Raw genomic sequence first — 72,089 nt, 5'->3', positions numbered from 1 at the left:
TGACCAGAAATATTTAAGACCTATCGAATCTGAATTTAAGACATTTTAATACCTTTTAAGGCCTTTTCTTAGGAAAACTTTATTTAAGACATTTTAAGACTGTTTAAGGACCCGCGGCCACCCTGCATATGGATGTATATTTTGAGGTAATCACTCCTCATAGTCACACAGCCTGTTTTATTGAGTTAGGTGCTATAAATACTATTAAAGTGTGAGATTTTAACCTGCGTTAGCGTGCAGATCTGACAATCCATTCACACGACCGGAGGTGCACATTTTCTTAAGGATAAGTCCCTCTACTGATCTTAAAAAATATATATATATAAAAACAGAGACGAGTTAAAGTTATTTTCAGTTGAGATCAACAAATGTTGTGAATAGAGATAAACATCTACTGAACCCGGAACATCCCTTTGATTATGATTAACAATTAACTTGAACTACTTATTTATCTGAAGCAATGTAAATCATATACAAAAGACAGTAAATCAGGACACTATAAAAGGAACATGAGAGGCTGTGAGGATGACAGAGCAAGAGCTGGAAACAAACATCAGTGAAGAATGAAGGGTTTAGTATGTTTACTGCTGCTGTTGGAAACCTTTGTGTGTGTCGTACAGCATCAGGTAGATGGAGGACTCAATGAGAATGAGATCAGTCAACAGCTCAGATCTGAGGACGGAAGACAGAATCCACCTCAAACAGACACTTTGAGAGATGAAGCTTCAACTGACAGCCAACAAAACTGCCATCTGTTCTTCACTGACATCCATGCAGCGCTGAGAGAAGTCGCCAATTGGTTAATAACCTGTTGCAAAATAATATTGACAGTCAACAGGCACTTTTTTGTAAAATCTGTAGATTAACACTTGAATTGTACCTTATAGTCTATAGGCAGTCAGTTGAACGTATGTTACTTGTCTGTTGAAACAGTGTTGTTGAATGTCAACTGATGCACTGTTGACAAGCTACTGAATGGCTACTAATAACTAGTAAAGTCTCAACGAACGGACTATCAAAATAAAGTGTTACCTATAACAACTGAATTATGTGCATTTTATATGTACTTTAGTTCATCAGTGCTTTTAAGCCATCAGTAATAAAAGAATAATATTTTCATGCACAGTAAATAATATTTACATAAATAATAAATAGTTATAATTTATTTTATTTTACTATTTTTATTTTACTAATCCCATTCTTCATGTTGTTAGCCATTGTTGGAAATAACTTATTTTAAACAGAGAATGCATAAGTACAGTTAGTGCGTTTGAAAAAAACATATGTACCATAGACATTTAAAGATGACATGGAAAAAGTAACTACTAAACAATTTATGGGAACTAAAATTGTAGGCAAACTATTATTATTTATAATTATTTATTTCACTTTACTCATTTAAATAACAGGGGACGCATAACGTGTGTAAAGTGTCAAAACAGAACTAAGTTTCTGTGAATCCCAGTGTTTAGCGTACATATTTAAATATCGATAAATATTCCTAAACACTAGTGTTATTTATGGTATATGAAACGAAATATGTATTTAAAATAGCCGTTAGCAGGATTACATGCGATGATTATTAAGGGTATTTGAAGAGGGCAGTGTAATATGATTGGCAGAGTGAACCGGGACCTCATCTTCCTTAATGAAGACTGACAGGCTGTGGATCCAATGAAAATCTGAAACTCAAAGACACACAAACACATACACAACAAAAGACTACCCACACACAACACGCATAATAAGTACAGCGTACATAACAGTGACCGCGTGCAGCGGGTTCAACAAAAGATTAAACAGTACACAGATCAGAAACGTGGAGCTAAACCACCAGCCTTCAAGTGTGGAGATCGTGTACATGTAAGAAGACCAATGCATGTACCAAAGGCTGGGAGGAAATTCACTGTTCCATTGTCAGTGGATAAGAAACTGGGACCGAGCACTTACTTATAATAAGGGAAAACTAGTGTTATAGTAGGGAAGTAATTGGTAGCTCTATTAGTTAAATCTGTTGACTTTAGCTATCTTTGTTGCATTATGCCAATGGTGACAGTTCAAAAATGGGAAAAAGCACTTTTTGTGTTTTTTTTTCCCCAAAAAGTTTGCATGCCTGTAACTCATATTAATGATATCTTAATATCCTTCTAGATTCTGTTTCTTAACTAACTTTTCTTTTGGTTTCTTAATTTTTAAGGCCCAACATGGTTAATTTTCAGAGATTTAGGGATGTTAATGCTGCTCTATGAGTAAATTGCTACACGTTTTCAATGGTCACACATTTCCTGAAGAACAAATAATGTTAAAAGTATCTCTTTTTTTTCCAACACAATTGAACTTTTATGAGTGCCATAATTAGTATTTTACCAAAGTTTATGTGCCTGTAACTCTAAAAGTATTAAAGATTGTCACTTCTTATTTTGGTTTTGTTTCATGTCTTAAGCCCTGTCCCAAATGGCACACTCCTGACTTGTGGACTTCCTCAGAGTCCACACTTTGGTGACGTCATGTAGTGCAGACCTATAGGGCCCTTGGCGCGAGTCCACGAGGGCGCATTGAGAGGTATTTTTGGGACAGACTTGATCGTCAAGCCGGAAATAACGGTCTGGTTGTTGTTGGACAGGAGAAATCACATTTTTGCGCTCCGTCGTCTTATCTCCATGTCCACTACACAGCCTAATATTACAGTTCTATATTTTGATATTGCGCATATCACCTGGGCATTAGACAATAGATACATCAATGTATCATTTAAATGATGTATACAGTTGTACATAATAATACATACAGTTGAACTAAGATTACAATTTTAACACAATGAAAATGTGCATGAGTTTTAGATGAATTTACAGGTTTCAATATTCATACTATGTTTACATATGCCTCAGTAAAGCCCTGACATTTGGTTTTATTTATTTAATTAATCATAATGTGATCGTATTGTTCAACGCACTATTATTATGTTTGAGACATCAACCACTGGTCGATGACCATAATGTTTGTATAAACTGTCAACAATTATCCGTAAGCAAAATCTCCTCCCATTCGTTGTCTGATTGGCCTTTCGCAAGGATTCCTGGGTAGTTAAAGTGTGTGGAGCCTGCATCTATGCGGGCTTCGTGGAAGATACCCTAGCAACTGCCTAGCAACCACCCAGAACACCTTAGCAACTGCCTAGCAACACCATAGCAACCACCCAGAACACCCTAGCAACACCTGGCAACAGCATCTTGCTAAAAACATGCTAGCAAACATGCTAATCATGCTAGCATCATGCTAGCAACATGCTAATCAAGCTAGCATCATGCTAATCAAGCTAGCATCATGCTAATCAAGCTAGCATCATGCTAGCAACATGCTAATCATGCTAGCATTATGCTACCAACATGCTAATAAAGCTAGCATCATGCTAGCAACATGCTAATAAAGCTAGCAACATGCTAATCAAGCTTCAAGGGTAAAAAAGGGGCGCTGCTGAGCACACTTCAGAGCGTTAAAATGCTGAATAGGACGGCCTACGCACTCGTAGACTCGGCGAGCACGCGCAATTTAAGTCCACGAGACCGAAAGTCCACATGAAGTGCGCCATTTGGGACAGGGCCTTAATTTGCAGTCTGTCACAGTCATGTTTCCTGTCATGTCATGTCAGGGCCGTGCACAGACATTTTAAGGGGCAGTGGCCCATACCAAAAAAGGGGCATTATTTAGTTTTTTTGGGGGGGTTAGCACACTACAAAGTGTGCCAACAACATAAAATTTAGTTATTTGTATTAGATCTGATCGAGAGTACAATAATTTGATTAGACAAGCAGCTAATTATAGAACGTGGATATGTTGTACACAGGGCTGGACTGGGGCAAAAAAAAAAAAAAAAAAAAATCGGCCCTGGCATTTTGGCCCAGACTGGCCCACTATATGATCATAAACAGCACCCATCTTTGCACGCCCTTAAATATATGCATTCCAACTCCTATTCCTTAAAACCACTAATCCCATGTAATGAGTGAGTATATGAACGAGTGAGAGTTAACAGATGAAATAGTAAAAATTTGACATTTATTAATACAGTGATGAATCCTAAAACAAGCTGTAAGCTGCACTGGCATAGCAATACCAGTGTTTCTCACAGGATTTTTGGTAAAACTGTGGTGGGTGGACCTCGTTCCTTCTAGGGGGGTTTGGGGGCATGCCCCCCATGTAAGACAATTTTGTGCATTTTAATGTTAAATTCATCAATCTGGTGCACTTTGAGAGTTCAAAATGAAAAGCTCCAACCCATATTCAGTGTGCAAATTAAACAAAGAAAAATTCAAACCTCTTTTAGTTACAGTGTCTATTTACATTACACTACTACATAATAATAGTTATAATATTAATCAAATGACAGTAATAGCCATATTTTGTAAAACAATAAAGGAAACTTTCATAATTAGTTTTGTACCAATTTCTATACTTGAAAAGAGATAAGCACATGCTCTTTTATTTTGACGGAAACTGCATCAAGCTTTTATTTTGGCGAAAAACATGGTTTACATTAAATTTCTAGTGAATTGCGGTAATCGTCAAATATGCAGATGTGGAAATGATCTGTAACTGGGTTATGGGTTCCTACACTCATGACATAGCCGAAGTGTTTTGAAAGTAGTTCTGCTTACCGCAGGCTCTACACTTTCTCACTCTACTGATCCTCCTCACTATCATCATCATCACAGGAGCTGATGAAGGGCAGAAAACATACACTACCATTCAAAAGTTTGGGGTCAGAAAGATTTTTAATGTTTTTAAAAGAAAGATCTTCTGCTCACCAAGGCTGCATTTATTTGATTAAAAATGCAAACAAAAACAGTAATATTGTGAAATATTATTCCAATTTAAAACAGCTGTTTTCTATTTGAATATACAGTAATGCTGTTCTTCTGAACTTTCTATTCATCAAATAATTTTGAAAAAAAAATTGTACACAACTGTTGTGTAACGAAACGAAATGTCAACATTAATAATAATGAATGTTTCTTGAGCATCAAATAATCATATTAGAATGATTTCTGAAGGATCATGTGACACTGAAGACTGGAGTAATGATGCTGAACATTCAGCTTGTATCACAGGAATAAATTACAATTTAAAATTAAAATAGAAAACAGTCATTTTAAATTGTCATAATATTCCACAATATTACTGTTTGTTTTTTATCAAATAATTCAGCCTTGGTGAGCAGAAGATAGGCTACTTCTTTTAAAAACATTAAAAAATCTTACTGACCCCAAACTTTTGAACGGTAGTGTATATTTTGACACATTTTACAGTATCTGCTTCAAGGGCCTGTTTTTATTTTTTCAAGCTGTTTTTCTGCACATTCCTTGTGTTTCCATCTCGCTGACTATTTTGACAGATACACACTGACACTGCTGCACGCTCGCTCACTCATTTAAAGTTGTGATTGGGCCAGCCCAGTGTCATTCAAGAAAAGAACCAATGGGCCGATGATCTACGTGTTTCATGGACTGGTCTGTCACAAAAAAAAAAAAAAAACCTAACGCTGACTTTTTCTGACCGATGCATTAGCCTACACCGGCACAAACCCAGCACCGCCAATTAAGCAAAACAAAACAAAACGAATGGGCCGCCGATGTACAAAATTTTATGGGCCGTTAAAAAGAAAAAGAAAAAATAATAGGCCTAATAATAAAACTAATGTATGAGTATGAGATGTATTGGCCCAAAAAGCACGTCGGCCCACCGGGAAAGTGCGCGGTATGCCCGATGGCCAGTCCAGCCCTGCTTGATAAATCAAAGAAAGAGCCAGAAGACCAAGAGCAAAACATTACCAACATAAATACAACAAAAAAAAATTACTAATTTCGCAGATTCAACCACTGTCTTGCATAGCCTACCTGTTAATGCGACAGCTTTCGTGAACTGTGAGTGATGCTGTGGAGCGAGCGGGAAAACCTGGAGTGGATTAGCGGAATCAGCGGAATGCTTTGAGCGGAGCGGTGGGGGTGGGGAAGAGGGGCACCTCAGTCGATGAGGGCAGAGGGGCAGTGGCTCTAGCCACCGGGCCACCCCCCTGTGCACGGCCCTGTGTCATGTGATTCCCTGGCCCTCATGTGATCCTGCCATGTGCTCCCCTTGTCAGGTTTCCTTTGTTCTCATTGGTTATTTGGGATCATTCTTTTCCTTTTTGTTTTTCCCTTACTTTGATTAGGTAAAATTGCTTCTGTCGATTCTTCCTTGCAGGCTCGTTTGGGGTTTTCGTGGATCACTTGAAAATAGCGCTTTATTTTCTCGTCAGCTAGCAGCTGTGTAGAAATTATGGGCACGTTACTTAGGAATTGTGGAATTTGTTGGACAAAATGACTCAATGTAGCCGGGACACGAGTTTTAATCACACAGTAGACTACAACTAGGTAGATTGCATGTTTTCTTACGTGGCTGAATGTTGGACTCATGAACAATAATCACCTTGTTTGCATACACTCAAACTGATTTGCCGAAATCAAAATGAGGACAGTGCAAGAAGGGATTTGCCGTTAGCGGCATTAAACTGGTGGCTACGAGATAAGGATGTTGTTCCCACACTATGACATTCCCACGACTTACTATGTCATGGCCACGTCAAAACTAACTGAACATGTCAATTCCTTAGTCACCATACACTTTTAATTTAAGATAAATGCAGACATGGTGAATAGGTAAAAGTATACAATATTGTTTTACAAAAAAAAAAAATTCCAGTCCTCAATTCTTCTTTTGCCCTTTGCTCAGTTGTTTTTAGGTTAGTCTTCTGAGATAAGGCAAATTCTTGTTGATACTGTTTCCCAGAATGAGGGTAAAGCTGGTCATTGAACCAGGAAATCAAGCCTGACACTTCACTATACAATACGTTCCCTTTTATAAGATAATACATTTAAAAAGATCAATGTTCCAGTTTACAATAAGATCCATCAATACTCTTAATTCAAAAGGATCTTTTACTATTAAATAATATTAGTAAATAGCCTGCAAATATTATTAACTCATTAAGTCATTTTTAAAATAGGTCATACTTTTGGATAAGATTCACAAATCCATACATTTATCCATCCATTCTCCATACCGTCCCCTGTAGGATCACTGGAGGGCTGAAGGCAGAGGACACCCTATGTTTCAGTAAAGTTCACAAAAACTCAATGCTTTATCATGGTTATGTATCATTAAAAAGTGCAAACAAGCATTTGCATATAAATGAAAACTGTTTATTTTGTATTCACTGTTTCCAGCTGACCTCATCTCAAGCGGACAACAATGTCCAGATAGATAAGTGCCATGTGTATCCTGTGTTTTTGTGTCCAAACTTATTTTGAGATATATATATATATATATATCTATCTCACATTTTACTCAAGTTACAAGTTACTCCCCTGTTCATTCTGGGGCCTTAGCCCTTCCTGGTTATTGTTTCTTTTAGCTACTGTAACTTTGTCAAATAAAGGCTAGATTCTTTCCCACTGAATCTAAGTACAGAAGCTTCATATGTCTGAAAAGCTATTTGTTGACAGCTAGGACAATTATGCTACATTTCTATGTTTAAAAATATATTATTTTCTAAAGTTTGTTCCAACTTAGTTCTAATTTAATCCCCCAGTGTCACATCCGCCAGCTGGAGTGCCTATAGTCTCATTAGCCAGACCTTCAGACTGACAGAAGGTCTGGACCCTATCGCAGCTTATAAGCGCCCATTGTCACGGTTATAAACACCACAGCTTTCGTTTTCAAAAGGGGGTTTGGCGTCCGGCATTTGTTTTCCAGGCGGTCCATTAAAGAACATGACACACACATCTCCCGGACATCCTTCAGAATTCAACCAACCAGACGACAGTTGAGTGTGCCATATGCATCAGATGTTCAGCCCAGCATTTGCCCTTTTGCTGCAGATAAAGAGCCGTGATGGCAAAGAGCACCTGATATTTCTCATTCATCTTTAATATTAGGCATTTTATTGACTGATTCCATTTATATTTCGAGGCTTGTTTGCACTTTTTAATGTTACATAACAGTAACATTAAAACATCCAATGGAAACACGCCAATTTTGCAAAAACTCACATGTATCGCAAAAAGGTTTTGTGCTTGCATTTTTTTCAGACAATTCGAAAATGGAATCAAATATTTAGCAAAACTGCAATGGAAACTGTTTTTGGGCATTTACAGGTCACCTGACATAGATGGCGCGGTGTGTTTGGACATAAGATCAGGCATCTGCTCAATTCTGTAATGAAAACGTGTGTAGGCCTGTGGTGAATGTTTAAAATGCCCTACAATCTTCCTCGCAATAGCCAGTGTTTCTGTGATGCTGCGCTAAAAAAGCAGACCCTCATATACAACGAGCTGAAGAATGTTCGCCATGAAGCCCATGTTCATTACCACCATACTATCCATTGCTTTTTCATATTTCTTGCATTGTCTCGCAAAACATCATGGGGGTTTGTCTATTTCCCAAGAGTTCAGCATCTCCTCGATAGTCTGTTTTATATGCTCTGCTGTATGAGACCCATGAAACTGATGACAATGTAATATCACACACTTTAAATAAAGGTGAAAGGTGACAAACAAACTAAATATATTCTGTTTACTTTATTCTTACAGATTATACTGTATTAAGCAATTAGTTGTGCAAAACAAGCTAACCAGTTTTATTAATGATTAGACAACTGTCTTAATTAACATAAGGTCAGAAAGTCATGAAATAGTATCTATTCTTGAATAGTAATTCTTTACACATTTGTGACTTAAAAAATCTGTAATTATTATCTGATCAAGTAATTTTTCATTTGATGTCATGTTCTCTTTTTAATGAAAGACATTAGAGATAATGGACAGGAAATCACCGGGAAAACCCTCGTGTCCCATTTCAACTGTCGACTGTTTTAATATTCATATTTATTTAAAATCACTGTATTGTGGAGGAATTTCTGCTGGAGGATGATGCATGGCAGGGTTGCTGACCACAGATATCTGCAAGAAATATAATATATATAATCAGCTACCTTGCTTACATATTACTTATTGATATTATTAAACAATTAATGCACCCATTACTTGGCGCTTTACACACTTCCAGTTCACATATAGTGACACTAAGTTCAAATAATACATTTGTTTTGTGGAACTGTTTTTTTTTTTTTTTGTATGGTTTTACGCAAAGTCTAATTAAACTGGGGTTACAAGCTTCTCTTACCTCTGAGTTGTTAAGATCATGGAAGTGATTGTGCCCAAAACAACAGGGATGTTGAGTTAAAACTTGTGGAACAAACGGCACCTTTGGAAAAATACACATGTAGACTTCTGTCAGGACCACTACCGTCAAATATGATTGACAATTTGCATACAGTTTGGATTGGCGGTATGGTTCCGTTCTGGGCGAGAACTCCCTGCGCATCCATGCAGCCTAGCATGGATAAGAGCAGCAATAACCCCCCTTGGGGTAAACAGAACAGAACCAACATGAAAATTTGCAAATATATTTAATTCAAGACTTTAAAAGTACAACATTCGATAATTGTTCTGATTCAAGGGGAATCAGAATGTCAAATCCTGACTGGGCGAGAGGAGGAGCTGGGGATGGAGGAGGGTAATTCGCTCCTGAGAACGCGATAGCTGCTGATAATAATGAAGGAGCTTATATATGTATACGGTGATAGGCGTCGTATTCCTATAGGTAGATGTGGATCAGCTGATGCGAGCTTGACTAACGTGACCTGCCAGAACTAACGCTACGCTTGAGTTTTATGTCTTCTTACTGTGAAATGCCACAAATGCAATGACAGACAGTTTCAGTATTACAGGTTTATAGACATAAATAAACTTCAAATGGAGTAGAAAAAAGCAAAAGACCGAAATCCTTTTAAATGTCCTGGTGTGGAACCTTACGCTTTCATTTGGATATCTTAAAATAATTTTGAAAAACTGAAAAGCTATTGATATTCTCATGGTAATGTTGCTGTTAAACTTGGAGTTTTGCTATTAGTAGAGACGTTGCTGCTGAACACTGTTGAGAGACACACACACACACTCAGGTAATTCATACTCGCTTAATCTCGGCATATCCATGGTTCAAAACTCCATTACTAGCTCTAAAATCATGTTTTGGAAAAAGGGATGTGTAAGAAAGCAGTTCTACAAGAAATGTTTTTAAGTAGGGAAAAATTGACTCCATTGAATTAGTAGTTGCATGTTTCGGAGTGAAAAGCTGTACTGTTATCATGTACATGTGCCGCTTATAATACAACAGTTTTAGAGCGGCTTCTCACAAACTACATCTCTGCAAGTGCTGCGAGTTTAACATTTGGTAATGCAATGCGTGCTAAGTTCACTTTATATTTACATAAAACATTTTTGTGGACAGAAGTTTAAAGCTCGAGAATTTTACATGGTAAAAGCTTAAAGCTACCATATGTAAATTAACCGCTAGGGGTCGCTAAACCTCTTACAATAACAATGGCGTATATTGATGACGCATTTGCTTTAAGTGGAATTATGGATCTTGTCGTCAAGCTGAAGGATCTAATAATGTTTATGGATGAGTGAATACATATAACATATATAACACTGGCCTAGTGGTTTTGGGATATTTTACTGCAAAAATCTTACATAGTTCACTTTTAAGGGTTTAAACATTCATAAGTGAATAATTTAAGAAATAACTATTTGTGTTGTAAGTTGTAGTACTTGTTGGTTCTTGTAAAGCGTGAACCCAAGTGTAAGCACCCAGTAAGAAACAATTTCCATGCCATATCTGAAGGGGTTTAGCTGACAAAAACGTTTGTCAAAGACTTGACACATCATCACTCACCTGTGGAGAACAGCAGCAGGCGACTTTACAGGCAAATGCTGACAGAGAGATGGAGATGATAAACTGAAGGAAGGCGAATATCAATGATACACCACTGATTCCCCAGAAGAGAGTCTGAGAGAGAATTCAACATTAGCACAAATTATAATGACAAAATAATTGATGATTAGCACTCACATCAGTACACAGGCTGTTCAGAAGTTCAGAATCTATCATCCTTGAGGTTCATATAGTAATACAACATATTCATAGGTCAAACTGGACTGAGTTTAAAATGAATGTATAATGCCTTCTTGCATTGTAAATGATCAGTAATAGCAAGAGATCTATAAACTACTTCTGAAATGTTGGAAAAAAGAAGTGACAGATGAAAGCAGATTAAGGCTTGACTTTTGACAAGTGTACTGAGCACACAGTGATCTTACTGTAATTACTTAATAAATGTGAATATAAAAGTTGGTAACATACCTTATACTTGACCTCCATATAATAACAATCATAATTATTGCAGTAATCGTACATCAATGGCCCTATAGTCAAATCCATTGAAATTATGATAAAGGAAATGCCTGCAGTTATAGCACTGAAAACGTTCATTCCCAGTGAACCTTTCACCTGTAGGTAGGAAAAAAAAAAAACATAAAATGGATTAATAAATTAGCAAGAACTTTAGTTTGTTAACATAGATGGAAATGTTTATGGAGTGTGATAAAAATACAATACTTATTTAAATAAATAAAATATACCCCCAAGCATCAATGATCAGAGTCCAAGCTCCAATGGCTCATGTGGATGATTAAGGGATATGAATGAAAGGTATCTAATAACTACATTATTAAAAATACTGTAGTTTTTACAGCAAACAGTATATAGTAAAGTATCATCCGAGCAGACATTTAATGGCGACTCAGCGCTTTGTTTCTCGTGTTTTGGGGCTAAATTCTATCACTTTGTCTGAGAACTGATCTTTCAAGATGCCATCAGTTTGATGATGTTACCGGAAGTCCAGAAGTATTTATCTTAAGGCCATTTTTATTTGTATTATATATTGTATAATATGTGTGGCCTTCTAACCTTTTTAAACAGTGCATTTGTGTGAACTTTTGGGCTTAAACTGTAATGTCAATACAATAATAAATACAATATCAGCTTAAAAGGTTATAAATGTATTTTTATGCACAAAATTTGTTACACATACTAGTTTTCACTTTATGTACATCAATATGTCAATTTTCATAAAGGTAGGCCATTCAGATTTTGCGTTATTAGGCGCTGAAATTTAATTGGCTACTAGCAGACATGTTTTTTTTTTTTTTTTTATGTAGCGGAGTCATATTGTTATGACATCCACCAAAGAAGATTCAAATTAATTTTCAACTTTACCGATCCTTCAGTTACAGTGATAAGAAATTTAAGTTGTTGCTCAAATGTCGTGTAGTTTATATCTATTCAATTTTCGGTGTTGCGTTCAGGAGATAAATATCAATTTCTGAAAAATTTATTAATTATTTAATACAATGTATTGTATTAATTGCCAGCAACCTCCCAACCTCCCTCCCAAGATTGGACCAACAGCCTTATATTGGCATCCTTCTGTCGCAAGCAACAATGCAGGAGACAATAGGATACAGAAATATAGTGGCTAGCATTGTTTCATGTTTGGAAAAGTTTGAAAAACTTGAAAACGAGTTTCAGAACATTAAAAATGGCAGAAATGGAATGAAATCGGAAATATAAATCACAAAATCACTACAGAAAATCAGTACAAACAAAATAGGGTTCCAGTACCTCTGGTGTTTAAACCCCTGATAATAAGAAGTGTTGTGTACATACCAAACACAAACTGGAGGGTGAATTCAGTTTGTTTTCTGCAGCAATGCAGAGTGAGCCGGCGATGATGTACTGAGAGCAGAGAAGAAGACAAAAATCAAGGCTTCTGCTGGAATATGTGACTTCTGTTATAAAAGACACAACACTTAATTGTATAATTGTTTCTTACAATGAGAGATCCCCAGTAAGGAATACCACTAAAGACAAAGATGGAATCTGCATAAATTGTAGACATGATCCCCAACAGGAGAGTCAACAGACCAATCATAATCTGGACAACCTGTGAAGGACAAAAGAGTCTTTTATAAAGTAAAACAGTATCAAATTTTGGGGAACAATATTACATGAACAATATAAATTTATAGCAGCTGTAGTTATGCATTTACGCTTGTACTACAAAAATATCTAGGTCACATACTGATTTGTGGATGAGCAAATTTTTTACAATTTCTTGGTAGTTTGCAAATCCTAAAACTATTTCTTCCTATTAATTCTTCTCTGTGAATTATACACTATACATTTATACAATTTTACTCTGTAAAATATAGCCATGAGAAAGATGGCACTGAGCAACATGCAACGCTTTTTGTTATTTTGTGTTTCTAGTTTTATTTTGGATGTCAGCAGTATTATTATGTATGACTGCCAAGCCCTTTTGGATATAAGATCAAACATCAGAACTTGGGAAAGTTACTTTAAACCATCGTACGATGACCCTTCACTCGTGGACGCACATGTATGTAACTTTTCTACTCTACTAATGCATAAAAATACCATAATATGTTTGCAGATATTTAGGAAACATGCTGAGTTCACATACTCATTTCTCTGAAAAACACTTCTACAGCCAGTTATTTTACTTATTAATTTACACATTCTGTGTTTTAATGTCTGTTTTTGTTTTGGTCTGTTTGATCTCGCCCACTGCCGGTTCACCCAATAGTATTTCGACACCCGGGATGCCAGTTGGCAGGAAACAGCGTATTGCAGCCATGGAAATGAGCAAGCAAACTAGGTCAGATATTGCAGATTCCACACAACCTAAAAGCCTCGATATCCATCTAAAAATGTATATGAACGAGAGCATATTACAGAGCATATTAAAATGCTGATAAATAAACTCATCAACTTACAGTGTGTAAGTCTCCACGGATTTCATTGTCAATTACGCTCGTTCCTGATGCATGTTCTTAAACTGGCAACCCGCGTGAGCGTCGAGTCTGAGGAGGAGGGGGTGGGGGAAACGATTTATTTGGACTTTGGAATTTGGACTGCAGTAAGTATTTCAACCACTGGCTGTCATTCTTACAGACAGCACCTTTAAAGTAAACAACAGAGCATTCCCAATCACCCGGACCAACCGCTTGCACAAGCATCGCCAGAAAAGAGGCAGGTGAGCTGGCATGTTAGTAAGACTCAAGCCGCCTTTCCACTGCACACGACATTCACATACGATTGTCGCACAGAACTTTGAAACTGGCCTTGAAGCAACCATTACTTCGGCTTATTCACCATAGTAAAATGAATAATTTTAATGAATGTAACGCAGCTCCCGCACTACTTTCCATTTGAAATAAATGACTTTCGGTCCAACGGGTGAAGTGTGTAGTGTAAAGGCAGCTTCAGGCGGCTTTAAAACCGGCCTCCACTATTCAGTTTACTACTTGCTAATGTGCAGAGTTTGGATAATGATACTGATATTGCCATTGAGCCACTTGGCTTTTTGAGACCTCACAGGGAAAACGAAAGGTGGCGGTGTCTGTCTTATGATCATTGAGATGTGGTGTGACCGTAAGAGCATACACATACCTCCGGACATTGATTTGACGCTCACAGAATTATACTCAATAATCAACATACAGGAAACCGCATACCCAGATAGTGGCCGAGGACTTCAACAAAGCATAACTGAAGAAAGTACTGCCAAACAACTATCAACCAATTAACTGCAACACAAGGGAAAATCGTATTCTGGATCATTGTTACACTCCTTTCCATGATGCATACAGAGCCTTTTATCTGTCTATAGATGGATAGTAGACTGCAGAGGACAGAAAGGAGTACACGCCCCCATCACCATCAACGGTGACACAGTGGAGAGGTGTTTATTTTTTTATTTTATTTTTTATTGTAGTTAATTATGTCGCATTCTTTATTCTGCATTGCTGCTAAGATCTATGCACACAAGATTTTCACTCATTGTACACTTGTGTCAATGATGTGACAAATTAAAGTAAATAATCAACCTGATCTTATATTGCTGTCTTAGATTGTCACCAAGGCAATAAGTCACATTCTTCAATAAAAAAACAAAACATGTATGCTTTGTTCATGTGTGCACCACTCCCTTTTTAGAATTTTATTCATGTACTTTCCTTACCTCAGACTGAAATACCACATACAAATTATAAAATAAATTGGGTTTATGAACAATTTCTCACCCCAAGGGCTTTTGGTTGGCCTTTCAGAAATGTCTGAAGTCCATGAAGAGGTGAAACTCCTGCTAGCTGTTGTCCATAAACAGGCACAGGAACATTTGTCCCAGTTCCAGCTGCTGGTGTTTGTGTCGGTGGTTGAAACTGGATGACAACCGTCGAAGAGTTCACAGGTATGACAGTGTGAGACATTCTTCTTTCTGAATCTGAAATTGACCTTTAAAAAAATCATAGTAAATTGAGACATGTAAAGGATATGAATATAAAATATATTTTCAATGTAAACAATCATTCCCATTTATTTATTAAAATATTATATATTTTTTATTATTATAGAAGTGGTCTTCATGCTGTTGAAAAACCTATGAATGCAGTTATGTCAATAGTAGATATTACCATTGGTTCAATTATTGTCATCAACTAGAATAACTCTATTAGACTTTGAAAACAGAGAATATGATATATAATATAATATAGAACGTCAGTGCAAGTATATAATTTGTTTTTTACCGGAAAGAAATCTTCTCTTCAGTTGGTTTACCGCACTTTGCTCTGTAGTTCAGTTCACTCTTCTGAGATAAGCCAATATGAATAACTGCTTATACTCTTTCCCAGAATAAAAGGGAATCAGGTGGCAATCATGTGGTTGTGAGGGGTGGTAAAGCTGGCCCGTTCATAAGATAAGAAGTTTAAAAACCACAAAACACAATAATTAACTTAACCCTCAGAGGTCGGAGATCACGCCGGCGTGATCTGCTCGCTTTTTTCCTTATGAGTTGAATCCCAGATAGCACACGACTATTTGATGTGAAACTTACATCTGGAAGACGTATTTTAAAGAGTGTTTGCTCATCTGCAATACGTCTATAGGACGTTCCTGTCAGATGTCAAATAGACGTTTAGAAGATGTCTTTAAGATGTAATGATTTAGAATGATTTAGAATGTATGTTAAACTGACATCTTCTAAACGTCTATTTGACATCTGACAGGAACGTCCTATAGACGTATTGCAGATGAGCAAACACTCTTTAAAATACGTCTTCCAGATGTAAGTTTCACATCAAATAGTCGTGTGCTATCTGGGATTGAGACCCGAAATACTCTTTTGACTTTGATTTTACAAAACAAGTTTCATACATCAATCGATTCTGTTAAATGTGTATTATTTTTGTGTATACTCACAATAAAAACAAAGTGCTGTGCTTTTTGCCAAATAAAGAAAAATAAACACGAAGCGAGTTCTGCCTTCTCTCTGCCAGTGTAGTCCATTCTGAAACGCGTCCGAAAATGAACAATAACTCAGCGAATACTCAGTCAAACAGGCATACAGTCACACAGGCATGAAGCTTGAATTCTCTTCTTTTTAATGAAGTAATTTATATAAAAAACAAATATTCTCATCTTGTGAAATCTGTATTAAAAGAGAGCGATTCCAGTCGAGCTAATTACATCTGATTCAGATGTAATGTGACTCCGCCCACGGAGAGCGCGCGCTATTCAAACGCAAATGACTGAGGCAATCCGCGCAATCCTGTGAACGCCCCCATATCAGCGCGAGAAAAAACACAAGTTTATTCAGATCATTACTTGTTTAGACCGTCTTGCAGCTGTGAGGAATAATAATGGAAAATGTCCCCCAGAAGTGCGGGTATATCGAGGAGCGAGCTGAGGAATACTAGTAAGTTTTTTCCTTCTCACGTGAATTTCTTCACGTGGGTTTCTGTTTATGAATGAATGAACGGCAGAGATGCGCGCTGTTTACCACAGCTGGCAAAGACAGTTTAAATTTAAATCGCGTGTGTGAATGAATGATGATGTTTCAGCAAGCTGTATTGCTATACTGAGATGAGTAAAAATCGACTGAAATATGTTGAAATAAAATGTAGGCTATTTGTATAAGCAACGTATTAAACTGCAAATTAACAATATGCCCTAATATTTCATGAAAACAACGTTACAGTCAGGCGAAATATGAAAGTAATGAATACATAGATAAAATGTAGGCCTATAATCATTTTTTTTTTACAAAGAAAGAGTACACTTGAAATATTGTTGAAATTGTAATATTGTTGTAATTGTAACCTTTTTAATAAAATGGCAAAACATATTTACAAGATAGATGTAAGCAAAATCTTAAATGGTCAATATAAGTCTTCTTCTAAATATATCTTTTGTTCTTGCATTGTGGCTCAGTCAGTGTCACACCTGAGTGAATGGCTAATTATGCAGAGTCATTATGCAGAGTGGGTGTTCTAAGTTGTAAACCACTCCTCGTTCACGCCTCCTCGCATATTGGCTTTCCAAGCAAAACCTGTTTTACATCAATTTAAATCAATGTATGGTTTTATGTGAACAATAAAGCAAGACTATTTTCACATAATTTTGAAGAAAAAACACTAGGCGAGGACATCCATTATTCAAAAGTCTTATTGACACATATTTACTATGTGTTTTGTGGCCTTATTTCAGAAATTTTAGTTTTTAGTTTTTTCAATAACCATGCATAAACATTATTCTCTCAAAAATGAAAACATGTACATACACGTGGCTCACATATTATGGTAGCCCTGTTTGTGCTTTATAGAGTGAATTTACACCTTTGCCATTAATATGTTTATAAGCAACTGAAAAAAGCACAAATGTCAGGGCATGTCAGAACATCTCAAGGGCCCCAAAAACAGCTCAGACCCCAGAGGGTTAAGTATTCATACATCACTGTCATGTAACATTAAAAAGTGCAAACAAGCATTTGCATATAAATGAAAACGTACTCGGTTACTAACGTAACCTCGGTTCTCTCTAGTAGAGGGAACGAGTACTGCGTCTTAGCTAAGACGCTGCGGGAAAAGTCTCTTTTCACGAATATTGAAGCAAATAATTATCCTTAATTTTGTAATATTGTAAAACGCATTTGCAGCAGTATACAGCCACAGGCGAGACGGCTCGCTTGCTCATTGGCTGCTCTACGGCAAATGCATAAGCCTATCGAGCGCAGGCTGATGCAAAATCAGACCAATGAGGGCGCTTCCTTGCCACTTCCCGCCGAAACGGGCGTGGCCTAGCCCTATAAAGGTAGCTCGAAAAGGCTGACTCACTTGATTTATTTCATCGAAGAAGCGAACCAGAGTGAATTGTACGCACGGCAAGGAACGCAGTACTCGTTCCCTCTACTAGAGAGAACCGAGGTTACGTTAGTAACCGAGTACGTTCTCTTACGAGAGTTCTCTCGTACTGCGTCTTAGCTAAGACGCTGCGGGAACCCAATGTAAGACGCCGTGCGTGCAGGGATTAACAACCATAAACCTGGAGGCGAAGCCCAGGATTTACAGTGCACAATCACCAAAGGGACTCACAGAGAGTCCTAGAACAGGAGGAGGAACTCTCCGTCCCCATATATAGCAGCGACCGCAGACGCAATATTATGACGTCACTTAGACAAGGCAAACCCTGACTAATGTGGGAATATGGGTCTTACGTAATACTGCCCGTAAGATAGTTAGCAATGCACTGCGCTTGCATTTTCAGTGTTCAAGTCAGACTACTGATTCAGTTACACCGACAACAGCTTAGCCTGTAAGGCGGGAACCTCAAGGTTATAAAACCTGATAAATGTAGACGGCGAGGCCCAACCTGCCGCCATACATATATCCTGTAAGGATATCCCACTAGACCAGGCCCACGACGAGGCAACGCCTCTCGTGGAGTGCGCTCTGACACCCAGTGGGCACTGAAGACCCCTGGAAGTGTAAGCTAACGCTATGGCGTCAACTATCCACCTGGATAGGCTTTGTTTCGAAACAGCCATTCCCTTGGAACGTCCACTGAACGAGACAAACAGTTGCTCAGTCTGTCTGAAGACAGCAGAGCGAGACACATAAGCTCTTAAAGCCCTGACAGGGCAAAGAGAACTCAAGTCTCCTTCCTCTTCTAACACCGGCAGGGCAGACAGGGAAATAACCTGAGCCCGATTTTGGCACATAACCGTGCCTAGGTTTGAGTATGACTCTCGAGTCACTAGGCCCAAACTCCAAACACGACGGGCTCACAGAGAGCGCATGCAGGTCACCTATGCGCTTCACTGAAGCAAGAGCCAGCAAGAACACTGTCTTAAATGACAGATGTCTGAGGCTAATCGGTTGGATGGGCTCGAAAGGGGAACCTTTCATGGCCTCCAAAACCGTAGAGAGGTCCCATACAGGGACCGATGGGGGTCTGGGAGGGTTCAGCCTCCTAGCTCCCCTGAGGAAGCGGATGACCAAATCATTCCTTCCTATCGACTGACCGAGCGTTGTTTCAGCGAACGCTGCGATAGCCGCCACATATACTTTGAGCGTGGAGGGGGCTTTGCCCTTATCCAACAGCTCTTGAAGGAAGGAGAGAACCTCCGTCACCTCACAGTCGAGGGGTGAACATCCCCGAGCTATACACCAGCTGGAGAATACCGACCACTTTGAGGCATAGAGCCGTCGAGTCGACGGTGCTCTAGCCTGAGTGATAGTATTTAGCACTCCTACTGAAAGATCAGTGGGTAACCGTTGAGAGCCCACACGTGGAGGGACCACAACTCCGGTTGAGGGTGCCAAATCGAGCCCCTGGCCTGCGAGAGGAGGTCCCTCCTCAATGGCACCGGCCACGGGGCAGTGTCTGCTAACTGCATCAGCTCTGGAAGCCAAGGTTGGTTCCTCCAGAGTGGTGCTACAAGCAGCACTGACCATTTCGTTTCCCTCACCCGTTCTATCACCTGTGGAAGGAGGGAGACGGGGGGAAAGGCATAGAGCGGGCAGCGCAGCCACCTCTGGGACAGCGCGCTTTCGTTCTTGGAAAAGAACGCGGGGCAGTGAGCGTTTTCGCTGGACGCGAAGAGGTCCACTTCCGCTCTGCCAAATCTCTCCCACAGCAGCTGGACTGTTTGTGGGTGTAGAGACCATTCGCCCGCGGGAATGTTGTTCCTGGACAGTCTGTCTGGACCCAGATTCTGTAGCACAGGCACATGAGCTGCTTTCAGCGAGCGCAAGTTGTGCTGAGCCCACACCAGGAGGCGTTCCGCCAACCTGTACAGATCTCGGGATCTGAGACCGCCCTGGCGATTTATGTAGGACACCACAGACATGTTGTCCGAACGGACTAAGACGTGATGGTCCTTGATATGGGGACGAAAACGCATCAGCGCGTTTTCCACTGCCAGCATTTCCAGACAGTTGATATGTCGGAGCTTTTCTCGTTCTGACCACAGGCCACATAACGGCCTGCCCTCGAGCAGCGCTCCCCATCCCGAGGTGGAGGCGTCCGTCGACACCACTCTCACTCTCAAGGAAGTCCCCAGGCTTACACCTGATTGGTACCAGTCGTTCGCTGTCCAAGGTTCTAGAGCTGTAACACAGCTCTGGTTGACCTTGAGGCGCAGCCGACCGGAAGTCCACGCTCTGCGCGGTACCCGCGCTTTCAACCAGAACCAAGTTTCTCGAGGTGATAGAGTAAAATGGTCCTGTGTTCCACGAGCTCTGATCGTGATTGAGCCAGAATCAGCCAGTCGTCCAAATAGTTCAGCACTCGCATGCCTCTGAGTCTGAGAGGAGCGAGCGCTGCGTCCATGCACCTCGTAAATGTGCGAGGCGCCAGGGACAGGCCGAACGGCAGGACTGTATACTGGTATGTCTGGCCCTCGAAGGCGAATCTCAAGTATTGCCTGTGACGTGACGCTATCTGTATTTGAAAATACGCGTCCTTCAGATCTATTGACATGAACCAGTCTCCTCTGCGAATATGCGCGAGGATTTTCCTGGTCGTAAGCATTCTGAAACTGCGTTTCACTAATGCTTTGTTCAGCTGTCTCAGATCCAGTATGGGTCTGAAGCCCCCGTCTTTCTTGGGCACCAGAAAGTATCTGCTGTACAGCCCCCGTTCGCTTTGAGCTTGAGATACAGGCTCTACAGCCCCTTTGCTCATCAGTTTTAAAATTTCGGCTCGAAGTAGGTGTGCTACATCCGAATTCACCGTAGTTTCGACGCGCGCCGTAAAGCGGGGAGGGCGTCGATAAAACTGTAGCGAGTAGCCTCTCTTTATAATGCCTAGCACCCATCCCGATGGCTAAGGGTTGGATGCGAAGCACACTCTGTTGGCTGGGCAACGAGAGCGCTTCGGTGTGCTGTAACATAGGCGTTATGTCTGTGACATTCGAGACGGGGAGCGCACTGATCACAGCGGGCAGAACGCTCGTCCTCGACCCCGCTACGGTGCTTAGCCGAGTGAGGGAGGGCTGAGCGAGTCCCGTGGGACTCGTACTGTCTGTGAGTAAGTGTGGGCTGGAAGCGTGCTGGAAGTAGCCTACCTATGCTTTTGACGCGTTGTCTGCCTGAGCAGAACGAACGTGCACGGGTTTTGTTTTTACAGAAACCGCATGACGTGTGTGACATAGTGTTTGTGGGCACTGAGGAGTGGGCACGTTTACTATGTAGTGCGCGCGATCGACCTGAGTCGATTTTATGGGCGCGAGCCCTGTGTGAAGGGCTGTGCTTGTGTGTACGGATGGGCATAGTGGGCATCAGCACTACATTTATAGCACCATCGACCGTGGCCGGGACACCAGAAAATACACTCTTTTCGGGATATATCTGGGTAGCCGTAAAAACGGCTTTTGTGTGCAGGCAAGCGGGCAACTGTACAGGCTTGTGCGTTGCATAAGACGCTGAGACAGTCGCAATTCCTGGGACTGAAACAGCGGCGCGCTTGGGTGGGAGCCCGGCCGCAGCGGGACTCGTACACCGGCGCTTTCCTAGGCGTGCTAGGATGTCTTCGAGGCTTCCGGTTTCACCACAATCCTCTGCCGTGGTCCACGCGGCGCGGGGCGACGGCTGGTAGAGCGAGAGCGGGGTCTCGAGCTGCGTTGCTGTCGTGATGACGCAGCGGGAGGCGGGGGCTGTGGCTGAGAGCTCCGCTGGGTCGGTTTAGCACGACTCGCTGCAGAACTGGAGCGCTTCGGCAGGAAGTGCTTAAAGGCTTGCGACGCTTTCTGGTCCTCGGCGAATCTCTCTATAAACTCGTTGACAGAGGATCCAAAGAGGCCAGCAGGATTCAGCGGGGTGTCGAGGAACGCGGTGCGTTCAGACTCAGCCATGTCTGAAAACGTCAGCCAGAGATGTCTCTCAGCCACAGTGGCGGAAGCCATAACTCGTCCCATAGCCTGAGCGGCAGACTTAGTAGCGCGAAGGGTGAGATCCGAAGCGCTCCTTAAATCCGCGAGGCAGATTGCATCAGGCCCCATCTCGTCCAGTTTACGGAGGAGATCACCCTGGAAAATCTGCAGCGTGGCCATGGTGTGTAATGCAGACGCAGCCTGCCCAGCAGCGGAGAAGATTCGCGCGAGCAGCGATGACGTCATGCGGCAGGCTTTGGATGGCAACACTGATTTCGTCCGCCGTCCAGCAGAGGGCGGGCAAAGGTGCGTCACTATCGCCTGTTCCACCGGCGGAAGTGACTGGTAGCCTCTGTTTTTAGCATCATCCAGAGCGGAGAATGCTGGTGAAACAGACGAACGTGTTTGTGCTGAGAAGGGAGCGTTCCAGGCCTTTGCCACCTCTTCATGAAGCTCAGGAAGAAATGGGGCGGGCTTAGACTCAGGAGAAGTACGCTCACCCGGGAGAAAGCTACCATCCAGCCGGGTCCGAGAGGGAGGTACTGGTGCAGACCACTCGAGGCCGAGACCAGCGTGAGCACTCGCATCAGCTCCTTCTCGATGTTAGCTCGTCTGTTAGGCTTACGAGCAAGAAGTGCGAGATTCTCGGAGCTCGTCCAATCACTGCTGCCCGAAGCTAACAGTCCTCGTCCCCCGACGCGGCTCTGAAATCGACTTCCTCTGATGAAGCGGCGGCAGACAGCGGGCGCTGGGCATCAGGAAGTGATTCAGGCGAGGCCGGAAAGCAGGCGGGCGCACCGGCGAGCTCGGTCGGGCTGTAGAGGGTTCCGGAATCCGCTGAGAGCGGCGCTTTTTACGGCGCGGCAACGCGGCGGGGAATGCAGGCTCGGAGAATACTGCCAGGCGAGTCCTCAGAGTCACCATCGGCATCAGCTCGCAGTGAGGGCAGCCGCCGTTAGCGAGCGCGAGCGCTGCATGGTCTTCACCCAGACAGGAGACACAGATCACATGACGGTCTCCCTCGCTGAGTGGGGCTCGGCACAAGCCGCAGGAAGGCATCTTTAAAAAGACGCAAGCTCTTTTACGAGTGTGTGTCGCAGGGCGAACACACACACACACACAAAGAACAGTTGGAAAAAAGGATATGAGCGCCGGAAAGCGCAGCAGGTACGGCAGTGGAAGGCGGCGATGGCCAGCAGCTTCAGGATGGCTCGTCCCGCTGAGGTGCTTACACTCAGACGACGCTTGCTTCCTATCGTGATCCAACAATGCATGAGCTTCGCTGAAGAGATGAAAAATCAAGTGAGTCAGCCTTTTCGAGCTACCTTAATAGGGCTAGGCCACGCCCGTTTCGGCGGGAAGTGGCAAGGAGGGCGCGAAGAGCCCTCATTGGTCTGATGTTGCATCAACCTGCGCTCGATAGGCTTATGCATTTGCCGTAGAGCAGCCAATGAGCAAGCGAGCCGTCTCGCCTGTGGCTGTATACTGCTGCAAATGCGTTTTACAATATTACAAAATTAAGGATAATTTTTTGCTTCAATATTCGTGAAAAGAGACTTTTCCCGCAGCGTCTTAGCTAAGACGCAGTACGAGAGAACTCTCGTAAGAGAACTGTATATTTAAACAGCATTACCATATTCACTTACTACAGTACAAACCAGTTTGGCTTTATTTCTTTCACATGGTACATGTACAGAAGTCCGTTTGAAGTCACCATTATGATGATTAGTATGCTCTTTAGTTGGGCACTTGACATTGACTTTGGTTGAATTCTCTTTCAGCAATTGTTGAAAGTGCTTGCTATTACTATTTTCAGTATGTCATACTCCTGACTGCACTCACATACATTTTACTATGTGCACTTTTTGGAATCAGTGACTGACAGCTGGATTTTGAAATATGTGAGTTCCTAAATGAGTATGAAAGTATTTAAAAACAGCAACTTTCAGTTTTGAACTTTGATTATCAAGTTGATATTAACTGTCTGATTGAAAGAGCTCTTCTCATACTCACCCGTTATTAAACAAACCGCTTATGATTATGCTTTTATTAGGCATTTTTTTCTTGTTTTTTTTTTCTTGTTTTGCAATGTGCACAAGCTCTTTTTAATTGATTTTAACTGATTTGTGTACAGATCCTTTTACCAGTTTACCAGAGACATTGATTAATAATGTATTCATAATTAACAATAAAAAAAATCAGTTCACTTTCAGCAGAGGGAGCAAAATAAATTACAAAGTTATAATCATAATTCAACAAATCATACGTTTTAACCTTATATTGTTTTCCTTTACATCATTAATGTATTAACCCTCTGAGGTCGACAAACGCGCCCGCGCGTTTTGCTGGATTTTTTTACACATAGCAGCAACATAAACTTAAAAAAATCCGTCATTTATGGTCATATAAATAAAATAAATACATGATTATAAACTATAGAGTGTATTCTTTTTTTTGTGTACACTCACATTAACATCAAAACCTTGTTTTTATTTTTAAATAAATAAAATAAACAGGGTGCGCTTTCAGCTCACTCTGTCTCCGCAAAAATCTTTCTGAAACAAGTCTGGAAAATGAGCTGAAACTCAGCTACCCAGCTAACAAAAATATGTTTTAAGAACGTTGTGGGAACGTTGGTTTGAAATGTTCTAAAAATGTTGAAATGTCCAGTTTGCTTAACGTTGCTGGAATGGTATTTTAATGTTAGAAAAACATTGCTGGAACGTTAGCATAATGTTGCTGGAACGTTATCTTAAGGTTAGCATAACGTCGCCGGAATGTTAGCATAACATTGCTGGAACATTATCCTAAGGTTTACATAACGTTGCTGGAACATTATCTTAAGGTTAGCATAACGCTACTGGAACGTTAGCACAACATTACTGGAACGTTATCTTAAGGTTAGCAAAACGTCGCCGGAACGTTAGCATAACGTTGCTGGAACATTATCCTAAGGTTTGCATAACGTTGCTGGAACGTTATCTTAAGGTTTTAAAGAACGTTGTTGGAACGTTGGTTTGAAATGTTCTAAAAATGTTGAAATGTCCAGTTTGCTTAACGTTGCTGGAATGGTATTTTAATGTTTGAAAAACATTGCTGGAACATTAGCATAATGTTGCTGGAACGTTATCTTAAGGTTAGCATAACGTCGCCGGAACGTTAGCATAACGTTGCTGGAACATTATCCTAAGGTTTACATAACGTTGCTGGAACATTATCTTAAGGTTAGCATAACGCTACTGGAACGTTAGCACAACATTACTGGAACGTTATCTTAAGGTTAGCATAACGTCGCCGGAACGTTAGCATAGCGTTGCTGGAACATTATCCTAAGGTTTGCATAACGTTGCTGGAATGTTATCTTAAGGTTTTAAAGAACGTTGTTGGAACGTTGGTTTGAAATGTTCTAAAAATGTTGAAATGTCCAGTTTGCTTAACGTTGCTGGAATGGTATTTTAATGTTAGAAAAACATTGCTGGAACGTTAGCATAATGTTGCTGGAACGTTATCTTAAGGTTAGCATAACGTCGCCGGAACATTAGCATAACGTTGCTGGAACATTATCCTAAGGTTTGCATAACGTTGCTGGAACATTATCTTAAGGTTAGCATAACGCTACTGGAACGTTAGCACAACATTACTGGAACGTTATCTTAAGGTTAGCATAACGTTGCGGGAACATTATCCTAAGGTTTGCATAACGTTGCTGGAACATTATCTTAAGGTTAGCATAACATTACTGGAACGTTAGCACAACATTGCTGGAATGTTATCTTAAGGTTAGCATAGCGTTCATGGAATGTTATCTTTAGGTTAGCATAACGTTTATGGAACGTTATCTTAAGGTTAGCATTACATTCATGGAACATTATCTTAAGGTTTGCATAACATTGCTGGAACGTTAGCATCACATTGTTGGAATGTTAGCATAACATTGCTGGAACATGAGCATAATGTTGCTGGAACATTATCTTAAGGTTAGTATAACGTTGCTAGAACGTTTTCACATTGCTGGAATGTTATCTTAAGGTTAGCATAATGTTGCTGGAATGTTATCTTAAGGTTAGCATAACATTGCTGGAACGTTAGCATAATGTTTCTGGAACGTTAGCATAATGTTGCTGGAATGTTATCTTAAGGTTAGCATAACATTGCTGGAACATTAGCATAACATTGCTGGAATGTTAGTATAATGTTGACGGAACGTTATCTTAAGGTTAGCATAACATTGCTGGAACGTTAGCATAACATTGTTGGAATGTTAGCATAACATTGCTGGAACATGAGCATAATGTTGCTGGAACATTATCTTAAGGTTAGTATAACGTTGCTAGAACGTTTTAACATTGCTGGAATGTTATCTTAAGGTTAGCATAACATTGCTGGAACGTTAGCATAATGTTTCTGGAACGTTATCTTAAAGTTAGCATAACATTGCTGGAACGTTAGCATAATGTTTCTGGAATGTTATCTTAAGGTTAACATAACATTGCTGAAACGTTAACATAACATTGCTGGAACGCTAGCATAATGTTTCTGTAACGTTATCTTACGGTTAGCCTAACATTGCTGAAACGTTAGCATAATGTTTCTGTAACGTTATCTTAAGGTTAGAATAACATTGCTGGAACATTAGCATAAATTTGCTGGAACATCATCTTAAGGTTAGCCTAACGTTGCCGGAATGTTATCCTAAGGTTAGCATAACATTGCTGTTACATTATCTTAAGGCTAGCATTGTGTTGCTGGAACGTTATATTAAGGTTAGTATAAAGTTCAGGAACGTTCGTTCCCCAAAAATTGTATTAACAATACAACATTCAAATAACGTTTATTTGGAACATTTCAAGAACATAAAAATGTGCACTTTCTGTTACGTTATCATGTTATTTTAAGGTTAGAATATTAAGATAATCTATAATCTATATACAAGTGCCCACTTTATATTATATAGCTGCACACCACAAAGTTATACAAGTGATACAGCACATCAAAAAGTTGAAAATGATTATCAAAAAAAAATATATATATATCTTAACATTTGAATGAAAAGGAAACAGTTCTGGTGCCAAACTAGCACTGTGGTCCAGTCTGTGGTCCACTCTCTTCAGGGGGTGGTCCAGTCTGTGGTTCAGGTTGTGATCTAGTCTCCTCATGCTCCTTCTGTAAAGTGAACAGATTGACTGTTACCAGAGGTGTCACTAGGCCCTTTTTAGAGGAGCTTCAGCCCCCCTAAACTTCTGCCTAGCACCCCTAAAATATTGTACACAAATTCGTGTTCGCTTCAGTCTTCTTGTAATCAGAATTCAGCGCGTTCTTTATCTTCAATCCGTAGCGGCGCCGAGCAGAGCGCATGTCAGAAACAGAGGACTGGGTGTGTGTGTGTGTGTTCATCTAAGCCTCATTGGTCTGTCACTGCTCGTCAATGTCAGAATATTTTAGATGACCAGTCAAATCAAAGTAGGCGGGCTTTATGTTCACAGAAGCTGCTGAGCGCTAATTTTAACAGAGCAACTCGACGCTTCAGTGTACGTTAAAGTGCGAGATAAGATGCAAGCAGCTAAACTAAACATTTCATATTTGACCGTTTTTTAGGTCATAAATGTTAAACGAATGACAAAAATAATCAGGCAAACTAATAAACTTTTGTCTAATTTCGCCACTGAAAATAAGCCTATGTAATAACGTGACTCATGTAATGTAGCCTAATAATTAGTTTACTGTCATTGTTAAGGGACGACACATTAACAAAAATGTTTTCATCATTTTAGGCACAGGATTAATAATGAATATTGAGAATAATGCAATTGGTATCCTTCAGTAAATTAAAAAAGCTCAGCTTTAGGAGGGGAAAAAACAGGGCAAGGAGGAGACTGAGAGAAAAAGAAAGAGTGATGGAGATGAGGAGAGAGCAGGTATTGACAAATAATCTACTGCCCTGCTAACATGGTTTTAACATCAGATAAATAAAAAATTCAAACCACCTCAAATTTAGGACCTCTTTGATTATAAAGCCCTGTCTATGGCCCTGTATTAGGCATCAGATCAATAAGCGATGTGTAGAATGAATATTGTGAATGAATTTAATAAAGTTATTAGTTACCTAGCTTTCCTAGTCGCTTTGAGTAAATGAACGCATCTAAGAAAATGATTCATAAATCAACCTATCAGTTGACCCTATGTTTACTTTCTTCACTGACAGACAAAAATTAAAAGCCTATATCAGTCAAAGCTCAGCTTTAGGAGGGGAAGAGACAGAGCAAGAGAAAAAGAGTGTGATGCGGAGATGAGGAGAGAAAAATAATCACCCGTCCACTGACATGGTTTTAAAACTGTTGTCAATTTTTTGGGCCTTCAAAACATCTTAAAATGCACATATGTAGATCAGAGAAATCAAAATTTTCCCGGGAGACCCCGAACCCCCCTAACTAGACTCACATTCGGGAGCTCAGTGATTATAAAACCCTGCCATTTGCATGTTAATGAAACTAGTTTATTTTTACTTTTTTTTTTAAATCATACCCTCATTGGAGGCTGAGCCCCCCTAATGAAAATCTTAGAATCGCCCCTGACTGTTACTAATGGGGATTTATCATTTCATAAACATTTAATAATAATAACAGTGTGGCTACTCCATAAAAGTTAACCCTTAAAGGATTAGTTCACCTCAAAATGAAAATTTCGTAATAATTTACTCACGCCAATGCCATCCAAGATATCCATGTCTTTCCTTCCTCAGTGGAAGAGAAATTAAGTTTTGAGGAAAACATGTCTGTATTTTTCTTCACAGAATGGACTTAAATGGTTACCATCGTTTTCAAGTCTAAATCAATGCAGTTTCAAAAGTCTTTGAAGTGCTTTTAACAGGCTCTGCGCGATCCCAGCTGAGGACGAAGGGCTAATCTAGCGAAACGATCAGTCATTTGATTAAAAAAAATTATAATTTATATACTTTTTATACAATTGTTCGGATTGCACAAGCCGGAAGAAGCCAGGAACTACATCACGCTGGACGGCGCAGGCGCAAGTACTGCCCCACTCTGTTTACAAATGGTACTTCCATATATGGGTATTTCCGCCGGCGCTGTCGAGCGTGATGACGTAGTTCCCGGCTTCTTCCGGCTTGTGCTCAATTCGAACAGTTGTATAAAAAGTATATAAATAATTATTTTTTAAAAATAAAATGACCGATCGGTTCGCTAGATTAGACCCTAGTCCTCAGCTGGGATCGTGCAGATCGAAGTTAAAGCACTTCAAAGACATTTGAAACTGCATTGATTTGGACTTGAAAACGATGGTAACCATTTAAGTCCATTCTGTGGAGAAAAATCCAGACATGTTTTCCTCAAAAAAATTAATTTATTTTCCACTGAGGAAAGAAAGACATGGATATCTTGGATGGCATTGGGGTGAGTAAATTATTAGGAAGTTTTCATTTTTGAGGTGAAATAATCCTTTAAGTTAATTAGGCTGTGCTTTGAGTGCTATTAAATCACACAAGATACAAATATATCTTACAAATGTAATGGAATTACAATGGAAAGGTTCAACTACACATTGTAAAGGATTACACCTGAAAATGAAAAGAAAACATGCAGGAATGTTACTCACCCTTGATTCCCGATGAGGAGCGTACTTCAAGGTGTCTGATATGTATTCCTCTAACACCTTGACGGGCACCTTCGGGTACATCTTTTGGCAAGCTTCTAAAAAGAAGTTTACATAATGGTTTAGTGGAAGTTCAGTAAAAATGTTGGGAAAACATGGACCTCAAAAAAAAAAGAAATTTAATGTCACGACATCGTTATAAGTCCCATTTTTGTGATCAGATCACTGAAACCATATGAAAGTAGTCAGAAATGCATGTGAGCACACTGCCTTGTAGGGCATTTACAACTGCCTTTGCCAGCATTTACCATTTAAAGCTGTTATTGATGTTTGCAGAACAATATTTTACTGGGAGACTAAAAATTATTGGTTATTTTTGTCAAGTTATGGCTCGTTAGGTTTAGCATGTTCTGTCCGCTTTTAATCAGACACAGAGATAAAGTAGTGCATAAAATTACATTTATTTGAATGAATTATTAGCATTTATTTAAATTCTCATAAGAGAAAGAGAGATTTGTACCAGTGTCTGTTTACTGTCTCTCTCTATTAACAATGAAGCTATGCGTTTAATTTAAAATTGTGATTTAACCCGCAAGTTGCTGAGAAAGCTATTTCATTATATTTTTGCATGTCTTACGATATATTGTTACATCCCTAGCACCTTTAAATTTAAAGAGCACATTCATATAAAACAGTGATTCAACTGACTTGGAACTACCTGTGCATTAAACAGTTTTGTGTTGTGTTGTACCAAAACTGCTGGTAGCAGCCCAACTTATCCTTTTCATTTGCTTTCTAACTCACTCATACATTATGTGACATTAATGTTAATAATGGTATTGTGTCTTAGCCGATCAGATCACTGAAAACTCATCTTAATACCAGGTGTAAATGCAGTCAGTCTTACAAAATGTAATACCGGTACTTACGAATGATCACACTGCAAATATGTAGCTCTTGGAAATTGATTTTCCCCTTCCTTCCCTTCAAACTGTACTGGCTCAAGACACAATTGAGCGCAATTGCTCGCAACACCCTCCGGACTGCGTCTCCAGGCGTTTTGCCTCCAAGAAGACTAAGGTGATAGACCTGAAATAAAAAAAGCAATTATTAGGTTTGGCACAGATAGATACTTCAATTCCTAATCCATGTATAACTAGCATTTCAATTGCTGAACAGTAAGCCTATGACTAGTAAGAAAACTACCACATTTTCCTGGAAAACCAGATGCACTAGGTGAAAATTACATTAAAATTAAATTATATAATATTGTATAATTTAATTATATCATATTCATTTGTATTATTTAATATATTATAGTCTGAAATATTGCAAAATACCAGAACATAAAAATAAATATTTGAAAATATGTATTTTTAATTCCTCTTATTGGTATTCAGAACAGGACAATTGACTATAAAAGGCAAATGTAAATATATTTATTAAAAGCAAAACTGAAATCGGAAATCTCTCCTTCAGCATGGATCCAAATGTTTTTAACTTTGTGCTGCAACATTTAGTTTCTACACTATTACATTTTGTGCTGCAACATTTAGTTTTGAAAATTATGTTTATGTAATTATTTATGTAAATGGGGCTTCAAATTAACTCGTGCCCCAACATCCATGTAAAATGGATTCCTTCATATGCGCAAAAATGTATTATACAACTTTAAATTGAGCCATGTTTCTTTCTTTTTTTTGGTTGACTTTAGATTGATGATGAATAGGCTATCAAGTTTGCAATGCAAACTGATATGTTGTGTTCGTGTGCATATTTATGTGCGCTTTGCAAAATTTGTGCATGATTTCGAAGTAAATTACATTATAGATGTCAAAAAACATTTCAAGTGATAAAACCCCCACAATTATAATCTGCTGTTAAATGTACTTACAGTTTTTTTCCTGTATTCAACATCTTGCATTTTACAGCATAAATCATTAAGTTCCTGCGTAGTACGGCAAGGATTGAGCAGAAACTCAGACATGTCTCCTGTTGGCTGGCCACCACTCCTTAACAGATTTTCAATCGCTGACAGCTTTTGCTCCATTTTGTCAAGACGAATGCAAATGGCCCTTTCAAATTTCTTCAACTCCGTGTTGTCTGAAAAGTACAGTTCACATGTTCACATGCAAAAAGAAAGCAGGGTGAAATAACTATCTACATTCAACTGATGTAAAATCATTTCTATATTTAAAGCTGCAGTCCATAATTTTTGACACTCTAGTGTAAACGTGTTTATTAACAGAATAATGTGTCTTGCAAAAGGACATTGTAGCCATAACTTCTTGTCTGTGTTTATGTCAATGGCGAGTCACGCAGGTACATTGCAACTCCACAGCTGTGCGACCAGACCAGTCTAAAGTAGTCCCCATATAAACACTTATTATAGGTGTACCATAGTTTTTTTAGATAAGACAAAATCACAGATGGAAAATGCATTCATGGTGTACTTGCTCATTATATAAATTTGGTAAATTTTGAACACAAAAAAGTTACAGACTGCAGCTTTAAATAGAATTTCAATATCAGCAACATATACCACACAGATACAGAACAACAAACAACAGCGGGACATATTATATGTCACATTTCATGTTACATTGTATAAAACTGTACAATATGTATGACAGTTATTTTGTAAATTTTAATGTAATGACTTAATATATAACAACAGTTACAGTAAATTATTATATTATTAGAATATTAGAATGATTTCTAAAGGATGAAGTGTGGAGTATTGACGCTGTAAATTCTGCTTTGATCACAGGAATAAATTAAATTTGACAAATGTTAAAATTGAAAAGACTTTTTACATTTTTAAGTTGTAATATTATTTCACAATACCACTGTATTTTTAATCAAATAAATGCAACATTTGTGAGCAGAAGAGACTTCTTTCTAAAACAATCTTACTGGAACCAAATTTTTGAATGAAAGAAAAATACAAAACTTGTACTCACACAAATTTGTTTCCCTTCCTGATGCAGGAACATTTACGGCCACATCAGCAGAAAATGAGAAATACAATAACAAGTTGAATGAATATATTATACATTTACAAGATCATAATACATCACACAGTGCATACAGATAAAATCTGTTTATTTTAATGGTCAAATAAGTAATATGTTTGCATTTGTACTCAACATCAAAAATATACATGAACACACCATTGCATTTTTACTAACTTGAGATTAGGCATGTGCCGGTATCAACTTTTCATGCTGCGATTAATTGATTGAGCTTTTACCACGGTATACGGTATTATCACGATATTTTAATTGCTCAAGAGAAATGGATGGATTGGTGGGTGGGGGTGGGGGGGGATGTAGAAAAAAAACCTACTTGCATTACAATAGTGATTGTCAAAACATTTGGTAACTAAATAGAATTTTACACAATTTTCATGCTTTCAATTCTTGGGATTTGATTTCAATCTTGATTCAGTATTGACTTTTTGGATAAATATTAGGTAGGCTACAGTAGATAGACGTTATTTTTTCTCAAGAAAAAATATATCTCACATAATGCTGTAAACATACAGAGAGCCCTGTCAGCTGGTATTATTAAAGGTTAAAAATTAACTAATTAAATTAAATATAATTTGGTTTTCATTATAATAAAAATTATGACACAAGTAAAAATATAATACAAATGTAATATAGTGCACATATTTAGCAAAATACTCTCTATAGCTATTTTTTTTTCTAGTCAACTAACGTGTTGGTCATTAAATGGCTTTCCTGAGGTAAATGTAAACTTCTGTGACATAATTGTTCACCTGCAGTTTTATTGACCTCTTTCTGTGGTTGAAAAACACTGAATGATCGATATTATGTATGAGGCATATATACCTTTCGGTAAGTTGTAGCCTACTGTATCTTTAAATAAAAAGTAACAGATGATCGGTTTACTTGAACTGAGGCGCTACAGTGATCTGTCAAGTCACATTTACAAGCACCAAAACAGTATTTATTGTCTGAATTTCGTAATAAAAGGGACAGAACATGAGAGCTGAGAATTGTTTTCATACCATAATATCCTGCTCTGTCTAGTCTGTCGGTCTCCGTGTCCTCTTTGCTCCGCGAATTTTCTGTGCGTGAGAAACTGCATGTGGCGCGAGAGCGTTTGAAAAGTGTAAATTGCGTGAGTCTCACGCTGAATGCGTATTGACAGCTCTGCTTTTAGAACGGGGATAAATCGTCGGCAGCGTGCCTCCTTCCGCCATGCTTCTTCTCCATGTGAGGATTGTTTACATTAAACTAGAGTGCGCACTGTGGCGCATGCACACAGTGCTAATACATGTGGGGATTGTTTACATCAGAGTGCGCACGTGTTTCGCGCAGCATACGCAGTGTTTAAGCGGTTGATGGAAAATAAGCTAATACGCGTTCTATAAATATAAATTCTGATCTATTATTTTTCACGGTATTTTGAAGTGCCCACGATAACAATATCGTGCATATTCATTACCGCGATTTATCGCATTACCGAATACCGGCACATGCCTACTTGAGATATTAAGCTAAAAATTCTTACATAAATGTTTGTTGACATTTCAAAGGTGTCTAATTCCAGAATTTTAGAAAAAGGGGTTTTCATAAACCTTTAATAGTCACTTTCATTAAAAAGAATTACGGAACCAACTATTTTCAGATAATTAATAAATATATTCATCAAATAGTAACAAGCAGTCCCATACAGAAATGCAATATATTCACATATATGTGAGACACTGTTAAATATATTGAAATATATTTTGAAAATATATTTTCAACATGCATAAAAATTTAAGCATATCAGTTGATCTACATGTTGCGTGTATAAATATGTGTACATATATGTGACAATATATTTCATGCCTCATGTCATATGAAAATACATGAGGCATGAATAGTGTCACATTGTCACAGATGGTGTTGGGTTTTGTTTCAGGTCATTGTTATGTTTCAGTTTCTTGTCATGTGCTTCCCTGGTTTGTCATGTCTTGTGAACCTGCCATGTACTCCCCTGTTCATGTGTCTTGTTCTCATTGGTTCTTTTTTTTTGTTCACAGGTGTCCCTTGTCTTGTCATTAGCTTGTGTATATTTAAGCCCTCATGTTTGCCTTGTACTACTGTTGGGTGAGGTTATGGTCTTTGTTTTATTCTATGTCATGTCAAGCCTAGTTTATTAATTAAACTGCACTTGAGTTTTGCAACTTGCCTTCAGTGATCCTTAAAGGGATGGTTCACTTTGAAATTAAATGTTGGTATGTTTTAGCTTACCTGAAGGGCATCCAAGATGTAGGTGTCTTTTTTTCCACAGTAGTTTCAATTTTGATATTTTTAGGTCAAACCGTTTTTGTCTGTCAGTCATATAATGCAGGTCTATGGTCACTGTCTCAAAGAGCATGCACAGAGTCCAAATTAAACAATTCCCCATCTTAAGTACACATTGATGGCCTAAGATACGAAATGAGCGGTTTGTGTGACAAAACGAACAGTATTTATATAGTTTTTAATTCTTGTACACAACAATGTCCAAATGATCTGAGGGCGCGCGCGCATCCTGGTGTGTGACGTGTGCGCAGACTGGTGCATAGATATATATACACTAGAATAGATGTCGCCTTGCCTACGGCATTCGTTCCAATGAACTGCCGTAGCCAAGGCGACATCTAGTGTATATATATATATCTATGCATGCATCAGTCTGTGCACACGTCACACAGATCATTTGGACATTGTTGTGTACAAGAGTTAAAAACTATATAAATACTGTTCGTTTTCTCACATAAACTGCTCGTTTCATGTCTTAGGCCATCAATGTGTACTTACGATGGGGAATTGTTTAATTTGGACAATGGGGAATTGTTTTAATTTGGACTTGTGCATGCTCTTTGAGACAGTGACCATCGACCTGCATTATATGACTGACAGACAAAAACGGTTTGACCTAAAAATATCAAAATTGAAACTACTGCGGAAAAAGACACCTACATCTTGGATGCCCTTGAGGTAAGCTAAAAGATACCAACATTTAATTTCAAAGTGAACTATCCCTTTAAACACGTGTATATTTTTAATCAAGCGAGTTACTTTTTTGCTATTCATCTTTTTGTTTCTACACCATTTACCAATTATGCATTATATTAAGCTATATTATATATTACATTGAAGACATTCAAACATGGGAATATATTGTGATATTTATTGGCAAAATATATATGCTTTTCTCATTTTATTTACAGTGAACATTTGAGATGCATTAGAATTCACTCAATCCACTCAACATCACAATCAAGTTTCAGAAAAAACATTTCATCTTATATTCTGATTTTATTTACTGCATCAGCACTGGCCTAATGACCTTATAAGCAGATTGGGTATTGACCCCCTGTATCTATAAGTAAAAGCTTATGTCACTGAGAGTATAACAAGTCCTCCATGTGGTAATCTCAATCTTAAAAAATCATTCTTATTTTAGTGATAATATTTACATTTGATCAAAAATGAAAAAAAAAACAATGTTATAAAACTGTTAATGGTTATGTTGTATCTTCCTAGAAATGTCTTTCAATCCAGTATTTCTTTCTTTCTGCAGCCGCACTGCACTTCCTTTTGATGTTGGTCTATTATGTAGTCAGCTCATAGCGGTTAAGAAACTTAAAAATGTAGTCCACTCTCAGTCCTGGTAGACATACAAATAAACTCTTCTGTTTGATCTTACTGGCAGGAATGGCTGTTAGATGGCCAGTAGTTTTATCAACCGCAACAAAATGGCATGGGTTGCTTAAGGATGAGAAAAAATGATGCTTTCGCTTCTGAAAATAGTGACCAATGGCATAGCACATGCCTCCGGTTCCCAAATCTGCAAAGATAAACCTTCTCACCAAGAAGGCACAATCATCATCATCATCATCTTTAAGGAAGACAATGTGAGAGTTTCTCTTCGTCTCCCTGGCATAACTCTCTGCATGTATTATTTGACCATCAACTACTACTCTGTCATAGTAGTTGACAATGTCTTTCTTTAAAGAGTGCACAAGACTGTGAAGTGCCAGATAGTCGTCATGTTCTAGCAATTTTCTTTGTGGTCTGCCAAGTGCAGTGACTCCTTCAAACTGTTCTACCATTTGAACTGTCTTCTTAGATGTAGTTAACATCTCAAATGTGTCTTTGACCTCAATGGGAGCATGACTCATCAAAGATTTGCCATAGACTGGAAGTGCCTTCTCTAACAAAAAGGTTTTGGAAATCTGTAAAGCTACACCCTGTGTGCTCTTTACCATCTCAAGCAATTCTCTGTTGTAGCTTTCAAAAACAAAAGCAGAGTGAGTCCAGAGTGGCCCCCAGTCATTAACACTTTGGGCCAAATGCAGACAAAGATGAATGTTGAATGTCATATTACAAACATCATAAAGTCCTTCTGCTTCCTGCACAAATGCATTAAGCAATTTGTCAGCCTCGGTGATCTCTTCTGAAGTGATAGATTCTAAGAGGAGCAAACCAACACCCTTCATAAGTTTTGCCCAATGGACAAGGAACCTTTCAGGGAGTGTGCCCTTTAACACAGGTACACTGTAGAAGAACAACCACATGTACCACTCATGTGCTTTCCAAAAATGCCTTTCAGTCACAGATCGAGGGATTCTAGAAACACCACGGGGTGGTTGAATGCTGCAAAGTCTATCATCCACTTCTGAGACAGACCTTCCAACATACCATGGCTGTCCACTGTTCTCACTGCAGAACCACAGGTTAGCGTAGGCCCTGGCAACACCAAGAAGAACACAATGCATGTAGTCTGGAACACAGCCATGTATGATGTTAAAGCCTGGCAACAGTGAGAGTACTGAGGGCCCTTTAACACCCATTACAGGTGTGCACTTCTCCAGGGCACTTTCAGCAAAATTGATGGTTTGAGTGTGACTTCTTAAATCACACTTTGTTTCGAAAGGGTAAACTCTTGTATGGCCTTGTCCTTTTTCTACCATGACTCCTTTCTGTACACAAAATGAACATCCAAATTCCCCATTGAACTGTTTGAAATTTTGTACAAGTGGCCTGGCAACAGAATCACTGACTAATACCAAAGGAAGAACTTTAGTTGTGTATGTCACATGTCCAACTGACCATTTGAAGCCAGCCTGTTCCAAGTGAACACATTCTTTCACAAAAGGTTCAAGAAATGTGTTCATGTTTGGCTTTTCTCCACCAACCCACAGAGCAGCAAGCATCACATGCTTTGATCTCACTGCTGGGTCAAGTTCATTAATGGTATAGAGCAAGGGCCAACAGCTGCATTTAGATGAACGATACAGTGGTATGCCATCACAGCTAAATGTTAGTGAAAGGTGGTTCACACTGCCATGAGATTTACTGTTTTTTAAAGCTTCCTTGTACAGCTGTCCATCATAGATGTCACAGACAGAAGTCTTTGTAGGTGCAGGTGTTACGATGTGTGAACGAATTTCGTCATTTTGTAGTATATTTCTGAGTTGGCCTTCCAGGGGTAGTTCAATGAAAAAGTTCCCCTCTTTCATGTGTTTGTTCAAGTCGCATGTCTCCCCACAACTGTTACATTTAGCTAATTTCTCATCAGACTGCATAATAGCAGAGCACTGTTTACAAACTGGATGCAACTGAAAATGGTTTCTGACTTTACCAAAAGTTTTGTAGAAACAGTACTTTGATGTGGACACAACATGTTTTTCACTGACTGCATTGATTACCTTAAGCATGTCTTCAATGACTGCATCAGTTAGATTATGTTTTAACTTTAATGCCAACATTAATAGTTCATGCTGCTTTCTCCTTTGGTCATCATCATCTGGACCATTATGTTGTAGACCAGTACATGTGGTCTGATCTTTCACTCCTTGTTCAGCAGGATTCACCATCCTCAGTTTGTTGTCCTCCTCCATTTGTTCCCTAACTGACCCTTCTTCTGCAATGGAAATGGATTCTTCTTCATAGTCCTGTTAGAGATGAACAATACTTTACCATTATATATGGTCATAATTAAAAAGAAAACAGTTGAAAGACTGAAACGGTTCATTGATGTTTTGTTTGGTGAGCAGGGACGGACTGACAATCTGTGCGTTCTGGAAAAGTCCAGAACGGCCGTCCAACCGAGGGCCGTCGGCAAAAAAAAAAAAAAAAAAAAAAGTCTATAGCCTAAAGCAATATGAACAGCCAACAGCAGGGGCACTAATACTATCACTTACATGCTACGTGTAAAAAATAAAAACAAAAATAAATAAAAAATGAGAAAGAAGAGTCGGCCTACTAGCCACTGACAGAAAGTTAGTTTTATAAGACTTACCTAGCTATTGCACTTTTTACCCAACTTGCCACTGAATTACCCAACTTTCTTTGATTAAACGCTGTCGTTTGCGTTGCGTTTGATAAACATCAAATGGGAAACGCTCAAAAAGCGGAACGGAACTTGTTTGATCTGTGCGCGGCCAAAGCAAGCAGTGCTGATATCGATAACGCGAACATTATTACACAGAGCTGCGCGATCCACTGAGAAGCATTTCAATTCAGCGCAGAATTCTCTATCTCTATTATAAACCCACAGATGACTATGTGATTTAAGTTAGTTAAAAGACAGATGAAACAGCGCAAAAAACAGGCGAAACATTGTTCCAAGAACAAACCAGTTAGAAAACATTTCACTCCACAACTTTACTATAGTAAAACTGTAGTAAAAAAAAAAAAATTAATTAAATGTAATGCAGTAATGTTTTTGTTTAGAAGTTATGGCAGTTTATTTATTTTGCATTTATATTAATGCTAAATATTTGTGCTACTGATAACACATACAATAGGTTTATAGAGAATAAAAAAAAAATCTATATATATTTTCATAATTTTTCAGGAATTGTTGATTTTTTTAAAACGCTTGTAAGTCTGAACCAGAATATCAAGATATTTTATTATTTCGCATATGATGGTGAAAAGTAAAAAAAAGTTGAAGGTAAAGTTAAAAAGCACCATGTTATATGTATAATAAATATTTGAGTAGGCCTATAACAAACAAGTAGCCCTTCTAGATTATTTTATCCCTTGAGGTAGCCCTAGCACACAAAAAGGTTGGAGACCCCTGGTAGTAACTATATGTTGTAAAATTACAAGTTTGTGTAATTTGGGGTTTCTGTGGCCAATGGCATTTAATTATTTGTATTTTATTTTCAATGCAGATGTAATGGCATTGTACAAATGTTTTGTTTTTATTTGAAGGCTGAGGCTGCATTAATAAACACAACCCCAATTATCATTATTGGTTTTGAGATGTTACTTGCTTGTCTGATAGGCTACAGTATGTGGCATAGTATCAGGACATCCTGGCTATAGTGTCTGTAGCGCACGGCTAGGGGCGAATGGCCAGATGATGGGCCTATTTGGGAGAAAGTCCAGGGCTGTTTTTTAGCCCCAGTCCGTCCCTGCATGAAACATTCGTAAATATACGAGTAAATATCATATGTGAGTGATTTGCGCGTAAAGAGACATTCCCGAAAATTCTTCTCCTGATTCACAAATACTTAGTAAACGTCAGATTTGATAGTGAAATGTGTGTGTGTGTTAATGAATTCCAATCAGTCGTAAATGGGACGCGCGTGCACGCTCATTCTTAATTACCATATATCCCGACCATTAAATCAGACTGACAACTATGGGCATCATATTATGACAAGAAAACGAAGGATTTCAACATGTCTTCTCAAAAGCGAAGAGAAGAGAAATTTCTCAGATGCAGAAATTGAAGTTTTATCATCAGAAGTTTATTCAAAACGCCACATTTGCGGACTTGTAAAAAAAAAAAAAAAGCCTTGTGGACTTGTGTTCTGTTTGCAGATGCTATTACTGGCTCTCGTAATAAAAGTAAAAAGAAAAACCGTATGTAATTACTATATATAATATGTTTTCAAAATGCTGTGTAAATATGTACCTGATTATGGTGAATTAAAAGGCAGCCTTATTAATGAGCAAAACGTTCGGATGTTAAACGCACTGTTTACGCGTGGCTGGGACCAGGTGTAGATTTCTTTCGTACCAACTAACATTTGGGAAATACGAACATTTGAATGAATCCGAAAGTTTACGCCAGAACCACTTTACACACGATTTACACACAAATTCGTTCTGCTCGTGTTTCATGAATGAGACCCATTATGTCTATGGAGCAAAAATCATTATGTCTATGGAACAAAAATCATTATGTCTATGGTAAGCCCCATATAAAAGGCAGAAACCCACTGTGTGTGCACATGTGTGTGTCACAGCGTATGTGTGTGTGACACATGTTAATGTGAAAATGCAGCATAACTCCCTCTAACCTGGTAAACTTTGAGACCTCTACAGTCCGAACTGGAGGATTCTTGATGCGTAAATGATGTTACCTCCAAATCTGCAGAGAGCCACCTGCTTTGCACCGTGGGTTTGCTGGTTAACCCCTTCTCAGTGTCTCCTATGGAGGCAACATGGTAAAAGCAAAATAACTGATACTTGATAAAGATGATGATGATAATTTTAGTTGAAATTATCATGCAAAGAAATGTATAGGTTACGTATCACACAAATTATCAGCTACAATACCATATTATATATCCTTTTTATCCAAACAAAACTTAATACAAGATTGAAATGTTCATACCTATTGGACCATTATGTTGTAGACCAGTACATGTGGTCTGATCTTTCACTCCTTGTTCAGCAGGATTCACCATCCTCAGTTTGTTGTCCTCCTCCATTTGTTCCCTAACTGACCCTTCTTCTGCAATGGAAATGGATTCTTCTTCATAGTCCTGTTAGAGATGAACAATACTTTACCATTATATATGGTCATAATTAAAAAGAAAACAGTTGAAAGACTGAAACAGTTATTTGATGTTTTGTTTGGTGAGCATGATTGTTCTTGTTTAATGTTGTGACGAAATGTCCCCACAATGATAGTAATACCAGAAATACTTGATCTTGTGGAGACATTTTTGGTCTTATAAATATGTTGTTGTTGTTATTTTAATGTCAAAATGGCAAATGTATTTTTGTGAGGGTTGTGTTTAGAGTTAGCAGATAAGAAAAAATGACCAATATCATTATGTCTAGTCTATGGAACAAAAATCATTACGTCTATGGAAAGCCCCATATAAAAGGCAGAAACCCACTGTATGTGCACGTGTGTGTCACAGCGTATGTGTGTGTGACACATGTTAATGTGAAAATGCAGCAACTCCCTCTAACCTGGTAAACTTTGAGACCTCTACAGTCCGAACTGGAGGATTCTTGATGCGTAAATGATGTTACCTCCAAATCTGCAGAGAGCCACCTGCTTTGCACCGTGGGTTTGCTGGTTAACCCCTTCTCAGTGTCTACTAGTCAACATAATGGTAAAAGCAAAATAACTGATACTGAACTGATTTTAGTTGCAATTATGTACATTCATGTAAAGAAATGGATATATATGGTTATATATCTCACCAGAAGGGGCTAAGTTGATTGAACTCCAGAGCCCTGCTATAATGAGGAACAACCTTTTTAAAGCAACATTTTTGTAACATTTGGAAAAACAAAATAATATGACTGAACAAAAAAACTTACATGAATTGCCAGTTGTTTCTTCTTCCACATGTGGACATTTTTCAGCTAATTTTACCCTAGGAAGTGAAAATTCTTGAATTCAGGCTTACTCATATTCCCCCAACCAGCAAAATGTTCCTTTTCCATTCAAAAACAAGTATATATAGGACAGTTAAACAGTCTTAAAGCAGTCATTATGATAAAAAAGAAAACGAAAAAGACAATTTAGAATTATTAAATTATATAAATACAATTATTAATTTATATAAAGAAAATATAATTGTTAATTTACAATTTTATATATTGGCCTATATGTATAGCCAGACATTCTCTGTATAAAGCCATGGAAAAGTCATGGGCATTGATGATTGTATCAACAAATGTTGTGCTTGTGCATTCTTTGTTTTAATACATTGAGTAATAAATTGAGTTTTATTAAACACATTTCAGTTTATTCATTCAGTAATATCATTTGTTATAAAAAAAAAAACTCATTCACGTTGATGTGGGTGAAAAGGCCAGTTGAGAGTTTTCATCCAGTCAAAAACAACAACAAAAAATCCCAAAACTTCATGTGACTTACCGTTTCCATCTACTCTCTGTGCGTTTAGGGACAACACACTTCTCATTCAAATACTTTTTATATTTTTGCATCTGGACTTTTTATAATTTACATAATTTGCTCTTTACATTATATAGTAAGGCTGTCTGCACCTTGGCAGTAAGAGTCCTGTGATTGGTCAAACTGCCAGCTTTATTTCCATATATGGTTATATACGTCTGACTTCCAACCGACGTTCAATTTTTCCCGCCGCTCGTCCCACTCGTCATCGTCAGTTCTCCTGAGGTTATCGTCAGTTCTCCGAGTCCTGAGGTTAACATTAGTTCAACAGAACAGAAATCAAGAAGTTATGTTTGCTCTCGTCGAATGGTTGGATGGTATTGACACTGGAACATACAGTGTTGTGAAAACTGACTTTATTCGTGATTTTATTTGCGAAGACTACTTGGATCGTCTGGATGAGAGCGATGGCGTCTATGTTGTGGAGTGGGCCGAGGGTAAAAAACCCAAAGGTGGCTGGCCGCTCTACACTGCCAAAATTATCAAAGTTGCTGGTAAGTTGCTGGTTTTAATTTATATAATCTTGTAAACAATTATGCCCATTTAAATGTTAATGTAAAATATTCCCATCTTTTTTTCTGACCAGAAAAGGTGAATTAAAAAAATCTGCGTGCGTCTTGCACGCGACAAGCTTTATTAAAAAGATGCAAAAAGTATCACATAATGGTCCTATGTGACACGTCTTGTATATTCCAAGTATATTGGTGTTATATGATATGGATTTGTGAAAAACGAACCAAAATGTAATGTATTTAACGAACTAAACATCTTGACATAGGCCGTTGGTCTTGCTCTGCGTGCTTTTTGACACCTCTAACATTAGTTCATCGACCATGAAAGAGTGTTTCAATGTACAATGTAAGGTGTTCTGACGATTTGTGCTAGCAGCTACCTGCAACAGTACATTAGTTAGGAAATAATTAATCAGATTGTGTTGTTCATGTGGTTTGAGGCTTTTTTAGGTTTTTGTCCAAACCCTAACCCTACCCTTAAAACAATATAATTAAAGTGTTGGTAGCACAAGATAGGCAGCATTTTTTTGTCAAGACAATGGCATTAGGCTAGAGCAACACCAGGGTGAGTAAATGATGACTCAAGTGTCATTTTTGGGTAAACTCCCTTTGAGCTAAAACCTAAAATGATATAGCATTACCATTATATAGTAACATTCTTTAAGGATTTGTAATACACAATTTATGTTATTTAACTGTTGCAGAGAAGGCATCAACACTGGAGTCGTACCTAGAGGCAATGCAGGAGGATGAGGATGAGGATGAGGGAGAGGAGTGGAAGCACCCGTCCAAAAGATCTGCCAAGCCTAATCCTAAATACCAGGGCAATACTCCAACCAGCGCAGAATCACTACAGCCGGGTAGAAGTAAAATGGTATGTAACATTAGATTAAAAGAGAACTCCGGTCAATTTTAACATTGAGCTAATTTTTTTGTAAATTTGGAGTGCTGTCAGTACAGAGAACAACGACAAAAATCGGTGTTGCCTACACCGTGTTATCCTCTTTTTAAAATTTGCACTCTGTTGACTTCAATAAGGCAATATTTAAACCTGCTTTTAGCCTCTTAACATCCTTGATGTGTCATTACAAGTGCACAGCCAACGTGAGTGATTCCTTCAGAGTGAACACGGTGAATCTGACTGCAGTAGATGTGAAAGATATGAATAAAAGTGATGTTAATTCAGCCAGTGCTGTTTTTACATCCTGTTTTCGGTCGTCGAGTTCACGCGTGTGATCATAGCATAGGATCATAGGTAACTAAGCACGCGTGTGAACTCGACAATCGATTACTGTGGACTTCGACCGAAAACAGGATGTAAATACAGGTATGAGCGCTGGCTGAATTAACATTATTTTTTAATATATTTCTTTCACATCTACTGCAGTCAGATTCACCCGTGTTCACTCACATGACCTGTGCACTTGTAATGACACATCAAGGATGTTAAGAGGCTAAAAGCAGCTTTAAAACTTGCCCTATTGAAGTCAACAGGGTGCACATTTTAAAAAGAGGATAACACGGTGTAGGCAACACTGATTTTTGTCGTTGTTCACTGTATTGACAGCACTCCAAATTTACAAAAAAATGAGCTCAATGTTTAATCGCCCAGCCCTAACAAATTCTTAAAGGAGAACTCTGGTCGTGGTAGTGGTATTAATCAACGGTACACCATTGTCAATAATGATATTTAAAACATTTTCGATATAGTGCTCGATATTTTCATTATAATGCGCGCATTGCTCGTAGATCTTAGGGGCCGTTCACATATCGCGTCTTTAGCGTGCTCAAGTTCGTTATTTCAAATGTAGCATATAATGGAAGAGACGCTGCAGGGTTCCAGACTGCGACCATTTTTTGAGAATGCAACCACATAAAATTTTATGTGGTTGCATTTGTGCGAGTGCACAGTCAGTTAAAGTTGAGTTAGCCGAATCAGTTAAATTCACGCATGAATTTTCCTGCATTGAACTTGTTTTAGCGCCCTCCAAATTGAATTTTTGTCCTGCCAAAGTTTTATTTAATCGGTGAGTAATGTAGATGAACTGCGCACTTGTGACAGGGCTAGGGTTGGGTACCGAAACCCGGTTCCAATAGGGAACCGGTTCCGACGTAAACGGTAGTAACCAGACCGAATAAGAACGAAACTTTCGGTGCCTGATTTCGGTTCCTGACGTTTTTTTACCGCCCCCTATAAAACATCTCGCGGCACGAATGATCCAATAATAAAACATCTCCAGTTAACTAGCAGAGCATTCATTTAGTTTGTTTGTTAAATAAGAGATCTAGCGCTGAAATGTGTTTTTTAAATCAAGTGATCAAAGTGCTCATTGCCGCTGCGATCAGTGGCGCGGATACAGTGTTTTCTCGTGGCTCGCGCACACCGCACTTTTCTTCACTCGGATCGATCTATTTATGAGGCGTCGTCTATATGATTATGTGCGCGGAGAGTTTGTGTGTGTGTGTGCTCGCGTCTCAGATGAGTATGTGCGCGGAGAGTTCCGCGCGTCTAGTGTGTAGAGTTTGCGTGTGTGTGCGTGAGCATTATATTTATATTTTTTTATATCTCAAAATATAATGGACACAAAGTGTCCCTGCTTGATATACAACCACAAATGCCGATTAGAACCCAAAACCTCTGACACGCGACGCTTGACTAAAGTTCAAGTTCAGCTGCCAGTGTTCCTCTTCGGGTAAGTCTAGTATTTTAATGCCAACTGCAAATCTTGCATATCAAGTATGAAGTATATCAATATCAAGTATATTTATATGAGGCTATACTGTGTGTGTTAAATATTTCTGCTCAGTGTCAGATATTTCTCTGTTCTGTAAAAGTCATAATATGAGAAGACAAAATTTTGATCTTAACTCAAGTGTTTTGTGCTACATCAGTAGCCTTTTAAAGGGCACAATTTTTCATTTAATCAGAAAATCTTTTTCAGAAAATCACACACACACACACACACACACACACACACACAGGTATTATTTTTTTTGATAAAGTGTGTGCAGTTTAGTTTTCTTAAGTACCGTTTCAAGAACCGTTTAAGCACCGGAACCGTTTGAAAAATACCGAGTAGGTACTGGTATCGGATAAAACCTAACCAATACCCAACCCTAGACAGGGCGCATGTTTAACTGAAAGAACGAGCAGAGAGAGAGAGCCGGTTGCGTGCGCACTCTCTCTATTCGAAGCCAGGCGAAAGACTTCACCGTCTCCAAACTAAGCGCCGTCTTGCTTTATTACCTTATATAACCTTATTGTAAAGTGTTACTGATTAGTTATACACAGATTCAGACGTGTCCTGAGTTCACTGCTGGAAAGATCAGTTGTTTTAACCATTCATTAAAATTAATCGGTTCAAAGGAGTCATTAGTTCACGAATTGGACGTGTCATGCGCATTGTGTGATTATCCCAGCAGTTAGGACATGGACATCCAAGATTTGTGTCAACACAGAAAACATTTCATCACTGGATAGTTTTTTTCGTTTAATTAAAGTGTTGTTTTATGTCAGCTGAATGTCGGGGGCGCTTTTCAGAGGCACACCAGCGGTAATTCAGGAAAAAAAAAATTATCTGAATGCTCCACATGAAACTTTGGTCTTCCGACCTTTTACCACCGTGTCGATTTATTTTGATTAAAATGTGCGAGGGAGAGAGAGCAAGACAGTACTTAGTTTGGAGACGGTGAAGTCTTGTTTACACTTTTGCCTGCTCCGAAGAGGGAGAGTGTGCGCACGCGCGACCGGCTCTCTCTCTCTCTGCTCGTTCAGTTAAACAGACTGAAAACATGTAACGTTAGTTCATCTACATTACTCACCGATCAAATAAGACTTTGGCGGGACAAAAATTCATTTTGGCGGGCGCTAAAACAAGTTCAATGCAGGAAAATTCATGCGTGAATTTAACTGAGTTGTACATGACCATGCACTCGCACAAATGCGACCACATACAATTTTAACTCGCACATTCTCAAAAAATGGTTGCATATGCGACCATTTTGGTCGCAGTCTGGAACCCTGCTCTGAAGGAATCACTCACATGGCTGTGCACTTGTAATGACACATCAAGGATGTTAAGAGGCTAAAAGCAGCTTTAAAACTTGCCCCATTGAAGTCAACAGGGTGCAAATTTTAAAAAGAGGATAACATGGTGTAGGCAACACCGATTTGTGTCGTTGTTCTCTGTATTGACAGCACTCCAAATTTACAAAAAAATTAGCTCAATGTTAAAATTGACCGGAGTTCTCCTTTAACTATTACTCTAATAATAAAAATGTTTGATATTTTTTGCAAAAACATTGATGCATTATTATTATTAACTAGAACTTTTATGACTCTCTTATTATTTTCATATTATTTCCTTATTGTCCGTGCAGAGGCCATTTCATTTCATTTTATTTATTTTTTCTTTGTGAGGTGCATATTATTCAGACATTTATTTATTGTTTATACACCAAGATGAAGACAATGAAAGTCTCACAGCAGAGAGCACTTATGGAGAAGATCCAGAAAAAAGACTTGCCACAACCATCCAAGGACATACGGGAGGACATATCAGACCTTCGAGAATTTGTTGTAGAGAGTAAGATCTGCACAATATGTGCCTTATTTATTTACGTCTCTTAAGATCTAACATTTTAGGAATATTTTATATTTCTTTTGCAAATTCCTTCGTACCCTCAATGTGAAGTATCTTGTTGATTTTGCATTTTAGAAATGGGAAACATGGAAGAGTCACTTCGTAATATTCAACAGTCTATTGCGGAGCTTAAAAACATGATAGCAGCACCTGGACAATACCCAGTACCATCAGACAATGCAGCCAACACTAGTGTAAGTTTCTCAGACACCAAATCACTTAAATTCTTTCTTTTGATATGTAGTTTTCTTTGACCCCAAAAAAACTTCCTTGTTTTTGATTATTCTAACTGTTCTAATACTTTTCAAGTTTTTTAAGAATAAGCCTAACCCCAGTGAGTGTTTTTACAATATACAGACACACACTAGTGCTGGGGATCGATACAGATGTCCAGATTCAATTTGATTCCGATTAGCAAGATTTAAATTTTTGGTTCGATTTAATAATTTTCATAAAAAAATTGTGATTCTCAATTTATCCAGAATTGTGCATCTTTATTGTATTATAAAAAAAATAAGGTTATGACACCAAACACCATTTGATTTTTATGAGCCTGAATATTCGAATGCAATATTTTTGAAAAATGCCCATCCCTACTTCTTATTTTTAATAACAAAGATAAAATAAAATGATTTTGGCCATATTGCCCACCCCTACTTTGGCCTAAATGGTCTGTCTTTCCTTTTTCTTTTGTTATCTGGTCATTTTTGTTGTTGTATCCTTAGGTTGAAATCTATCCTGGATCAGAAGTGTTTGTGTCCAGAAGTGCATGGAGGGCAGCATCATATGCCAATACGTCCACTTCTATGGTCAGGTGTCTCCTCTGTAGTGTTTTTGACATGGAGACTCTTCTTCGAAGCAACCTTAGAGGTACATTTACAAGTACTAATAGTAATATACCATTATACTTTAAATGTTTCTTCCTACAAGTATCACTGTTTCCGGTATTTAGGTGGAAAATCCAAGACCGCATGCGGTGAAGAGGCAAGAGATGGCCTGGATTCAGGGAAGGTCAAGGCAATTATGAGTAAGTTTATTAATTAGTCTGTTTAAACGTATGACTGAACCATAGACTGCAAATATAGAAACCTCCTGTATTTGAGCCTGTCATAAACAGCCCTGAAAGAGACATTTTGATTTGCATTCCGACCGGGGTTAAAAACGGGGGGAAAATGTAATCGGTTACCGTATTTTCCGCAATATAAGGCGCACTTAAAAGCCTTTATTTTTTTCAAAAAACGACAGTGCGCCTTATAATCCGGAGCGCCTTATATATGGATCTGGCGCCTTATGTTAACGTCTGTTAAACAACCGCTGACTTAAACCTTGTTTATACTTTCGCCTGACACCGGAGCGCGAGCCTCCGCTGACTGCGCGCGCAACTCCCCAAACAGACGAGGCATTTATACTTGACGCAACTGTTTTGTTTTAGACTGAACACCAGACCATATAACTGATTTAGACGCGCAAACTGGGTGCCGGTGTGATGAGATGTACTACTAATATCCGTCTGCTCGGGCAGATTCGGCTCAAAGTCATGCATCTTCGGATTCAGAGGCGCGCGCGCTGTTAAGCCGAATCTGCCTGAGCAGACGGATATTATTTTTTTTATTAACTTCGCGCTCATGCGGACGCGTCGAGTATAAACAAGGTTTCTTGGTTTACATTTGGACTTTGGATGTGATCTTAGGCTTGAAAAGGTTGGTGACCACTGCATAACGCAAACCCAGTCAAACATTTGACTGCAGTATCTTCTATTCTATATGCGCCTTATAATCCGGTGCGCCCTATACATGAAAACAGTTCTAAAATACACTGTTAAAAATGTTCGTAATTTTAACAGTAAAAAACTGTAAAAAAGCAACGAAAAAAAAATGTTAATTCCTTAACGGTATGTACCCTTACTATATACAGTGAAAAACTGTAATAGCTCTCACAGGACATTTCATGTAATTTTACATTAATATACTGTTAAATGTACAGATTTTGGAAGTACACTGTAAAAAAAAAACTTACCGTTGCATTTACCGTACCTTACCGTAAAAAATACGGTAGCAAATGTTTACTAATTTTACAAAGTTTTACATCATCGAACTAAAAATTACGGTGAAAAACTGCCAGCTGGTTGCCAGTACTTTACCGTAAAAAATACGGTATAAATATTTATGTTTTACGGCATTGAACTAAAGTTTACGGTAAAAAACTGGCAGCTGGTTGAAAGCGATTTACCGTAAAAAATACGGTAGTAATATTTTAGGTTTTACGGCAGTGATCTAAATATTACGGAAAAAAACTGGCAGCTGTGGTTGCCAGTACTTTACCGTAAAAAATACGGTAGAATTGTTTTTGCTTTTACGGCACTGAACTAAAGTTTATACGGTAAAATACGGTAGTAATATTTTAGGTTTTATGGCATTGAACATTGAACTGAACTTTTATATAAAAAATAAAAACCTGCCAGCTGTGGTTTCCTGTAATCTAATTATTTAGAATTACCAGAGGTTTAGACGTTGATGTTTTATTGAAAATGATAAAGTTTGAAGTTACCATTATGGAGATGAGTGTTTGCTTTAGTTGGCCTCTCTGACTTTTTAACTTTAGATTTACTCTGACTGCCTTAACTGTGTGGTTATATAACACAAATGTTATGGCATGAAAATCAGAGAAAAAATGTAACCAGGTGATGATGGCAGGTTAATGATGAGAAAATCGTCATATTGTGGCCTGATTCACTGACCTCATAAAGAGTCTTATCTCTCACTTTGAGCGAAGTGATAATATTGATTATAATATTACAAATAAATATTTCATATTATTGAGTATAATATTTCTGTAAATGAGCAACAGATAATCTGAAGAACTTTAAAAATACATGGTGTAGAAAAAAGTATTTAAACTACTGCTTGATTAAAACCAACACAGACATCAAGATTCAGCGTATGAATCTCAACAACGGTGACAATCAACACAATAATCAGATAAAACTCTGAACATCACAAAACAAGCTACTAAAAAGCTGCAACAAAAACAACATAAAAAATAAAAGCAGATATAATAATAAAAGAAAATACTAAGGCAATTCAGCATAATGTATTCCTGCTGCAATGCATGCTGGGAGATACTGATGAGTTTTGATTGGAGGCTCAATTAGGGCTGGGCGATTTAAATCGCGATATGGTTATGCGCATCTCGTCAGTAAAGCCGGTTCCTTGATTAGTAGTAAATCACCATCACCTGCTTTCAGATGAAGCGGCATTTAGGGCTGAGGAGATAATTAAGTGATTAATTTAGTGATGATTGAGCATTATTGAAGACACCTGATGTTAACAAGCAGAATCACTGAAGAAGAAAATCACAAATTGTAAGTTACCATTAAGGTGATGGGTGTTTGCTTTAGTTGGGTTCTAGACCATTATTTGTTTACTTTAATATTTATTGTTGTTTGTCTGCTTTTATTAATTTATAACAGTTAAATGGACAAAGTAAAATGTTATCTTATAGTGGTGGTTATGTTTTGACATAATCATGCTGTGATCTGAAAAAGGAAACTCATTGAGATAGTTTGGTTTAACTTGTTAGCAGCAGTTTAGTGATTCTTCAGCCTATAATTATCAGTACTTTATTTACAATTCAAAATATTTAATAAACATTGTTCTGATCAAAAGACTTTCAGATAAATTCATTTAAAACACAGACATCAATAAACAGCCTGTGAATCTCAACAATGGTGACAATAATAAAGCATGTTGCAGTGGCTGCCACCAATCACAACTCATTAATGGCTCCCATCATGCATTGCGGTATGAATAAATTATGATCTGAATTGTCTATGTAATTTACTTTTCCTAATTGAATATTCTGCTCCTCACCATTGTTGAGATGCATAGACTGAATCTTGACATCTGTGTGTGCCTTAAAGAAAGTTTTTTTTTTTTTAAACAACTTTTAAGAAATCCTTTATATTATATCAAAAAGTCTGGGCATTTATGCAGATTCACTAACCAACAACATAAACCGAAGTCAGAAAGAAGGATTTTAATGAGTTCAGTGACATCTGTGTGTGCCATCATTGATTCACAACTGCCATCACACGATTCATTTTCTCTCTGATTTCCTAGCCATAATCAACATGTCTTATAAACACAGAGTTACAGCAGGCAGAGAAAAACTAAAGTTAGAAAGTCAAGGGTCAAAACCCCAACTAAAGCAGTCACTGATCTCCATCATGGTGACTTCAAATGAAACAATAAATCATCAACATCTAAACCTCTGTTAATTCTAAAACAGAACTGTAGACGTCTGACAGAAATAAAGTCAGTCTGGTTAGTAATAAGTGAAGCTGGTAATGCTGTTTGTGGAGTTGTTTAATCCTCCTCTGCTGAGATCTTCACAGATGTAATGTTTTTTATCTTCAGTTGATTTCATCTGAGGCTGTGTCTGAAGTCAGTTGTAGTTCTTGTGTTTCTGCTCGTCTCTTTTTTCTGTTCCTGTTGTTTCTCTAAATGGACATTCCCAGAATTCCCTGTGTGACACTTCACATTTGATGCTATTTAATTTAAATAATTATGTTTCTTCTTGGTTTTTGTTATCAGTTTATATTATATTTTTTTGGTTTATATTACATCATATATTGTTTAATGAATGTTTATGCCATTATTTGGAGTCACGTGTGTATGTCACCATGATGGTGTTTTGTGTTTGTGTGTATGACACTGTGCACCTTCTCAATATTACCATGTACCTCAGATTGTAAAAAACTAATGGTATACTTAAATCATCGGGGTTTTTTTTTTTTTTTTTTTTTGCCATTTGTGTTATTATGATGGTTTTCAGTATATTGCAAAGATATAAAGTAAACTTTAATACTTCAGTGAAATTTAATGATAACATTTATTGGTTTATGTAATATAACGGTTGTCCAATGAAAACTAAAAGGTTCCTACTGTATTTTTTATGGTAAAGTACTGGGAACCACAGCTGATGTTTTTTTTTTTACCACACATTTAAATCCTGCTGAAGGTTTTTTTTTTTTTTTTTTTTTAAGTAAGGTTGCTACCATATTTTTTACGGTAAAATACTGGCAACCAAGCTAACGTTTTTTACCGTAAATTTCACAGGGTTTTTTTTACATTGTGTTTTTTTGCCCGTAAATTTAAATCCCGTAAAACATAAAAGGTTGCTACCTTATTTTTTACGGTAAAATACTGGCAACCACAGCTGCCGGTTTTTTACCGTAAATTTCACGGTTTTTTTTTAACAGTGTAGGCCATTCATTGAAGGTGCGCCTTATAATCCGGTGCGCCTTATAGTGCGGAAAATACGGTATATTTACAGTACCAGTCAAAAGTTTGGAAACATGACTATTTTTTATGTTTTTGAAAGAAGTCTCTTATGCTCATCAAGCCTGCAGTAAAAAAAAAAAAAAAAACAGTAATATTATGAAATATTATTACAATTTAAAATAATTGTTCTCTTTTTTAATATACTTTAAAATGTAATTTATTTTTGTGATGCAAAGCTGAATTTTCATCAGCAAGTACTCCAGTCTTTGGTGTCTTATGATCCTTCAGAAATCATTCTAATATGATGATTTATGATCAATGTTGGAAACAGTTGTGCTGCTTAATATTTTTTTTTATAACCTGAGATACTTTCTTCAGGATTATTTGATGAATAAAAAGTTAAAAAGAACTGTATTTATTTAGAATAGAAATCTTTTGTAACAATATACACTACCGTTCAAAAGTTTGGGAACAATAAGTATTTTTTTTTAAAGAAATTAGTACTTTAATTCAACAAGAATGCGTTAAATTGATAAAAGGTGATGGTAATGATTTATATTGTTAGAAATGTTTTTATTTTGAATAAATGATGTTTTTATGAATAAATGCTGTTAACGTTTTACTCATCAATGAATCCTGAAAAAGTATTCCAAAAAATATATTAAACAGCACAACTGTTTCCATCATTGATAATAACTGAGTATCAAATCATCATATTAGAATGATTTCTGAAGGATCATAAGACACCAAAGACTGGAGTACTTGCTGATGAAAATTCAGCTTTGCATCACAAAAATAAATTACATTTTAAAATATATTAAAAAAGAGAACAATTATTTTAAATTGTAATAATATTTCATAATATTACTGGTTTTTTTTTTTTTTTTTTTTTTAACTGCAGGCTTGATGAGCATAAGAGACTTCTTTCAAAAACATAAAAAATAGTAATGTTTCCAGACTTTTGACTGGTACTGTATATTTAGTTATTTTTAGGGCTGGGGGAATTAACGCGTTAATCTTTGCGATTCATTTGAAATGTTTAACGCGTAAAAAAAAAATAACGCAATTGACGCAGCACTTTTTTTTTTTGCCTCGTTTTAATGATTTCCTGTTGCGTCTGCTATTAAAAAGGCCGAAATATGCCGTCCCGCCCCTCCATGTTCGGCGGTCAGGTTTCATTCTTGGGCAGCTTTCATGAGCAGGTCTTTTCCGCTCGGTATGTGCGTCGTGCTCTGTGCTCCGCGCGCACGCGCGTGTGTGTGTGTATGTGTGTCGGCGCGCTCTGTGCTCCGCGCGCGCGCCTGCGTGTGTGTGTGTGTGTGTCGGCTCGCTCTGTCGTTAATGGCCCAGCAGCGGCGCGCTCTCCGTTCCGTGTGTGTGTGTCGGCGGCTCTGTCGTTAACGGCCCAAAGGCTTCAATCATGTACTAAGCACTGGAAAAGTAAAGTCCACTCAAGTAACGTGAAATTTCTCTGTTGACTTCTGTTTGCTGAGCTGGTATAGTCATGCTGGGCAACAATGGTAAAATGACCTGCTCTGATCACATGCTCTGGTAATAATAGCTTTGTAGGACTATATTTTGTTTTAATAATTAATAAAATAATAATAATAATAATCTGTTAAATTGATTATGTTGATTGATTATTGAAAAAGAATAATATATTGATATATTGATGTTTAATATTTTAATATAGGGCTATTTTCTGTTCCCTTTTTTTCCTGTGTTGTTTAATTAGGTGATTCTAAGTATTGATGAACAAGCTTGGGGGAAGCGCAATTAATTGCAATTAATTACAGAAATTGTTAGGGCTGTGCAATTAATTGAATTTCAATTTCGATTTTTGCTCCCAACGATCACCAAATTAGTATAATCGAGTAAAAACGATTATTTTGCCATTTTCTGTTTTAAAAGAACGCTCTTATTTTGTCTTGTGTTCTGAATGACGCGCACATCCGCCCCTCCCGATGCCGTAAACTCTCTCAGCTTGAATGTTTAAACTGATAAGACTTAAAAAGAAGTGAAAATGATAAACTTTAGTTACGATGCAATGCTGGCCCGATTGTACAAGTGACAATTCCATCATGTCCCGACTCATAAACGCGAAAGTGTAGTTTCGACGCTTGCTTTTGTCCAGCACATTCAGAGAGGCAGAGAGAGAGAGGAGACGCAGCACCGCTGAACACTCACGCGGTTTGTGAAATTGCGTCTCGGAGAAAGTTTTAAAATTATTGATTTGATTTTATAATCTGTGTGGATTCATTTAAGATATTCATACAATCTACATGCTAAAGTGAATCAATGTTTGTGGGGAATTTCCCGCATTATAAGTGGTAGACCTGCGGGAATTATTAAAATACTCATTGAAGTATTATCTGTTACATTATTTATTTTAATAGGTCAAAAAGTACAATCAATGTTCACATTTCGATTTTTAAGAATTGTTGAAAGGTGTCTTTGGTAACACTTTACAATAAGGTTAATTAATTAGCATTATAACTAACTTACCTTTGTTAAAATTTAACTAATAATGAACAATAATTCTACAGCATCTTAGTTAATATTAATTTCACCATTTACCAATACGTTATTAAAATGAAAGGTTGTATTTGTTAACATTAGTTAATGCACTGTAAACTAACATGAACAAACAATGAACAGCTGTATTTTTATTAACTAGCATTAAACAAGATTAATAAATACTCTAACAAATGTTTTTCTCATTGTTAGTTCATGTTAGTTAATACATTAACTAATGTTAACTAATTAACATTATTGTAAAGTGTTACCGTGTCTTTTTAATAAATGCAACACGTTCCCAGTCATGTGAAATAATCGTGTTACATAATCGTGATTTCAATATTGACCAAAATAATCGTAATTATGATTTTTCCCATAATCGAGCAGCCCTAGATATTGTGCAATTAATTAGTTAATTTTTTTTAATCGATTCCCAGCCCTAGTTATTTTATATTTTAATATACTTTCAAATATAATTTATTCCTGTGATCAAAGCTGAATTTTCAGCATCATTACTCCAGTCTTCAGTGTCACATCCTTCAGAAATCATTGTAATATCCTGATTTGATACTCTACTTTACTAAATACTTTGGTATTTTTCAATGTTGGAAACGGTTTTGCTTCTTAATATTTTCTTTTATAACCTGTGATACTTTTTTCAGGATTCATTAATGAATAAAAAGTTAAAAAGAACAGCATTTATTCAAAATAGAAATCTTTTCTAACAATGTAAGTTGTTACTAGGGATGTTAACGATTAATCGATTAATTGATGATAATTAATTTAATGGATAAAACTTAAGCAGGTTCATGCTGCTCAACCGCAAAACATGTATAGCGAGCACACCGGAGTTATGTTTGGGGCCATTTTACACCTTCATTATGACTATTTGCGTGTGCATTCGCAGCCTTTTGTTCTGTGCAAATGTAAGTTGTAATATTGTGTTTATTTTGTGTAGGCCTAACTATATCTGATTGATCTCATATGGTTATTTGATTAAGAATTTGGTTAAGAATTAATGTAGTAAAGCTTACGGTGACCCTCTTCTGTTTCAGGGCGCGCAGCTCAAACGGCAATGCACGACTACATCACATAACATTATAAAGAGAACAATATTGTAATAAAATATTGTGAGTTATTTGGGTTTAGTTGCCATAGTTGCGTTGCTCCAGAAAAAGTGAGTCCACAACACGAATCATTAGCTGCGTTTACATGGACACTTATAATCGGATTGACGGCTCATTCGGACTAAAAAACCTTCATGTAAACACCTTAATCGATCCGATTGAGCTCGATCTGAATGAAATTTCGATCGGATTGAAAGGGGTGGTTTATTCCTTTTGTAATCCGATAGAGAGAACATGTAAACACTTGATCGGATTGAAAACTGAAAGGACTGCGCATGTGCGATGACGTTAAATAGCGTAATGACGTATGACGCGCGGAACGAGCTGTTCTTCCTGTTGAATAAAGTGTCATATTAATACGTTTCCCGTCATTCTAAAATTCTCATTTCACTCGCGTGTCTGTGAAGTGAAGCAGGACAACGTCCCACTCCCACCAGTTTTGGATTCTCATCCACAGACGTCTAGTTTTGGCCGCAGGGAGGGGCATTTTTACTGCGTGATCAATAAGCAGCACAGCAAAACTGTTAATATGCTCTAAATTATGACCAGAGACAAATTAATATTACGTCTGCTGATTAAAACAAATAAAGAACCAATAGAGAAGAATATTTATGCGCGAAAAGTGGGAAACTGTATATTCGTGCAGTGCGCATGTCAGAACATCAGATCCAATTTGAAACTTGTGACATATAAACGCGCACATCAACCCGATTACTTTATTTATCATTCATGTAAACACCTTGTTCAGATTCATCAATCGTATTGATTTCATTCCGATTGTGTCGTAGCTATTCTGAATGGCACGTAACTTGGTTCAAGTTCACTTGTGCATTCGCTTCATTTTGTGCAGATATCATTCGTAATATTATTTTTATTTTGTATATATCTGATTAATCTCATATAGGATGTGTTTCTTTGAGTTAAATAATGCGACAGCAAAGTGCTTCAGTTTAACGGTATTCATTCAGCGCGCAGCTCAAACAGCAATGCGCGGTTAATAATAACTATGATTAGGACTGTCATATTACATAACATGAGAACACTTTTATGAAATCGTTGTGAATTCATTGGGTTTAGTTGCCATTTTCAGCGCGTTGTTCCAGGAAGAGCACGTCCACAACAGTCACATATTCCAAGCACGCATCTGAGGCGTTGACGTTGGTTTTCATTAGTCGTTATATTTGATTATTAAAAAATTAATTTGATTACAGTGTTTCCTTTAGGATTTTTTTTAGCAGTGGGGGCAGGTCTGTCCGAACAACCGCCTCACTAGCGATTTTTGCTTGAAGTGTGAATGTCCGCACACAAACATTGTTGGCCCTGCAGGGTTTTACCTGGGTCAAAAATGGTCTTCGCTGGCCAACACTTTTAAAAAAAAAAAAAGCTGTGATTTTACCTCTGGATTTCATAGCTTTGTAAGATAAAATCCTTCTTTAATAGATTATTTTGGTATATAATCATATCAATATAAAAAAGCAGGGAGAAAAAGTAGCATTAAAAAGTTTATTTTAACTAATAGTCTTATTTTCTACCATCTACAATTGAATAGGCTACCATTCAGTTGTAAATGCTGTAGTTTATTAACTCTTCGGAGTCTTGGGCTATTTTGGCTGTTTTTGAGTACTTTTTATTTTTTTTATTTTGCGACATAAACAAATGTTTACCATACCAATGTTTGGTATTGTTTTTTTCAGCACAACATCACCTATATGAACAGACAATTATTTTTTCACTTTTATGTACTGTATCAACATACTGGACCCAAAATCACACAAAAAACACAAAATCCGAATAGAAAAATTATAGTTTTTTTACTACAAAAAACACAAACATGCTCAATGAAGCATTTTAAAAGGTTTAAAATGTAAACACAAGTTGTAAATGTCAACATATACAGGTAAAATTCAGATATAATCAAGCTATATACAAAAAAAATATGATTTACAAAAAAAAAGTGAGTGTAGCCATAGGCTTTTTTTTCTCTTTTTAGCTTTGCCTCTTTTTAAAAGTTTATGCACACAATTATACAGAGAGCTATATTTAAGGCCTTGCATTCCCAGAGTATGAGGGTTCCCACTTAGTGCAAATACAACATAAAAAAGGTAAAATTGAGATAAAATCTAACTATATACAGCAAAAAGCAGGTGTGGCAATAGGCGTTTTTTTCTTTTCTTTTTTGCTTAGAAACTCTACAAAACACTTCATGTACAATTACACAGGCAGCTACATTACAGGGCTTTCCTTCCTTGAGTAAGAGGGGTTCCTAAAAAGTGCAAATATACTATACAAAAGGTAAAATGAACACAAAATCAAACTATATATACAACTATTTACAACGAATATCAGGTGAGTTTTTATTTATTTATCTGTGCCACTCCTCAAAACAGTTTCTGTCAACAATGAGACCAAAGACATTCGCTTCATTTTCCTTCCACAAAAAACTACCTAAACTACCTAAACTATCTACACTACTCCTAAACTACTCTCAAAATCTATTCAAACTTTTCCAAAAACTAGCAATAATATCTCTCTCTCTCTCTTTCTATATATATGTCTCTCTGTCTACTCCGTCAATCTCCTGACTCCCGCGGGCGCCTTTCAATTTCACTTCTTTGCTCAGTTGGCTCCTCCTCCACTCCCTAAAATGTGCAGCCTGAAGATCTGAGTCAGCAGATTCACACATTTGTCTCCGTTTTGTTTTATGACAAAAACCGACGAAGTTATGAGAATAAATGCAACGCCTGTCACATCCCATCTTGCGTTCCTTTACGAACGCGTCAATATTAAAAAAAAAAAATTATATAAAGTTTAAATTATCATATCTCCGTTTTTACTTGGTCTATCAACACAAAACAAAAAGTAAAATAGAGTTTCAAGCCAGCACTTTCGACAGAAGTGGACAGCAGCGCTCAACGTGACTTTGTTTTTATGCTTCGACGTCTTAAACTGGTCATGTGATTTGATCACGCCGGCGTGATCGGCGACTCGGAAGAGTTAAGGCTAAATCTTGCTAACCATATAGGCTGTACTAAAGGGGGTAAGCACACCTTACGTTCTTATTTTAAGGTGTTCTGTAAATAATTTTTTTGAAACACTTTACAATATGGTTTGATTTAACATTAGTTTATTACTAACATTGACCATGAGCAATATGTTACTGAATGTATTCATCTTTATTAATCTTAATAAAAATACAGCTGTTTATTGTTTGTTCATTAGTTCACAGTGCATTAACTAAATGTTAACAAATACAACTTTTGATTTCAATAATGTAGGCTATTAAATGTTGAAATGAACATTAGCAAAGATTAATACATTCTGTAGAAGTGCAGTTTATTAAAAGTTAATGTTAACTAATGTAGTTATAACTAGAGTTTAATAAATGGAACCTTATTGTAAAGTGTTACCGATCTGTTATACACCGATTCAGACGTCTCGTGAGTTCAGTTTTGGAAAGATCAGTCGTTTAACCATTCATTAAAACGTGGAACCTTGCTTCGCAAAGAGAGTGCTCGAGCGCACGCGACCAGAGGGCTCTCGCTCTCGCTCTCTCGTTCTTTTAAGCATGCGCCCAGCTGTCACAAGCGCAGCAGTTTATCTACATTACACACTGGTCAAATAAGACTTTGGCGGGACAAAAATTCGCTTTGGCGGCCGCCAAAAAAAATCTTCGATCGGGTCAGTCGCACAAGTGCGCCTAAATATCTTTTCATGGTCGCACACAGACATATTTAGGTGCAAATGCGAGTGAAATGGTCGCACTGTAGAGCCCTAACGTTACCGTGGCGGCAAAAATTTTGCCGTGGCGGGCCGCCATTAACTAATCAACATAGAGGAAACACTGGATTAAATGATCAATCACATTGAAACATTTTACAATCCTACTAGCCCTTTATTTAGATTAAAAACCATTCTCATTCATTTGGTGAGGAACATAGCATTTTGTGCAGTATTTGCACACCCTGTCCTGCTGAACAACGATCGATCATGGGAATTTGTTAAAATTTACATCCCTGGTCGTTACTATCACTTAACACATCCTTGCTGAATAAAAGTATTTATTTATTTATTTAAAAAAGAAAATGACCCCAAACTTTTGAAAGGTAGTGTATATTGTTACAAAAGATTTAAAATGCTGTTATAGTGCTTTTTTTTTTACTTTTTACTCATAAAAGAATCCTGAAAAAAACGTACAGGTTATTATAACATTTTTTTAAGTAGCACAACTGTTGCCAACATTGATGATAAATCATCATATCAGAATGATTACTAGGGCTGCACGATTTGGGGAAAATGTCATATTGCGATTATTGAGGTAAATATTGTGATTGCGATATAATAAACAAATGGTTTCATGAGTCAACTTCCTTGGTTCTCAAGTAAAATGCACACACAGATTAGTGATAATGCTGAAATGTGTATTTCTCAACTCAAACTAGCAACAACAACTAAATGCACTGTGTTTTCAAATTAAAATAATAGGTTTTACAAAATTAAATAGTGACATCTATGCATTACTGCAAACTTGTTATTGTCTCAATAGTAAAATAGTATAAAATAAATGTCATATTTACCTGTGCCCTTACTGTCTAACAGGTAGGACATTTACAGAAATTGAACAAAGTTATCAAACAGTCTGCACTGCATAATTGAAAAATTAAATATAGAATAATCCTTATTAAAGCAACTAAAGTTATTTAGTCGAGCAGTGAGTAATTTTCTCTGTTCCCTTTCTTCTTTGATTAACTTTACTGACAACTTTACTGAAAGCTTTATTGGCTGCTGTCTCTTTAAGAGCAGACGCTGCTTACAGACGCTGATTTCACACGCGACTCATTCTCTCACAACTCTTTACGTTCATCATAAGCATTTTACAGCACACACAAATATTAATGTTCTATTTTTTATTTATTTTTATAAAAAACTATAGTTTTACCCAAACTGAATAATTAAGACAAGTTTAAATGGGTACATTTTTCTATAAATATTTTTGAGTCTTCATTTTCTTCTCTGACATCAAACACTTCTGTTAAAACAAACTAGACATGCAAATGATGTGCATTTTAGGCACTTTTTGTGTGAAATCATATTTATTTTGTCCATCAAAAGTGGACGGTCAGTCTGACATATGCCGATTTTATGCCGGTCAAATGCAATGTGGCGCCGCATGATTAACATCGCGCAACATCAGCATCACACATGCACACGGAACACACATGTAGGAAACCTTGTGAATTACAGCCGTTTCACACCGCAAGCGTGAGCGGTGCGTATATTTTCAGCATCCATGTTAATCAATGAGTGCATTTACACTGCGAGCAGGAGCGTCGTGTGAGCAGCAGTGAAGCGGGTTTCGGCGCTGAGTCTATTTTTGCTGCGCAGCTCACGCTCAATTAAAGTGATAGCACACTTTTGATGGACAAAATAAATGTGATTTCACACAAAAACTGCCTAAACTGCACATAATTTGCATGTCTAGTGTGTTTTAACAGAAGTGTTTGATGTCAGAAAAGAAAATGAAGACTCAAAAATATTTATAGAAAATGTACCCATTTAAACTTGTCTTAATTATTCAGTTTGGGTAAAACTATATAGTTTTTTTATAGTTTTGGCCAGAATCTAGTGGCCTTGGCCAGAACCTAGTGGTATTTGGGGGGCCTTGTCATGGAAAAGTTTGGGAACCCCTGATATAAAGTAACACTAGCCAAAGGATGACAAAAATGAACGGATGCTGTGTTGATGCGTTAATTATTTTATAAATATTTAATCAATTTAACGTGTTAACATTGACAGCCCAAATGTATTTATTCCATAAAATCTCAGCATTTTGTGCATAATCACATAGCCTTGACATCGCGATTGCGATATGATTAATTGTGCTGCACTAATGATTACTGAAGGATCATGTGACACTCAAGACTGAAGTAATGATGCAAATTCAGCTTTGATCACAGGAAATAAGTACATTTAAAAATGTTACACTATATTCAAATAGTCAAACAGTTAGGCTATTTTAAACTTAATTTTAATTAACTGAGCATTGGTGTTTTGGCACAGAGTTGACAACTCAGTTGCGGTCCGTGCGAACCATGTCAACTGCCTGTTGCTTGTTTATCTTTGTTTTCTTCGGAACAGGTGCTTGGAAATGTTCATTGTCACATCTGTAAAAACAAACAAAAAACAAAACACTTGAGCATGCTCATAACACATACACATCAAAAACACATTAAATAAACTGTAGGTATTATTATCATTATCAATCACTAATGGCCATGGATTAAAAAAGACAAGAGTTGTTGTAATTTCATACAAGAACATGTACTTTTGTATTATGACGATGTAAACAATTGCATTTCATCAGTAAAATATAACGTCTGTTTACTCACTCAGTATGATTCTCGATCACACTGAGAACTGAATGACACCTGCGTTCCCCCCCTCTGCGAGGTGCTGGAGAAGGAGAGCTTGATGCAGCCACATTCCTAAAAAAACAAACAAACACGCATTGTCCAAAATAAACTGATAAATGGTTATGGACGCATAATGTATGTATATATCTGTTGATGGGCCATAGACCGCGTCAGACCGCGAGTATCAGTTGATGGGCCATAGGCTATAGACCGCACGCATTTAGAGCATTTCAAACATGTACACCTGTATTCACAAACTTCTGTGCATAAGGCAGTATTTTAGCATGATAAGCAGGGCCATAGGCTAACCAAAATCTTACATTTTATATATAAAAATATATTGTCTAGTATTTAAACAGTATCACATTTTAACTGAAGCTAAAATATATTTGGACCAAATCACATAGGTTATATTTACATAGATATCCGCAAAGCTAAATTAGGCATAAGGCAGTATTTTAACATGATAATCAGTGTCAGAAGCTAAACAAAACTGAGCTAAATATATTGTTTATATTAATATGTTTAGTAACTTATCACATTACAAATGTTTACACCTGAGCATAGCTTACAAGAAAGTAAGGGACACTGTTAGGCAATATTTCCCATAAGATGTCAAAAGCTAGCCAAAACTGCCGATTAATTGTCTGTTTTAGGGCTTTGTGCTTCATTCATTAAATAATTGTGATGAATTTAATCCTTTGTAAGTTATCATTTTGCAGTGTAAGATTACAGTTAACACCTTTAAATATTAAATAAATATATTCAATAGCTATGACAGTTTGTTTATTAAACTTAGTGAGTGTATAAATCAACAGCAAAAAGTAATTTTTGAAAACATCTGCACAGTAATTTAATAAAATCTAAACATGTTAATAAAAACAAATGCACAAACCATGATAATATGATACGCTTCAAAACAGAGCGGAACAAAGCGCGTATGCGCATCGCGGGTGCAGAATGATGTGCTTAATGCAACATGGAGTCACAGTGCGCAGCGCTGCACAAGTGCGCATTTAAAAGTTCACGGCACAAAGCGAAGAAATGTCGAGGGCACAAATCCTAGTGTATATCAGTCCAACAGTTTATTGATCATTTGTTTCTTCACAGTTTTAAACTCCAGTTATTGTGCGTCTGATGCAATTCATAGTCCTTGTGCTGTGTAGGCACACGGTAGCGAGCGAGTCATTTAGAAACAGCAAAAAACTCCAGCAAAATAGTCATTTTATGCAAATCCACAGCCCTTTATCTACAGATCAAGCATTATAATGTCAATGTCACATTGGAGAAAGTTTTACTGTGTATCCTGTCGTAACTGGACGACGCGCGCTGTTTGAATGCTGAATGGAATGATTGACAGCTGCAGAGTTTGAATGCTGAACGGAATGATTGACAGCTGCAGACCAGTTTGTGAACTTTAATTTAACAATGTAAATATACTGCTGTCCCTCACATTAAGCTATGGAATGGCTTCAGATGACTTTGAAATTATTGCTGGAAAACGTAATTAGTGCGTGTCTATTTATTTTGGTTCATGACTCCCCCTTGTGCCGTAGGCCTATAAAAGAGCGCAATAATCGCGGTTGTCTGAAACAATCGCGGTTAGATCAAATAATCGCGATCAGACGGTTATTTAATTATCGCGACAGGCCTAATTCTTCCTCACTGTCCAGAATCATCTGAAGGGCCTCTTTACCGGAGTAGCGTGCCATACTCAAAACGCGATGAACTATCAGTGAATCTGATGAAGGAACTTTGTGTTTTTGTATCATTGATCAGGGGCATGTGTGATGTATATAGATCACCTAAACTATTTACCATGTGAATAGCACCTGGGGTATGGCGGCCTCAGCTCATTAGAGATGAAGGGAGAACGAAAAAACTGTACATCTCCATGGTTTCAAACGGATTACATAAAATGAGAATTATTTGTTTTTGATATGAATTACTTAATTTAAAAGTAGACATTCCAAGCTTTATAAAGACATCTCTCATGAAAGTGTGGCTAATATTCGCTGAGTTACAGTTTATTTTCAGACACGTTTTAGAATGGACTTCACTGACAGAGATGGCAGAACTCGCATCATGTTTAAACCATTTCTGATGACCAACAAAACACATATCTCCGACTGGTGGAAAAACTTGTAACTCCATTTGAGCTTGATTTGGTCAAATACTAATAATATAATAATAAACGGAGCAGATCCAATAGGGTCCTCTCACCATCGGTGCTGCTAGGGCCCTAATGACAAATCCAAGTGTCTGACCGCACATAAGCCACGATACTAACTTAATGTTTAAAATTAGGGGGGGGAAATAATTTTATCCAGATATCAATAGCTGTATTAGTATCAGTGATGCTGGCCTTCATTCATAAAAAGATGCCATTAAACATAAAAAAAAAAACCTTTCATCATTTTGTCTCTACATTCAATTGTTGATTAATTGTGAAATATTATTACATTATAAAATATATAAACTACAAAATTGTAAGTGTTTTTAATTGCAATTAATCACAGAAAAAAATGTGTTTAATCAAGTTAATTTTTAATATCAATTGACAGCATATGTCCATGGTTAGTCATGGGTCATGTATGGCATTAAAAATGTAAAAAATGGCATTAAAAAGCATTAGATTTAATTTGAAGATACCTGCTGAAACCCTGTTCTGTCATTAATTACTCACTTTCAAGCCCCAAAAAGGTAGTAAAGACATCAGTGCTTTGTGAAAAAAAAACATAATTTGGCACTTTATTTACATATAATCTCCAACGCTGTCATGATCCTGCCATCTAGTCCTTGAGGTTCTTTCATACCTGCAAACTTGTCGCTTTTCGGCGACAATCGCCGTTTTCTTGGTCAATTGGGTCATTTACGCGAATCGCGTAGAACCGGAGAGTTTTTTTTCGGGGGGGGGGGGGGGGGGTATATTGTTTCTCACAGTAACTGCCATGCAGTCTAGAATTGCGAAACATTATTGGATAATTCTTATAATTGACATTTCTCTGGGCCAATCGGAATCTTAGCACTTTTTCTCTTGGCCAATTGGAATCTTAGGACTTGCGTCAGAATCTTGAAGCACACAGCGTCAACTGAGCTGAGCTCGCCATTTGATGAGACGGCTGGCTACCGTGCGAGTCTAATGGAAACTCGCGCATGAATTTTACTGCATTTTAGCGCCCACCAAAATGATTTTTTGTCCCGCCAAAGTCTTATTTGATCGGTGAGTAATGTAGATGAACGGCTGCGTTTGTGACAGGGTGTATGTTTAACTGAAAGAACGAGCAGAGAGAGAGAGAGAGAGAGCCGGTCGCGCGCGCGCACTCTCTGTGTAAACGACTTCACCGTCTCCAAACTAGGCGCTGTGTTGCTCTCTCTCCCTCGCACGCACATATTAATCAAAAATAAATCGACACGGTGGTAAAAGGTCGAAAGACCTTTTTTTCTGAATTACCGCTGGGTGTGAATTTTGCTAAATAAGTTTCCTTATCTTCTCTGAAAAGCGTTCTGGACATTCAGCTGACTTAAACAACACTTTAATTAAACGAAATAAAACTATACAGTGATGAAATGTTTTTATGTTGACACAAATCTTGGATGTCAGTGTCCTAACTGCTGGCATAATCACACAACGCGCACGACACGTCCAATTCGCGAACTAATGACTCTTTTGAACCGATTCATTTTAATGAATGGTTAAAACAACTAATCTTTCCAACAGTGAACTCAGGTGACGTCTGAATCGGTGTAACTAATCAGTAACACTTTACAATAAGGTTATATTTATTACATAAATTATATAAAAAAGTACAGTTTGCTAACTCAAGCTTAAACTTCAAAATAAAGAAAACCACTTGTTTAAAAAAAAAAAAAGCATATGACTACATTTTTCCACACAGTGCTATCAAGAATCGATAAGAGAATCGATAAAGAATTGGATCAATAATCAGAATCGTCAGTGGCATTATTATTGATAAAATCTTATCAATTCCCATCCCTATGTGAAGACCGTAAAATTATAATCAAACATTAAAGAACATACATGTTTTTTTTAAGAGTTTTTTTTTTTTTTTAAGAGTTAAAAGATTAAAACATTTTGCTAACATGAGGTCTTATTGTGTCACTGTCAGTCTTTTTACATCAGTGCAAAACTAGGGTATGCAGATTAATTATTATTATTATTATTATTATTATTATACATTGTTCATCAGCATGCATTGATTAATCCCATGGCATGTAGCAAAAAAAAAACATGCCCCTCATTTAATCCCCTCATGTCTGCTGTCTTGTGTCGGTTCATTGTCAAACATTGTGTGATCACTCTGTGAATATTCCTGTCAAGTGGATTGTCTAGTGTAGTTCTGATCTTGTATTTGCTGTTTGTTTATTGTCTAGTTAATTGTCAAAGTCATAGTCTAGTTTAGTCACACGTTGTCCTGTCTAGTCTTGTTTTGCCCCCTCGTGGGTTTTGTTTTCCCTTTTATTTGTATATAATAAACCTAGTGTGTCCTGCAAACTGTCTGCTATTGGGTTCATCCTTCAACCTCATAACAAACGCACGTTCACGCAACGTCTGCCCTTGCTGCTCTAGTGGAGATTAATATTTTGTAAATAAAGTGGTAATCATTTTTTTTTTTTCACAAACAAAACAATCGACTTGTCTTTACTAACTTTCTGGTGCTTGAAAGTGGTAGTTGCGTAGAATGTCAATGGAGGGAGAGATAGCTCTCAGATTTCTTTAAAAAGATCTTGATTTGTGTAAACGGAATGTCTTACAGATTTGGAATGACATGAGGATGACTAAATAATGACAGAATTTGCATTTGTAGGTAAACTAACCCTTTAACCATAACCACTGACATCTTGTATTGTTTTGCAGATGCTGTCATAAAACGTCACGAAAAGGCAACTGTTGGACAGTTGGGCCAGGCCATTAATTCCAAGTTGGCAGAACTGAGGTTCCAAAACAAGAAGAAAGAAACAGTTTTATAATGACTTTTTTTTATTATAAATGTTTTGTTCTACAACGTACACTGCACACATTCACACCCAAACATCTAGATACTTCTAGTATCCTCAAGTTGTTTACCACAGGCTTTATTTAGCTTGATTCATGTTTGAATCAATTCATGATTGATGTTTTAAGTGCAGTTAATATTATATGTACTTTACCCTGTTTGTAAGCATCAATAAAAAAACATAATTTTGTGTAGTAGTGTGTTCCTGAATGCAATGTAAATGTTTACATATATGGAGACTATTTGCATCAAGTGGGAGTAAATGTGAATATATTATATGAAAACATGTTTAGGTTTATTTACATATATATGAAGTATACTAAAAGGAGCACTGAATATTTGAGTATTTTTCAGAATAGATTTACATACAGTATACAGAAATCTAATATGTTAACAAATATTAGATGTTAATATATGCACATATATTGCAAATTAATATATTTACATAGATAAGCATCTAAATGTATTTACATACAAAGGAAATTAATATATGTAAATATTTCCAATAAAATATATTTACATATAAAGAAATCTAATATGTTAACAAATATTAGAAATTAATATATGCACATATATTGCAAATTAATATGTTTACATATAACGGAAATTAATATATGTAAATATTTCCAATTACAATATATTTACATATAAAGAAATCTAATATGTTAACATATATTAGAAATTAATATATGCACATATATTGCAAATTAATATATTTACATATAACGGAAATTAATGTATGTAAATATTTCCAATTAAAATATATTTACATATAAAGAAATCTAATATGTTAACATATATTAGAAATTAATATATGTACATATTTTGCAAATGAATATATTTACATAGATTGATATCTAAATGTATTTACATATAAAATAAAGAAATATATGTAAATATTTCCAATCAAAATATATTTACACATATTTAATATATGTGAAAAATATTAAAAAGGGGCCAAAATCAAATATTTAAATATATTTTTAATATATATTTCAAAATATATTTACATATAAATATAACATATATTTTAATCTATTTAGATTTAATACATTTAAATATATGAAAATATATTTATTATTAATATATTTCAATATATGTGTCTTCTGTATGGGGTATCACATTACTTCACGTGAAATAGTATTATGATTTAAATGTCTTATTCCACCTTCATATTCAGTTTCCCTGTCAGACATGGGCGTTTCTGGGGCACTTAGAAGACCTGAAAAACAAGATTCCAAAAACATGGTTCCTGGAAATTATTCAGGGATGCTTATTTATTAGGGGTGTAACGATATTCGAACCGAACCGAAAAACCGCGATACACCACCAACGATACGAATCGCGATACTCTCATGGCGTACCGAACACGCCCGCCCGCCCCCATTGGACCTCATGTCTTGTGTACACAACGAACACAGCGTTGTTGCCTAACCACCATTAACCACATTTAATCGCAATAAGCTCAGTGTTTTGTTACTTTCGATAATAAGCAAGGTGTAATCTTTCAGATTCTGTCTATTTGATCACGAAATTCAAACATGAAATGTCGTTTTGGCGCTCTTTGATCTTGCGTGACAGGCTCCTCATTTAAAGCGGCAGCGCGGAGCGCGAGTAAACGCGAGCATCTCTTCCTCATTTACAGAATAAACATGAATGGACACCTGAAGGTATGTTGTAAGATACAGTATACTTACTGAAAGGCATCATAACTCGTGTAATCGCTAAGTCAGTGTTTCAACAGCGGAAATACGTCAATAAAACACTTAGTTTTTCATATAGCTTTATTTACCTCAGGCAAGTCATTCAGTGTCCACAGCTTGTTGGTTTGCTAAGGAAATGAACCCTTTCACTAAATAAATGCACTGTATTAGCCTATATATTATAGTTTACTTAACCTGTTAATGACATCTTGATTATTTAATGTATTTTTAAAATATACATTAAATTATACATTAAAAGCAACTGTGTAAATTATTATATTTCAATAATAAATTAGAGTAAAAACATATGTTAATGTAAAAACTGCCTTATGTGCAGTTTACATGTTTTCATACAATTTGTTACTTGAGTGTTGATTATTATTATATCTATAAATAAATAGCAACTGAATTTAGGCTAAAAGTCTAGGCTCTGTTGTTAAGCTTTAATGTTATAGTAATGTGAAAGTAAGGGTATAGTTTACAGCATTAGCAGATCATTTTTTTTATCCTTGCGAGACGTTTACTTGTAATTTAATTAATTTAAAGACAAGGACACAATTTGTTAAAGCACTGTTTAAAAAAAAAAAAAAAAAAGCACTTTTAGCTTTCTAAACCCCCCACCCCACCTAAATGAACCGAACCGAACCGAACCGAGACGTCAAAACCGTGGGACGTACCGAACCGTCAGTTTTGTGTATCGTTACACCCCTATTATTTATGTGTTTTTTTTTTAAATAAATGGCCGTGTAATAATAGCACTAATTTTGTTTAGTAGTGACACAGCTCGTAATATATGCATTTATTTACTGACTAGCCAATTAAGTAACAGAACACAATGCTGTATTATTATTAAAGGATTCTCTGTCTTCTCTGAGTGTATTGCCGACAAGAAAGAATAAGTGAACTTATACTTACTCCTTTCTGCAAAATATTCTGGTCTTGGGGTGACTGAAACAAAATTAAAAACCTTTAAATAAATATTTAATTGACAATTTAAAGTAGCTATGTAATTGGGTAACAAAAAGGTTTTAAACAATTAACTCACATTTAGGTGTGCTTACAATACGTGACGTCTTTGGTAGTGGTGGGTCTTCGTCATCATCATCATCATCACCTAGTTAACAGTATATGTTATTGTTACAACATCTCATACCAAAAAGGGGCAAGAGGAAACTGAAAACAGAAAACTTTTATAATCTTTTAAATGTCTTATTCCACCTTCATGTTCAGTTTCCCTTTCAGACATGGGTGTTTCAAGATCTTGGGCACTTTGAAGACCTGAAAAACAAGATTCCAAAAACATGGTTCCTGGAAATTATTCAGGGATGCTTTATTATTTATTTTTTATAAATGATGATGTAATTGTAACACTCGTTTTGTTGAGTGGTGACACATTAGGGTTGGGTATCGTTTCTTTTTTTAAATTGTACTTAAACAGTGCTTAAAAAAAAAAATTGTAAACCGATACTTTAATCTCATTCACCATCGTTTTGAGGCTCTTTTTTTTTATAACGTCTTTTTTATCAAAATAAATTAAATAAAAAATTCTTAAAATCGAACCATATATTAAAATTATGTGCAAATATTTCAACCGACAGCTGAGGCATTTAAGTGGCACCGAAATCTGCGTTTTGATTTGGTCCACTTACATACCTGGTTCCATATTGGCACCGGGTTTCGGTACCCAACCCTATGCCACAGCTTGAAATATATATTTATTTACTGACAAGCCAATTAAGTAACAGAACACAATGCTGTATTATTATTAAAGGATTCTCTGTCTTCTCTGAGTGTATTGCCGACAGGAAAGAATAAGTGAACTTATACTTACTCCTTTCTGCAAAATA

General features: G+C 37.2%; 3 protein-coding genes across 3 annotated transcripts; 1 reads left to right on the top strand and 2 right to left on the bottom strand.

The window, feature by feature from the left end:
* Window positions 1-8,601: 8,601 nt before the first annotated feature.
* On the bottom strand, window positions 8,602-15,310 carry LOC307157909 (membrane-spanning 4-domains subfamily A member 4A-like). The gene is made up of 7 exons (XM_079869902.1): window positions 15,105-15,310; window positions 12,833-12,943; window positions 12,667-12,735; window positions 11,302-11,448; window positions 10,834-10,947; window positions 9,220-9,300; window positions 8,602-8,996 (listed from the first exon to the last, which is right to left on the bottom strand). Exons 1-7 carry the CDS (start codon window positions 15,288-15,290, stop codon window positions 8,922-8,924), a joined length of 783 nt encoding a protein of 260 aa, XP_079726028.1. The 5' UTR covers window positions 15,291-15,310; the 3' UTR covers window positions 8,602-8,921.
* An 11,994-nt stretch (window positions 15,311-27,304) lies between these two features.
* Window positions 27,305-42,459, bottom strand: LOC307157635 (uncharacterized protein; the record flags this gene model as incomplete). The annotated part of the gene is made up of 8 exons (XM_079869562.1): window positions 27,305-27,394; window positions 29,843-29,937; window positions 30,769-30,928; window positions 31,734-31,942; window positions 38,684-38,804; window positions 41,232-41,299; window positions 41,486-41,636; window positions 42,430-42,459. The coding sequence occupies 8 exons, from the start codon at window positions 42,457-42,459 to the stop codon at window positions 27,305-27,307; spliced, it is 924 nt and encodes a 307-aa protein (XP_079725688.1).
* An 848-nt stretch (window positions 42,460-43,307) lies between these two features.
* On the top strand, window positions 43,308-68,493 carry LOC307157423 (uncharacterized protein). Its single transcript, XM_079869361.1, has 3 exons — window positions 43,308-43,524; window positions 44,247-44,416; window positions 68,401-68,493. Exons 1-3 carry the CDS (start codon window positions 43,320-43,322, stop codon window positions 68,410-68,412), a joined length of 387 nt encoding a protein of 128 aa, XP_079725487.1. The 5' UTR covers window positions 43,308-43,319; the 3' UTR covers window positions 68,413-68,493.
* Window positions 68,494-72,089: the final 3,596 nt, after the last annotated feature.

The sequence above is a fragment of the Squalius cephalus genome, assembly GCF_949319135.1.
Source record: "Squalius cephalus genome assembly, chromosome: 4".
NCBI classification, from domain to species: Eukaryota; Metazoa; Chordata; class Actinopteri; order Cypriniformes; family Leuciscidae; genus Squalius; species Squalius cephalus.
The sequence above is the reverse complement of the archived record's forward strand: the minus strand, read 5'-3'. Positions and strand labels throughout refer to the sequence as shown.

What these genes read in the sequence shown, in the direction of transcription:
- LOC307157909 (XM_079869902.1), bottom strand. Translation starts at nt 15,290, where the DNA reads ATGTCTCACACTGTCATACCTGTGAACTCTTCGACGGTTGTCATCCAG. An exon ending in ATATGGAGGTCAAGTATAAG is followed by an intron (nt 10,948 to 11,301) that starts GTATGTTACCAA and finishes ATTCTCTCTCAG; the next exon opens with ACTCTCTTCTGGGGAATCAG. An exon ending in CCTGCTGCTGTTCTCCACAG is followed by an intron (nt 9,301 to 10,833) that starts GTGAGTGATGAT and finishes ATTTTTCCAAAG; the next exon opens with GTGCCGTTTGTTCCACAAGT.
- LOC307157423 (XM_079869361.1), top strand. Translation starts at nt 43,320, where the DNA reads ATGTTTGCTCTCGTCGAATGGTTGGATGGTATTGACACTGGAACATAC. An exon ending in CAAAATTATCAAAGTTGCTG is followed by an intron (nt 43,525 to 44,246) that starts GTAAGTTGCTGG and finishes TAACTGTTGCAG; the next exon opens with AGAAGGCATCAACACTGGAG.